Source organism: Platalea leucorodia (assembly GCF_965183815.1).
Source record: "Platalea leucorodia genome assembly, chromosome: 22".
In the NCBI taxonomy this organism is placed as follows: Eukaryota; Metazoa; Chordata; class Aves; order Pelecaniformes; family Threskiornithidae; genus Platalea; species Platalea leucorodia.
Genome location: NC_138844.1, coordinates 112,582 through 184,670, shown reverse-complemented (window position 1 = coordinate 184,670; position 72,089 = coordinate 112,582). Strand labels below are relative to the sequence as shown.

The 72,089-nt window shown below is 40.6% G+C and overlaps 3 protein-coding genes and 2 pseudogenes across 5 annotated transcripts; 2 read left to right on the top strand and 3 right to left on the bottom strand.

Moving 5' to 3' along the window:
* Positions 1-10,004: 10,004 nt before the first annotated feature.
* LOC309600090 (olfactory receptor 2A12-like) lies at positions 10,005-10,766 on the top strand (the record flags this gene model as incomplete). The annotated part of the gene is made up of 1 exon (XM_082332157.1): positions 10,005-10,766. One exon carries the CDS (start codon positions 10,005-10,007, stop codon positions 10,764-10,766), a length of 762 nt encoding a protein of 253 aa, XP_082188283.1.
* Positions 10,767-17,586: 6,820 nt separating this feature from the next.
* On the bottom strand, positions 17,587-18,408 carry LOC309600089 (olfactory receptor 10C1-like; the record flags this gene model as incomplete). Its single annotated transcript, XM_082332156.1, has 1 exon — positions 17,587-18,408. The coding sequence occupies one exon, from the start codon at positions 18,406-18,408 to the stop codon at positions 17,587-17,589; it is 822 nt and encodes a 273-aa protein (XP_082188282.1).
* A 12,725-nt stretch (positions 18,409-31,133) lies between these two features.
* LOC309600088 (olfactory receptor 10A4-like) lies at positions 31,134-34,245 on the top strand (annotated as a pseudogene). The gene is made up of 2 exons: positions 31,134-31,141; positions 33,390-34,245. The product of its transcript is annotated as an olfactory receptor 10A4-like (transcript).
* A 16,003-nt stretch (positions 34,246-50,248) lies between these two features.
* Positions 50,249-51,189, bottom strand: LOC309600087 (olfactory receptor 5AR1-like; annotated as a pseudogene). Its single transcript has one exon. The product of its transcript is annotated as an olfactory receptor 5AR1-like (transcript).
* A 17,237-nt stretch (positions 51,190-68,426) lies between these two features.
* Positions 68,427-69,362, bottom strand: LOC309600086 (olfactory receptor 6B1-like; the record flags this gene model as incomplete). The annotated part of the gene is made up of 1 exon (XM_082332155.1): positions 68,427-69,362. One exon carries the CDS (start codon positions 69,360-69,362, stop codon positions 68,427-68,429), a length of 936 nt encoding a protein of 311 aa, XP_082188281.1.
* Positions 69,363-72,089: the final 2,727 nt, after the last annotated feature.

The following is a 72,089-nucleotide window of genomic DNA, read 5'->3' as shown; positions in this document are numbered from 1 at the left end:
TGGAAATTCAAAGATCTTTGTTATGTGCAGTGACATTACAAACTATTGCAGTAGCTTTACCAGCTAAAGTTTGCTCCCAAAATAATGCTTATGAATTGATTCTCAGTTAAACAAAGTTTTAGTTTGTATCATTGGCTGGTTTATTTTGGTTTGAATGGAACCTGTTTTCTTCTGTCCGACACATACATCTGTAGGAAGATTTGTATTTGAGGATTTGTTTTAATTAATCAAAAGTTGCATTATTACATAAATGTATATGATGGTGGAACTTGTCTGCAATCAGAAAGAAAATACACCATGGGCACTAATCACAAGGTAAGAAACTTCCCTCTGATGATTTTGGCAGTGTGCTTTCATCTTGTCATTAACTTAGCAGACATTGGACTGTCTTATGGAGTCATACCCACATGGTGAGCATGTATAGCAAGAAAGGAAGTCAGTAAGCCATCTCTGTCTCTGCTGGGATTCCTTTGTATTAACCAGTACAGGACTCAGAGCGTATGAACAAACAGATTAGAGAAACAAGCGTCACCATCTCTGGCAGCATTTGAATCAACTGTCCTTGACTCATCAGAGGCCTTTACCCTGACAGAATTCCTGAGGGAGAAGCACCCAGGCCTCTGGCTATAAGGAGTGCCTGGTGTCTCTCCCTGAGGCTGGGAACGATGATAGCTTCACATGGAGGATGTGTGTTTCAGCTGACATGTTGAGTAACCAAATGAAGGAGCTGTGGAAAGAAGTGAACAGCCTGCACTGTCAGGCAGGCGGAACAGAAGAACAACAGGGACTTTCTCAGACCCTGAAGAACCAAGAACCAGAGCTCTATCATATAGCGAAGGAGGGACAGCTAGAGACAAGTTTGAGTGGTAATGGCGACTCCTACAATGGAAGAGTCTAGAAACTTGTGACTTTTGGCAATAGAATTAAAGTTCCTTTGCCTGCAGAGCCACATTTAGAAAACAGGTGTAATGTGCTAGATTTACGTGGTTAAAAGCTACTCACCATAAACACAAAGACCAGTTAAAGATCAGGGGAAAAATGATAGGCAGAGGAACCCTAGTAACTTAATCAGTGAACACAGAGCACACCAAATTGACTACTCCTAGAGTTATCCAAGGGGTATAATTAGCCTGTTGCCCCTGATGTGAAATCCATCAAGCTGAGTCAACCACAGCAACTTCCCCCAAACTCCATGCAGACTGAAGGGGATATAGGACTATGGGATCAGGAGCAGGAGCAGTTTGAGGTTGTGGAAAACTTATTATGGGATGTTTTAAGGGGATTTTGGGATGTTTTAAGGGGATTTTGTGATGTTTAAGGGAAGGACCAAAGCCAGGGAAAGAGAGAGACCAAGGTGAATTGGGGATGAGTATGGGAAAATAGAAGGAATAGGGGATAAAGGGGCCAGTGGAGTGTAAACAGATTGCTGGTTAGTATGCTTGTCTGGCCAAGTCCTGAGCCTAATCAGCAGTCTGTTCTATCTTCTTATTTAAATTTATTCCTAATTATTTTCTTGAATGAGAGTGGTTTCTATTTTGAGGTGTTTGACATGAGTGAAGTTCAAGATGGAGTAGCCAGGAAATAGTTTCAGTTGGAAGGGACCCATAAGAATCACCTAGTCTGCCTGACCACCTCAGGGCTGACCAAAAGTTAAAGCATATTATTAAGGGCATTGTCCAAATGCCTCTTAAACACTGACAGGCTTGAGGCATCAACCACCTCTCTAGGAGGCCTGTTCCGGTGTTTGACCACCCTCTCTGTAAAGAAATATTTCCTCATGTCAAGTCTGAACCTCCTCTGATGCAGCTTTGAACCATTCCCACACTGGATACCAGGAAGAAGTGATCATTCCTATGAGGTGATTATCCCTCTGTATTTAGCATTGGTGTGGCCTCACCTTGGGTACTATGTGCAGTTCTGGGCCCCACAATTTAAGAAGGCTGTGAAGGTATGGGGGTGCAACAAAGGGGGGCAACAAAGTCGGTGAAAAGGCTGGAAGGAATGTCCTGTGAGGAATGGCTGAGGACTCTGGGTTTGTCTAGTTTAGAGAAAAGGAGGCTGAGGGGCAACCTCATTGCTCTCTACGGCTTCCTGAGGGGGGGAAGTGGAGCGGGAGGTGCTGATCTCTTATCCCTGGGATCCAGTGATAGGATGTGTTTTTTCTTGTCTCCATTTGACATGGCTGAACAATCCATGCAATTGTCACTGCTGCCAGGACTTAATTTGCAGTCCTGTGCAAATGAGGGAGGTTTTAGACCTCTCTGCAGAATCTCTTATGGTCCTACACTATGCTCACAATTTTCACTGCCTGACTTGAATCTTCTGGAATAGAATTCAAGCTTGGGACTTGATGTCTTGCTGTGATTTCTTTTCTGTTTGCAAGAATCTTTTTCATATCTGAAGATTATTGATCATGACCAAGTATAGGAGGAGAGGAGAGGATAATTCAAGATATTCAGCCATGACATTGTTTATTTTTAGGAGCAGAGAAAAAAATGCTACAATATTCACTTATGCATACAACGTGCATACTAATACAATATCTATATTTTATTGAATTTGAAGAGTGAATGGTATTCCTTCAGTACTAGGGCAAAAAACATTATAATTTCACTCAGCACCCTAAGTAAGAAAATCAAGATTATCTGAAACCTCAAATTTGTATTTAAAGGACAGATATCTGAAAAAAAAAAATCCAGCTGCTTTTTTATTATTATTATTATTTATTAAAAGCCAGTAATAGAATTTGCCTCCAATTCCATTAGATATCTGCTCTGGGTTGACCCCAGCCAGCAGCTAAGCACCACATCACCACTTGCTTGCTCCCCCCACCCCACAGCAGGACACGGGAAATACTAGGAAAAGCAAGAGCAAGGAAACTCGTGGGTTGAGATAAATATAGTTTAATGAGGGAAGGAAAGAGAAAAAAGTACAGCAGAAAAAAAGAAAAAAAGCACAACAACAACAACAACAAAAACACAAAATGTGATGCAAAGGCAGTCACTCACAGTCTTCCACAAGTATACCTATGCCCAGCCAGTCTCTGAACAATGGGTACCTTCCCCTAAAAAATTATCCCCTCCGCTTTTATTACAGAGCATACCATTATATGGCATGGAATATCCTTTTGTTCAGTTCAGATCAGATGTGCAGCTTGTGTACCCTCCCAACTTCTCCAGCATCCCGCAACCTATGAAGAAAATTAGCTCCATCCTTGCCAGACCAAGTACGACTTCTAAACTAGCTATTGCAATTTGAGCTACTGAGCCTAATCTTATTGCCTAGCCAATGAATGCCTGCATTTACTGCCTAGACAATGAAGAAAGACAGCTACTTTTAAATTGTGATTCATCTTAGCTCACTAAATATCTATCTAAGAATGAAAAGAATCATTCTTTGGAGGTTTATTTGTCTTCATATTCCCTCACCACAAAGGAAAACTGCAGCAACTTCCTCCAACTTATAATAACTCTTTTAAAAAGGTAAAGTGATGTGAGGCAATTCCCGTCCCTACTGCATTCTTCTTGTTGTCAAATGAAAGCAATGGGCACTTTGAGAGAGGAGTCTGTGCTGTGGTTTAGATGCTTATATTATAACAAGCTTAATCATTGCTTGGGGAAAGGAAACAAGTACTATTGACTTGAGGAATGAAGTTGGAAGCATGTTTCAGCTGATCAGCCTGCTTGGGGTTCAGCTGAATTCCTCTCCAACCTTTGATGACTATATTGGCAGAATGCTCTTGATAATGTTAGAAGTTTAAATGTCTTGCCTACATGCAGATACCTGTATTTAGATACCAAAATTAGGTATTTTTAACCATGGAGTCTCTACAGAGCAGGGTTCACTTGCTTCAATATAGGAATTTATTGTCATGTTAGGTGTTGATGTACCAGAATCCAGTACATGCTGACTGGGTTCTTTTAGATATTCCAGACAAGAAAGGTTTAATGTTTTAATACTAAATTTACTTATTCAAAGATACGTGACATTATATGGGATTTTGATTTAACAGGTTGATAAAAAATGTACTGAAATCACAACACAAATTGCTATATTTAGCAATTGCAATATACAGTTGAATCAAAATACAAACATGATTCTCATTTACCAGTCTCTGTATGCTAACTGCCACAATGCTGGGTCTCCCAGTCACTCGGAAGGAATACGTGGATTGAAGCCAGCTTAAGCCCATTGCTCTCTTCAAAGTTCATTTTATTGGTTGTTCATTTTTCATACTTTAGGTTGGACTGAGCCATGTATATACTTCCCCCATGCTGGTCTGGCTGGCTCAGGAAGACATTTACACTTCTTGATTAACTCAGGGAAGGACATTCACATAACCAGTTGATCCACTCAACTAATGGAGACATTTATCTTAAACTAAGGCCACCCCTCCATTCCCGTTAGTATTGAGTAAGTTCAGCTTTCTTTACAACAGCTGTGGTCACTTACTATGTTCTTCGCTGAGCTTCATGAGCATGTCACTGTGCCCAGCTCCTCTGAGCCTTCTTCCATTACAGAAGGTTGCTAACCAGTCACAGGAGGTTATCCTGCCACGCCTCCAGTTGTAGGACTCTGTAGCTACAGCTATAGCTGTAGGTCTTCACCAAGTTCTACGTCACATCTGCCAGCCCTGTGGAGATATTTCAGAAATGTCTGACATTCATGAGATGAATGGTCTCCATAAAAGCTCTGGATCCCTCTGTGGATACAGTTGGCACTAAAGGTCTGTGATTAAACAACTGCATAGTTTCCAGTTTCTAATTGCCATCGATGGAGACTTTTGGCTCAGTTCACATACCCACATGTAAGTGCTTAGTGCCATTTAAGAGGTATTATGGGATCAAAAGCATAGCATGGCTTTCATAACATAGGATAAACTGGAGAACCTTATTCTACTGGCAGCTATACAGAAGAGGCCATCTCTACTAGCATTAGACGTAGATCTTTAATGGACTGATTCAAGTCCAAATAGTCTATCTTACCCTAAAGTAGATCTGTACATCTTTTCAAATGAACTGCATATTTAAAATACTTTTCTCTCCTTGAAGGTAAGTAAAGTAAGTACATATGAAACAGACATATCCATTCCAGATTATCTCCATTTAGAAAGGTTAGCCCTACTCAGATTTTGTATGGCACAAACCAGAAACAGGATGTCTCAGTTACGCAAACGCTTTGTATTGGCTTACTTTCCTCATCCTTTTGAAGCTGTTCTGATGACTTTCCTGATCTTCACCATTTGAGAGTCAAAATATCACCATTTGGAGATTCATCTTAACACAAGTTTAGCTATCGGACATCATAGAAGTCTAATATGTAAGTTTCAGTAACGCATTTATTATCTTTCCATTTTCAATAGAAAAGAATTGTTTTCTCTAGTGGCAACATATCTGATGTTAATGTTTGTGTTGTGATATGATGAACTGTTTACTTGCACTGCTGGCCATCTGTATTGACTCTGCTGAAATTTTGACTTCATCAGCCATCTAGAGTGAGGAACATGTGGATCCTCTAGGAATTTATGACTCAGTGTAAATCCATTCTGAGCTGATATAAAGCATACATATGATATGATATGATATGTATGATATGTAAACCTTCAGGTTTAGGTTGGAAAAACTTCTTCACTACTTCACAAAGCATAGTCAGGCACTGGAACAGGCTGCCCAGGGAAGTGGTTGAGTCCCCATCCCTGCAGGTATTTAAAAGATGGGTAGATGCGATGCTTAGGGACATGGTTTCATGGTAGACTTGGCAGTGCTACGCTAACGGTTGGACTCGATGATCTTAAAGGACTTTTCCAACCTAAACGATTCTATGATTCTATAATTCTATGATATGTAGGATACAAAACATATCCAAAAGAATTATGAGAGGCCTTTTTTTAGGATCATACTGTGTGGAAGAGCTCATACTTCAGTGATAAACCAAAAGACCCTCATTTCCAACCATGAGAGAGTTCTGATTTGGACACCAAAGCTGATACAATATAAATGAATAATTAAAAAATTCCAGTAGAGAGCAATTAATCTCTTGAGAGCAGATGTTTTTTCTGTCTCTGGAATCTTCAGTGTCTCTCCACTGTTTATAGATGTTAAGCAATCACAGAATCACGGAATAGTATTGGTCGAAAGGGACCTCCAAAGGTCATTTTGTCCAATCTCCTGTTCAGAGGAGGTTAGAGGAGTTTGCTCAAAGATTTGTCCATTCGTGTTTTGAACATGACTAAGGATGAAGATCCCATCACCTCTCTGGGCAAAATGTTCCAGTGGGTTTTGACTCTTTTATTAAAAAAAAAAAAAAAAAAAAGAAAAAAGATAAAGAAAGAGAAAAAAAGCACAAAAGCACACACAAACACACAACAGTAAGTCCCTCACCAGTCTTTTCTTTAATTGGAATTTCCCATTTTCCAGCCTTTGTCCATTTCTTCTTTTCCTGTCACTGAGCACCTCTGAGAAGAGATTCTCTGCCTTCTCCACATCCTGCCATTAGGGAGCTGTACACAAAGGTAAGACGCTCCCTAAATCTTCCTTTCTTAGGGCTGAGCAAACAAATCACTCTCAGTTGTTCCTGTCCCTGTGCTCCAGCCCCCTAGCCAACTTGGTGGTTTTCCCCTGCACTTGCTTACATATGTCAATGTCTTGGGGAGCCGCAAATGGGACACACTACTGCAGATGGGGTCTCACAGTGGCTGAATGGAGACATGACATCACTTCTATTTCCTTCTGTCACTTCCTGTTGGCTACATGCTTGCTAATATAGCCCAGGATGTGGTTGGCCACCTCTGTTGCAAGGGCACACTGGGGTTATTTTGGCTCAGGTACAGAACTTAGCATTTGCTGTTCTTGAACTTCATTACGGTCTGTCCTCCAGTCTATTGACTGCTCCCCCCAGTTTGGTATCATCTGAAAACATTTTCAGAATGCACTCCATCTCATCATTCAGACTATTATTAAAGACATTAGTGACCCTAGTATAATATCTTTATCAGTATCAATATCTTTAGCTTTTATGAGCTGGGACTGTGTACTTGCAGCCCAGAAAGCCAGCTGTATCCTGGGCTGCATCAAAAGAAATGTGGCAGCAGGTCAAGGGAGCTGATCGTCCCCCTCTACTTTGCTCTCGTGGGACCCCACTTGGAGTACTGCATCCAGTTCTGGGGCCCCCAGTACAAGAAAGACATGGACCTCTTGGAGAGGGTCCAGAAGAAGGCCACAAAACTGATCAGAGGTCTGGAACACCTGTGAAGAAAGGCTGAGGGAGCTGGGTTTGTTCAACGTGGAGAAGAGAAGGCTCTGGGGGAACTTTATTTGCTAGAGGGAAGGGATGCCATCCAGAGGGCAACTTCTGGAACAACTTCTCTGGGAAACCTCTTCGTAAAAAATGTCTTGCTTATAGTTAATCTGTAAGGAAGAAATTTTTTACGATGAGGGTGGTGAGACAGTAGAAGAGGTTTCCCAGAGAAGTTGTGGATGATGTTTAAAGGCCCCTTCCAACCCAAACCATTCTGTGATTCTATGAAAATTATGGACATTGTATCCAAGCATGATCTGGATGTCCTCAACTGATACAACAGTGCACATGTAGCTAAAACCTGAAACAGCAGCACGCAAGCGTAATTGAGATCTCAGGATATGTGATCTCCAGCTGTTTGTGCTATAAACTCACTTTGGAACCCTTTTCTTTGTTCTGCCTGTGTTTTGTTATGTTTTGGCTGAACTCTAGGGAACCTGTCCCAGACAGCATAAGAGAAAATACATAATGAAGTTTCCTGCTCATATCTTCAATCTTTTTAAGCTAGAGGAACTCATAATCAGCTCGCCACAGAAATTTTACACAAGATGTAGTTTTCTTTCTGTCAGTTCTGTCCATGAATAAAGCATGAAAGCAATTCTTCAATAACTGTGGTTTTGCTTTCTGAGTATCACAGTGAATTAGGAAGAATGGAAAGTGGAAATATACTTATAGATGGAAAATTACTGAGAACTCCTGTCCCGGAGCACCAAAGACAAGATATTTGACCATAAAAGTCCAGGAAGAGCAGTACAGTATGTTACAGTTTCCTGATATTTTTATTTAATTTAATTAAATAATGTCATGTTAGTATATGTCTACACATGCTAATATATATCTACAGAAGCTAATCTGTATCTATACATTTTAGAACTGGACATATGAAAAATACTAGAAACTCTTTAAGGAAGAATTCCCCAAGTAGTTAAAATCAGGCTTCTGTGAGTAGTAGCTTTTCCAGAGATTAAGAATGCGATCTTTGTAGTATGAACTGGGATGACATAGTTCTGACACAGGTTGTCTAAAATTACTTTTCTAGTTCTGTATTGCTTTCTGTGGTCAGTGGATAGAAAATGGTAATCTCCAAATAAATTCTGTCCTGTATTTTCTATCTTTCTGTAGATAATAGCTAAGATCATGATAAATATTTTCTCTTTCTTCCATATAAGAAATAGCAATACCTCTGTGAGTAATTTTTAAGAGTCTCTGAGTGAATGGAAAATAATGACAAATTTAGCTTATGAAAAATTCAAGCATTTGTGGAATTTCTCTTATAAATTATACAAGTGGAATTTGACTTTTCTATTAAATGCCAAAAGATGTCATTCATGAAGTCAAGAAAGCATGTTCTTAGTTGAAAACTTCATAAACGGAATTACAGGTGCACATAAGCTAAACCCCTTTGTATTCTTATTTCTAGCTGAGAAATAAGCAAAGGCAATTGAGGACATAGTCCACTTAAGTTTAGGTGCTGAATCAAGGGATAAAATGCTATATTATTTTTTCTGTAATCACAGGGAAAAAAAGGAACTTCTGTTTTTGTATGTTAATCAGCCACCTTTACTAAGAGCGTTCTGTTGATCATGTAGAAGGCGTGAGGCAGTTTTGAGTCCCAAGTCAATAACACCTTGAGGTATACGTAAGATTCTTCATTTATGGAACCTGAATTTGAACATTATTTTTTTCAGTCTAGGAAAACCCAAATCTGCAATGAATCTTAGGAGAGTTAAATGTTCAATAAGACAAGCATATATTATTTCCCTACTTTCCACTTTCTCCATCTCCCCATTTAAGATGTCATCCACATTACTGCATTTTTTTAAAGCAAAAATCTGGATGCTGACCATTCCTAATGTTTCTTTGCCTACAACAGCATCTTTAACCTATTTTTTTTTTCTGTAACATTAAACAGAAAATAGGATTTTTAACTGTAAAAATATATTTGTCAGTTTTGGGGTTTTTTTATTTTTTTTTTTACATTTCATGTCACTTTTGCTTGGAGTGATCTAAGACTGATCCAAAAGAATTACAGACTGACTTCTGCTCATATATAATCTTCACTGTGCAGTCTAACTTTCTCATCCAAAAGAGGCCAGGCAGGTTGCATTCCGGAAGGGCATGTGTGACTATATTTTGTGTAATTGGTGGGGTGAGGACCACTGACTTGACTCAGTCAGTTGTAGACATCTCCATAATAAGAAACTAATGGTAGCTGAGATGAGTCACACTTCTCATTCTTGTACATAGTAGTGTCAAAGAAATAGTTCAGGGAGGAAGCAATTCCTCTGGTTCTTATGATGACATACATTACTCACATAAGTCTATTTTTTCTGTTAAGTGATGGCTGAACAATTAGTTCAGATGTGGATTTCTACACTGCACACTTGTATAATTAATAGGAGTCCCATTATCTGTATGTTGTGTCCAAAATTATGTAGGGGAAAAAAAATTCTATGCATAAGACAACCATGGCTGTTTAATATCTTCTCTGTCTCTCTATCACAGTCTATTTATTTTGGTCACTGAAGAGAGCATGGTTCCAAACAGAAACAACAGTCAAACACTACTCACAGAATTCACCCTCTTAGTCTGCCTTGTGGTTGCAGCGATTCATACTTGGCTTGTTTGCCCTTATCTACATTATAACATTGCTAGGAAACTTACTTATCTTCAATTTTACCCACCTGAATCCTCATCTGCGTATTCCAATGTACTACTTCCTCAAGCATTTCTCTCTCATAGATATATGTTACCATTCCAGCACTTTTCTTCCATTGCTCGTTAGCTTTCTAGCTCAGAGAACTATCTCATTAACTGGCTGTGCAGTTCGAATGTACGTGTTTCTTGTGCTGGCAACTACTGAATGCATCCTCCTGGCAGTCATGGCCTACAACCGACATGTGGCCATATGTCTCCCACTTCACTACACAATGACCATGAGCAACAGGAATTATGTCACATCATTAACTTCACTCTCATGGGTGAGTGTCCTGGTACTGCCAATTGCACACGCTGTCCTGACATGGAGGCTGCCTTACTGTGATCCCAGTGTGATTGATCACTTTTTCTGTGAGATGCCTGCTGTACTGCAGCTGGCATGTGCTGATACTTATCTGATCAAGCTGGTCACTCAAGTGGGATGTCTCTTCACTCTGCTGATGCCTATCACTTTCATTGTTTTCTCCTACAAGGACATTTTGGTAGCAATTTTGAGGATAATCTCTGACAAGGGAAGAGAAAAGGCCTTTTCCACCTGCAACTCACATTTGATGGTTGTAGTTCTGTTCTATGGAAGTGCCATCTACATGTACATGAAACCAAACTCTTTTCATTCCCCTCGGAAGGACAAAATCTTCTCTATCTTATACAATATTCTGTCCTCAATGTTAAATCCAATTATTTACAGCCTGAGGAACACAGAGGTCAAGAAAGCATTGGTGAGGCTTATTAGAAGGGAAACATGGCTCTAAGTAACACAGAATATGTCTCATAGAGGTGTTTATGTATGGAACTCCCATTTAATCATAGAGGGTTGGATTCATAAGTGCATACATTTACAGTGCAGAAATGGCCATCTGAACTACTCATGCTGGACTGCCTTTACAGTTACTATGGAAAACCAGCACAATTACTATGCAATTCAACACACTAAACAAGGCACCTGAAATAATTAAATAAACATTGCTCTAAAATTGCCTCTTGCTCTCCACTGACTGTTAAAGAAATCTAGGATGACTATTTCATATACATATGTCTAAATCACACATTTCTAAAGCTACTTACACGATTTTTTTCTCCTGGAATCCCACGTTTTAATAAGAATTGGAGTACTGTTACTAGGAAGTAAGTACATGAATATCCGTCTGTCTCTTTGCCTTAGCAAAGGTCTAAAAAAGACTAAATAAATGAAATATCCAAATGTAAGGTTCACTGGGAGATGGGAACTGTGAATGCCATTCATTTCCTCTAATTTTAATTAAAAACCCCAGAAGTCTGAGAGGTCTGCAGTTTCAAAGGAACTTCTTCATGGGGGTAGTGCACATGACATACATGATGACATATATGACATACATGATTTAGGATTGTTCTAAGAATTTAACAGTAAGGAGGACTACAATCCAGTGTCTGGAATCTCTTCTGGGTGTTGCTTAATATTAAACTGTAGCTCTTCTGAAGTCCATCTTTGGATGCAATGTGTGACATTATGCAAAGGATTACATTATCCTCCCTGTTTGCTATAGGGTTAGGTTAGTTGCATTGCACTCAAAAATTCTCATTAAAATCTAGGATCATTAGATTCCTAAGTGATATGAAGAGTCTATATGCCACTATTTATCTGTACTCTAGCTATTTTAGTTGTATAGAAGTTAAATGTTATAGACTAGTCCTGCAATCTATAGAGTTTTAATCTTTTATTATTTTTAATATTTCTTTTATGTATAGAATAGATACTATTAGTTCAAAGAAATGACCTAGTCAGACAAACAACGTATTAAATAAAAACAAAAGACACTGATCCCCTAGAAGGTGCTGTCCATAATTTACAGGTTTATATTTTTGGTTGGATTTCTAAGAAATTGTCTGATGTGATTCCTCCTTTTTTTTTTTTTTCTTTTTACTCACTTTCTTAGTAATTTTTTAGTAAATTTTCCCATTTCAAGTGAATTTGTTGTGTACTAGAGTTCTTAATGGTACTGACTGCTTACGTTTCATAAAAAAATCAGTGTCTGTTCTTCAGTTTGAGGAAGGCGCAATTAGAGCTCACGTTTTCATGTTACGTAACAGTAGTCAGTTAACCAACTAAACATTTATTATAATGGAAGTACCGAAGTTTAGCAGACATGAAAACTCTTATATTTAGTTATCTAAATTTATCAACTGTAATCTTGAGCTTAGTCTCACCATTGGTGAGGACCACCAGGTTTAAAATGACAGATTTTGTACAAAAAAAATAGAGACGGGGTTTATTATTCCAGATAAAGAATACTGATACCCAGTTCATGGAGTAAGATCTCAATAGTTATACGCTCTATACTTTTTCTTTAAATCTAGCCTGATTTTGTCTCTTCACATATTTTACAGCCTTCTAAATGCTATGTGGAATTTTTGTTTTATTAAATACAAATACATTTTGCTTGCTTTTTTTACTCTGGGTATGGGCTAATAGATTAATAGATAAAACAGATTTAAGATGTTTGTTTATATTAATTTTTCTCACCTACTCTGCTAATTGTTAGAAGTATGTGCTGTGTATCTATAGTATCTATTTTATGTATATGAATATATATTTATATGAATGAAAGAATAAAAAAGCAAAAGCAGGATCATAAGAACCTGATTTCCTGACTTCTTCAGGTATTATTGACACTTTCAAATTAAAGAGCTACATCATGTATTTGTTCTAAACGTGTTGGAGATGACAGAAAGTCTATTTAGGAATACTCTTCTAAGAAAACACTTCCTTTTTTTCATGTGTTTTGCTTTTTTTTTTTTCCCAGGGCTTTCATGACATCCTTATTGCTCTTATATATAATAGAATTAATTAGGGGGGGGCAAGAAAAGGTAGAGTAGACACAAAATTTTTTAACCTCTCCTAGCTTGTGAGCTGTCGGAGCACTCTGCACTATTCCCTTTGCCACGTAGAACATAGAGAGAGCAAGAAGATGGGGAAAGTAATTTTCCTCTCTTCAGCTAAAGGGTTTATTAAAGCTGTTCACGACATAGGAGGTGACAACCAAACTAAGTAACCCCAATGACTCCTTTATTGAACCCTATTACCTATAGTTTGAGGAATGAAGGGTGAAAGGGGCTCTGAGAAAAAGATGAAGGAAAACTAATTTTGTGTGGAAATGAAATAGAATATTTCCATTGTTTCAGGTGATACAACTGAAGTTTACAACCCCTCTGCAGTGATAATCAGAAGACAGTAAGGGAATTCTAAAACATCTACAATGCATCTAGGTGTTTTTTTTTTTTTAAGTAGTGGATCCCTACCATAAATTGAACCTGGAGTCCTGTTCAGATATGCCCAGTGAAACCAAGTGAATTCTACCCCAAATACAGAAATCCACAAATGAATTAGAGAAGCTATTATTAATAGCAAGAAAAAGGAGCTGTCTTCCATATATTTAAAGAGAATGCGAGTTAGTTGCCTAATGGTAGATATCTACATTCAGCAGGGATGCTGAATGGACTTCTGTGGACTCAAACTGTTCCTATGGCAGAGCAAAGGTTTGCTGTAGGTTCTGTGTTGTATCTCACAGACCTCACAGATCTGTCCATTATTCCAGGATGTGTGAGATATTAATAGAAGTTTGCCTTCACACTATTGAGTCAAGCCTGGAGAAGGAGGTCCCAAGCTTTGTGCATGTGGTTTTTCTTCAGTCTGTGCCATTTTGGGCACATAAATATTAATCATTTGGGATGTAATCTTACTCCAGATCCACACACCTATTTGCGGGTGTGTACAAGCCCACTGGATGTCTGAATTCCCATCATAGTCAAAAGGAACAAATGAATAAAGTTAATGTAGTCTGGAGATTGAATCTACTGAAAAAGTGTAGCTGGCATCTATAGTCCACAGTGACAGCTTAGACACCCACTTCAAATGTAGATATTTGGATATTCTGATGCCTAAATAAAAATGTTTAGTGTCATTTTAGATGTCCAGGAATATTGCATCTGTCCCACAAATCTCATTCCAAAATGATATGAACGTCTTATAGCTGTTGTAGCTCCCAGCTGTATGTCAGAAATCTCATACCTAATCTATATGTTAGGTATCCATGCTAATAATCACTTGATAGATATTGAGACCATCATTCAGAGACTATATGCGATAAGTCCAAGATGAAATCAATTGTTCCTGAAGAACAGAATTTCTAAATTTATCTTAGAATCTCTGTCTCTCCAACCTTTTATAACTACCACTAAACCACTCATACTTATCTTTGGCATAGTGAAAGTAAAGATGTGATTAAATCAATAATCCATGATAAATATTTTATCCATTATAAAATATAATATAAATTATAAATAGATAAACAAATATATTTATATATATATAAAAATATATTTTTATTTATATAAATCCATTATAAATAAATTAAATATCCTCTCAGTATAAGTCCTTCAGCTCATATGGTACATTATTTTCTGATTATATCAGCAGTGATATGAAATATGTCTCAAATATGCTCTTACATTTTAAATCAAAGATGAGATTTGAAAAGATGATGAATTGAATCTCTTATTGCCAGCAATTTTCTGTTGTAATTAATGCTGAAAAAATATTTTTCATATTTCTATTTTAATTAATATTTTTGTACAAATTAAGATATGAATAAAAACAAACAAGTTAAGCTTCTGCAAAAGAGGTCCACCTTGTAATTCTTCTGTGGAATTTCAAGCTCTCAAGATAAAAATTCAGATGACATAGAATTAAGAACACTGTACAATTATGGTGTTTATATTTACAATTATTTCTAAGAATGAAGGATTAATTTAAGGAGTCATTCATGTCCTTTCCTTTCCAATTACATTTAGGTTTTGAGGATTTAATATAAAGAATTTCATTAACAGTTATAGAACATTAGAGTGGCTATGTTCAATCAAATGGCCTCTTCTGAAAGAGTCATGTTGCAAAAATGATCAAAAAAAACCACAGTGGGGACATTTAAGGCTACCAGGGAATACCCTATCTGATCAGAATTATGTGTCTATGTCATGTATGTCTACCTATAAGAAAAGACCAAGCCTTTCAGTACTTAAAGGGGGCTTATAAGAAAGATGGGGACAGACTTTTTATCGCCAGTAGCGATAAGACAATGGGTAATGTTTTTAAACTAAAAGAGGGCAGATTCAGATTGGATATAAGGAAGAAATTTTTTACGATGAGGGTGCTGAAACACTGGAACGGGTTGCCCAGAGAGGTGGTACATGCCCCGTCCTTGGAAATGATCAAGGCCAGGCTGGATGGGGCTCTGAGCAACCTGATCTATTTGCAAATGTCCCTGCCAGTTGCAGGGGGGATGGACTAGATGACCTTTAAAGGTATATTTACAGGATTAGATGAAAGAAAGCCCTCTTAGCCTTGCTGCTTTGTTATTGTTTCTCTCCTGACTTCAGGTAATTTCACTGTAAGATCTCAAGCATAACTGTTGCTAGCTTTGTAATTGCTCCAGACAATACAATGAATTACATTAGTCCCAGATCATCAAGAATACTATAGCTGAGGCTGGAAGGGACCATTAGAGTGCCATAGTTTAACACTCTCTGCTCAGAGCAGGGTCAACTAGAGCTGCTTAAAGTCTTTTCCAGTTGGCTTTTGAATATCTCCAAGGATGAGGACTTCACAGCCTCTCTAGGAAAGCCATTCCAGCATATGACTACTCTAACACTAAAAAAGTTTTTTTTCTTAGTTTTTAAGTAGAATTTACAGTATTCCAATTGGTGCCTTTTGCTTCTGAGAAATCTGTCTATAATTGCAAGTATCAGGCCCTTGGATGTGCTAGAGGCCTACAAAAGAATCTTTTTAAAGTGAGGCAGGGCTATGGATGTAGAACTGCAAGTTCTGGTTCTCAAGAGGAACTTTAACAGCCACAAATACTTCATCACTTTTAAGATATTTTTTGTTTTTTAAAACTTTAGTACAATAATATTTCTTTTGCCCTTCATAAGCAATCTTCATAAGAGATTTACAGGACAAAGGCTGTAGAACACCAGATACATGTCCTGATAAAGGGCCACAAATTTATTAAAAACTTGAGTAGTAGAAGTGTGTCCTTTAAAAGAAAGAAGCTGCTGGTGAAGCAATCTGGTGGGTTTACCAGTCCTATTCTAAGTTTTGCTTTTCTGTTTGTCTCAGGGCTTTTGGTAAAGCAGTTATGGAATATGTGGAAAAAAAGTATCTGGTGCCTGCAAATCAGCTGGAGCAGCTATGGGAGTAGTTATGAGAGCTGTTTGGTGTTTTGGCGAGGCAACTAACTTGCATTCTCTTCAAATACATGGAAGATAGTTCCTTTTTTCTCGCTGTTATTAATTGTGTTAATTTAGCTTCTCTAATGCATTTGTGGATTTCTGTATTTGGGGTGGAATTCATCTGCCTTCACTGGGCATATTTGAACAGGACTCCAGGTTCAATTTATGGTAGGAATCCACTACTTAAGAAAGCACCACCTAGGTGCATATTAGATGTTTTAGAATTCTCTTACTGTCTTCTCATCGTCATTGCAGAAGGGTTTGAGTCTCCCATAGATCCTGAGTCATATCTGAGAAATGCCTTTGGTTACTTAAGGCATATGAGATGGAATTAAAAACTCATCCTTAGGTTAGTGAATCTCACCTCTATAGTCTCCAAATTGGTAGTTTCAGAAGATGGCTCATCTTCTGAAAGAGATACCTACAATAGGTAGGAAAAATTTCTTTCTAGAGGAAGCTATTTGCCTCCCTTTCCAAGGAAATATTAGATTTATTATCCCAGACTTAGATGAGTGACCTTTATACACTTAAATTAGGGCATGTGAATCCTACCTTTTCAGTCATGGAGTGCAAAGCTCTCTAGTTTATAGTCAAATATGTCCTAATAACACCATCATAACAATCAGTAGTACAAATATTAAAGGTGAAAACCATGTATGAAAATAACAAGACATTTTGATCCAAATTCTACACTTCATAGACTGTTCTTCATCCACAAAGAAATTAAGTCTAGACTTGCTCTAAAATGTTTAAAACAATGACTCTGAAATTAAACAAAGATCTCTGGTGCAGGAACGCAATTTTGCTCACTTCTTTTTGTCAATAACAATCTCAGAACTAAGAATTGGTAATCAGTAATTTCCTGGACTCTTTATTCTAACTTTAATTATGTCCTCTGCTTTCCCCAAAGAAATTTACCGAACATTTTCAGGAAATTAACGCAAACTGATGAAAACTTATTCTTCTCAATTCTTTCAGTAAAATCAGGCTCCTGAATATTATGCTTTTGTTCAAAAAGTCAGAAAATGTAAAAGACAATTTTAAAGTTTCTGACAAAGCAAGGAAAAAGAAAAAAAAAAAGGTTTATTTATGTAAGAATTTCTTAAGTATTTGGAAGAAGTTTCCTTTCAAAGTCCTAACAACTCTGCTAACACTGTGGTTATAAATGGCTGTAAATGTCCACTCTTCCCCCTCTTCCCTTCCCAAAAGCTGAAATATTCTTGGAAATGATTTGGAAATTATTTTTGCTGAACAAGAATTTACAGTGAAAAATACCACTAAACCCACCTGAAACAGTGGAAACATTCTATTTCATTTCCACACAATATTAATATTTCTCCATCTTTTTCTCAGGGCTCCTTTCATCTCTTTATTCCTCAAACTATAGATAATAGGATTCAATAAAGGAGTCACCACAGTATAACAGAGTGAGAGCAACTTATCAACAGATGCAGAGTAGCTGGATTTTGGCAGCAAATACATGGAGCTTGCTGTCCCATAGAAAAGAGTCACAACTAAAAGGTGTGAGGAGCAAGTGTAAAATGCTTTCTGCTGGCTTTCAGTAGATGACATTTTAAGAATTGTGGAAATGATGCGAATATATGAATAAATGATCAGTAAGAAGGGACCCACAATAGCAAAGACAGCCACCACAATCACTTGAATTTCACTTGGGGAAGTGTTACCACAAAGCAGCTCCAAGAGGAGTTGAATCTCACAGAAGAAGTGGTTGATGGCAAGACCACAGAACGGTAAGCTGAATGTTACGATGGTATGTACTAAGCCTACTGCAGTCCCGCAAATGTAAGTTCCAGCAGTCAGGCTTTTGCAGACTCTACTGTTCATAATGATAGTATAATGCAAGGGGTAGCATATTGCCACATAACGGTCAAATGACATGGCAGCCAAGAGAAAACATTCTGCAACTCCAAAAAAAAGGAAGAAAAACATTTGCATTGCACATCCTATCTTGGAAATACCTGTTGTTCCCACAATTAGATTCTCAAGAATCTTTGGGACAATGACTGACAAATAGCACATATCCAAATAGGACAGCTGAGTGAGGAAGAAATACATAGGGGTGTGAAGGGTGTTATCATTATTTATTATCAGAGCAATCACTGTGTTAGCCATCAAGGTGAGGATGTAAAGAGAAAATAAGACTAGAAAGAGCAAAGGATGCAAGTAAGAGACTTCAGAAAAACCCAGAAGTCTGAATTCACTCACTTCACTGATGTTCACGGGAATCATCCCACTTTGGTATCTACTAGAACTATTCTCTCCTCATTTAGGGCTCAGTAGTTGATGCAGTTATAAACAGCCAGACAAAATGGCAATCAAAATACAATTGACTGATTGAATAGGCAAAAAGATGGGTATAATTTAGAAATGATCCAGATTTTTAAAAGATCTTCTGAACAGATTATAAAAAGTTCTAAAGAAAATCAGGCAGTCTTATGCATATAATTTCATCTCTCTTTTTTTTTTGGCTGATTTTTCTTCTTTCATAGCATTGTCTTTGAAGTTTTCACATTTACTACTGTCTTCAAACACTCAGCTACAGTTTTTATCCTGTAGAACAAGAAAAAAAAATGTTTATAGCAGATATCTTTTTATGGACTAATCACTTCAAGTTCCAACAGCATCAGTACATCAGTAGCAGCATTTGAATATTACAAAGATAATTTCTCTGTTATCTAAGTGATCTGCTCCAGGGGATGATTGCTGCTCCCAAGGCCACTTGGTCCAAAGTATCTCGTGAGTATATTCATCGCCAGGCTACACAGCATGTTAAAGGGCTGTTAAAGACAAGCTTTGCATGTACAAGGATTTACTTGTGGGATCCACAGCTGATGGCAGTCATATTCTGAAGTTACCTTGTGGGGAGAGTGGTGGGACAAGAAAAAGAAAGAGAATCCAGATGATGGAGTCTCCAGAAAAGCATTATCCTCCAAGCACTTTCAGTGAAGCAGGAGAGATGATTTTCCCCAGCACTATATACTGTACACTGAGACTCACTAGTGCTGATTGGAGCAATAAGGGATAGTTGTTACTCACAGGTTGGTTGCTAAGCATGGTGTATGTATATTAGTTGGATTCACAGACACTCCTTCTGGTCTCTCCAGTTTTAGATAACTTGGAGTACCCTTCTATATAAACCCAGATGTCCTACTGGAATAGTAAAAGCTGTCTTTGGCTTTGAAGTAATTACTGTTACTTCATAATGCACCCAAATAAAGGAGAAAGTTGTCACATAGGTTCATCATATTTATGCTTGCTTATAAAAATTTGAAGAGGAAGTTCTAGGCGGAGGGGTACAGTCCACATTCATTTGAGTATATAAATCCTGCTGAGATAGGGATGGAAGGTTGGGCCAAAAACACAGAGTGAAAACTAGTGAGGTCCCATTCATACTGCCAAAAAGAACAGTTCTTGAACTAATATAAACACTAAATTGTTCCAGCTTCAGTGTCAGAAATAATGATCCCAGAAGCAATCTAGTTACACGTGTTGTAGACCAATAGAAGAACTCAGGATGCAGTTGCTATTGCTGCTTTTCCCACGTTAAAATTTAGAACTAATTTCAAAACCATCATATGGTGAACAATCAGTTCCCATAGGCAAGAGTAAAAAATGTATTTTTTAGTTCAGTAGCTCTTGAAGATCAGTGAAGAAGGAAAAGCCTGATTTAAGTAGCTTATCTTCCAGGACTTTGGTATGTGAATACCAAATAGCTATGCTCTTAACATCTCTTATCAACAAGAAATCTGTACCATGGTTATCTCTGCTATAAGTCTCATGCTTTTGACAGGCCTCAGAAGCATGACTTCAGGGCCAAAATTACATAACTGGGTTGAAATTTATTTCCAATTTATTTCCAGGAATGTGACTGACAAAACATGCAGATGAATAACTTCATACATCTGTGACATAAAAACCTACCACTGACTGTCCTTCAATGCTCCATGGAAAAATTGTAAAAAATGTTTAAATCATGACTTTCATGAGATTAATAAATTCACTTCGTCACATATTTCCAAGGCTACAGACATATCACAGTATAAGTATCCTAATGCTCTAGCTTTTGAACTCTGGATTAAAGATAAACAAAAGAATAACTTCAGTAAATTCATTCCTCTGAGCTTCCTTGAAATGCACTTATTATTCCTGAGGGAACTAACCTACTTTTTAGCTGCTAAAGATAGGTATTATGAATACCAACTCTACCCATGATCCTTTCTAAAGGTTTCTTAATATTCTCAGAACCAAAAAATGATTCTTTTAAGACTTCTTTTGAAGACTTCTTTTGAAGACTTCTTTTGAAGACTGGGTTCATTCACCTGCTTTCAGATATCTAAAATGGAGACACCTGTTTTTGAGGTATTTGTCTAGACTCTTTTTATGCTTAATGGTGAGGTCTTCTCAGGGTGTTTAAGATCATCCTCAGACAGATGAGACTAATAATGTTTTAAATTGGACTGTTTCTCCCCTTTGACCATAAAGGGAGGCTAAAGCAATTGGCCCAGATACATACCTTTTTATTATAGATAACACATCATTTTAAATTTAAAATTATACACTTTGCACACTAGTACACACTGCAATAAACATACTAATTGTCACTCTCAGAGGTTATGAATTGTGCATGATTGCTATTGAATTACAGTTCCTTACTGAAACAACTTAATATTAGGGTTCAAGCCCATACTTCCCTTCCCCATCCTCGCCCAAAAAGCCTTTTGTACGTTGGCATGGTGGAAACTCAAGCAGGTTATCCAAGGGTGTTCATTCTGGCATCCAAGTGGCCTTTGAGCCACAGATCAGCTTCATTACTGTCCATAGGTGTTGGCACTCCTACCTTTGAAAGATCCTTACCTCCTTTGGGCTTTACCTGATTTCATATCTCATTCACTGTTTCTTCTATTTCTTGACTGACTTTTCATTACCTCTGCACTTCCCATTTTTCACCAGAACTCCTTCCAAACAAACAATCAGTGTTGCTGATCTACAAGAAGGGCCAGAACGAGGATCCAGGAAACTACAGGCTTCTCAGTCTGACCTCAGTGCTAGGGAAGGTTATGGGGCAGATCATCTTGAGTACCATCACACAGCATGTACAGGACAACCAGGGGATCAGGCCCGGTCAGCATGGGTTTATGAAAGGCAGGTCCTACTTGACTAACCTCATCTCCTTCTATGATAAGGTGACCCACTTAGTGGACGAAGGAAAGGCTGTGGATATTGTTTACCTGGACTTTAGTAAAGCTTTTTACACTGTTTCCCACAGCATTCTCCTGGAGAAACTGGCTGCTCACGGCTTGGACGGGCATGCGCCTCACTGGGTAAAAAACTGGCTGGATGGCTGGACCCAAAGAATTGCGGTGAATGGAGTCAAATCCAGTTGGCAGCCAGTCACAAGTGGTGTTCCCCAGGGCTCAGTACTGGGGCCAGTTCTTTTTAATATCTTTATCAATCATCTGGATGAGGGGATCAAGTGCACCCTCAGTAAGTTTGCAGACAACACCAAGTTGGCCGGGAGCGTTGATCTGCTGGAGGGCAGGAAGGCTCTACAGAGGGATCTGGACAGGCTGCATCGATGGGCCCAGGCCAATTGTATGAGGTTCAACAAGGCTAAGTGCTGTGTCCTGCACTTGGGTCACAACAACCCCATGCAACGCTACAGGCTTGGGGAAGAGTGGCTGGAAAACTGCCCAGCAGAAAAGGACCTGGGGGTGTTGGTCAACAGCCGGCTGAATATGAGCCAGCAGTGAATTTTCTTGTTCATACTGATAACATATTTTTTACCTCTGACAGCCTCTAAGACAAATCGTTCTACTTTGGCTTTAATTCCTCCAGCTAGTTACAATAAAGCATAAGGCAGTTATCTTGTATGCAGTCTGCATACCAGAGCAACACAGTAACATGCTTTCCATGCACTGTTTCCCTGCTCAAAAGCATCTTTGCCATTGACTTGTTTTAATCACTCTTGTCATTTCCTGCAGAGGCCTTGCTAGGGGGCCAGTGCTCCAGCAGGACATCTTTCTCACAGGTAGTTGATATTCATGATCAATGGAGAGGGATTGAAAGCTTGATATGTCCGTTGCTCCCACCCTTAAAATCAGTTTCCAAGATTAACTTCCCCTGGGGAAGCCCTGTTCTTCTGACTGAGTATAAAGAGGGCCTAGACCACTTTAGCTTTAACATCATGCCATAGGATAGGATGTTAAAGTGAGATGTAACTCCCCTAGGGAAGGAGAGTCAAAAGAAAAAGATAGCTAACAAGTTGAGGAACAGACAGACCAAAGGTAGGATATATTTCACGTAAGTAGATAATTCACTATCTTAAAAGTCTACATCTGAGGTAAAAATTTCTCTGCTTGACCCACCTGATGACTCATAGGTGCTTAGTGCCAGCTGAGATGTCCCAGGGCATTCAAAACCTTAGTAACAGGGCAGGCAGAGAAGACCTAGAATACATGGGAGACCTACAACCCTAGTGAATAGCAGCTGGAAGACAATTAGGATAGTCCACAGTGTATAAAATTACATTAGAAGCCACTGTTCAGACACCCAGACTGAGAAACTAGGGACAACTGGGCACTTTTTAGCATACAGATCAGCTGGACCATTTTGTCTGTCTACCTTAGGCTAAAACAAATGCTGACCTAAAAATGGGCCATCTAGGACTAGAAAGAGAGAGGATAAGCAATGGGATGGAAACTACTGAGCACAGAAACTGAAGGAGTCACTCACCGTGTCTCAATCAGGTGTAAAAATTGTTTCTGTTTCCAGAAATCCTGTAAAACAGGACACAGGTATTCAGGACTGCTTCCAGATATGCAGGATATTGGCAGCAGCTGAGGTTATACCAGCACTGTCTTGGGCAGCAATGCTCAAATTAGAGGTCTCAGAGTGCATTTTACCTCACTGAAACTTACTTATGCATAGGCAGGTCTCCTTGTGATCTATTTGTCTAAGAGTCCATTATAGCTAAAGAGATGCATTCCAAAACGTTCAGTGGGCTGCTCTGGAGGGTGGTTCAGCCAGCTAAGGGTAATTGTCTATGTCATCTGAATCTGAATCTGAATTTTCTCAGTGCCAGGAGGCACACAAGGTGCGAACATCGTTCTTCCACTTCGATCGGTCTGCGGCTGCGTGCTCTGGAGTCCCAAGGGCCACAGCGCAGTCTTCTGTTGTTTTTTTCCTCAAGACATGACCGATCCAGTTCCATCTCCTCCTCCTCACTTCATTACTGATTTTCTGCATCTCCGCCATTTAATTTTTTTTTTTGAAAGTTGATGCTCGTCGTTTCTGCAACTTTTTTTTTTTTTTCCGGGAGGAGGTAGTTGGCCTCCTGCCCAACCCCCATAACTTGGAGGGCCAGTGGTTTTTCTGTCAGGGTGGCCTTCCCTTAGGCTGCGTTGGTTCGTGGCACCTTCTTCAATTTTATCCGGTGCACCCTCCAGAGAGGGATCCCCTATCCACCACCCAGGGGACGCGCCTTCTAGCCGTGCAGCCCCAGCCGAAGGAATTGTCTATGTCAGGAAGAACTTAATTGCTTTCTCGACTGTGACCAGATTTCCACCGACTAGCTCTTCTACTGGAAGCACAGTCAAAGCTCTTATGTAGATGCCCTGAATTTGTGAGATAGATAAATCCTGCTCTGTATGAGAAGGCACCATAAGAAAGGTGCCTGCCTCGTCTCTACATGTCTATCCCGAAAAGTGCCTGAGCCTCTACTACCTATGCAGATGACCTGTATAATATCTACCATATTTTGTGGCTGCCTTGGTTACTCTCAGTCATCCAAAATAGCACTGGATGCTTATGTTTGGGCAGAACTACTTAGAAGCTCCGCTAACTTTCTTTCAGTAGAAAATATTTATCTATACTATATAGATAAAAAGCATAGATAATACAGATACAGAATACATATATACACATAAATATGTAGAAAATAGAGATAATGAAGGAAATCAGTCTTATCCATTCAGAGTTCTGCAAGTCCCCTCTAGGGGTTTTTTTTTTTTTTATATGACAATTTATAATTTTTAGAGATGGAGCTTGAAATGTTTATTCTCCAGTTATTAAAAAAAAATTCAGTTATTAAAAAAAAAATCCTTTTATTGTTTATGAAAGGAAATAGGACATACTTTTCCCCTGAAAAGAATAAGTAATTTTTTATGTTGGTTGACTTTTATATTTAATAGAGATTACTAGTAAATTTTAGCTTTCAATCCATGTGATATGCTTTAAATGCTTACTTTAGGATGTGATAGGTCCAGACATGCTTATTTCTTTCTATATATTATAGAAGAATACATCCCACTAGGTCGGTTTTGTACTTGACATGTTTTTACCCAACATGTTCTACCTAACAGTTTTCTACCCACATTCTTCTGAAATATAAAGTTGTTGCGTGTTATCTTTGTTAGGATTACCCAATCAGAGGATCTTGGGAGCTGTCCTGGTTTCAGCTGGGATAGAGTTAATTTTCTTCTTAGTAGCTGGTATAGTGCTGTGCTTTGGATTTAGGATGAGAATAATGTTGATAACACACTGATGTTTCAGTTGTTGCCAAGTAGCATTCATACTAGTCAAGGACTTTTCGGCTTCCCATGCTCTGCCAGGTGCACAAGAAGCTGGGAGGGAGCACAACCAGGACAGCTGACCCAAACTGGCCAACAGGCTATTCCGTACCATATGACATCATGCTCAGTATATAGGCTGGGGGAAGAAGAAGGAAGGGGGGGATGTTCGGATTGATGAAGTTTGTCTTCCCAAGTAACTGTTATGCATGATGGAGCCCTGCTTTCCTGGGGATGGCTGAACACCTGCCTGCCAATGGGAAGTAGTGAATTAATTCCTTGCTTTGTTTTGTTTGTGCGCACAGCTTTTGCTTTACCTATAAAACTGTCTTTATCTCAACCCATGAGTTTTCTCACTTTTACTCCTCCGATTCTCTCCCCCATCCCATTGTGGGGGAGTGAGTGAGTGGCTGGGTGGTGCTTAGTTGCTGGCTGGGGTTAAACCACAACAGGAGCCTAGAAGATTCTTCCTTCTGCATCATCTGGACCACTTGCAGCACTCCCTAGGGCACTAGCTCTTTGCAGTTTGACACGGTCCTCTGTGTCCTTCCAGTAGTGAAGCTGAACATGCAGTCCTGGTAGGCAATTTATGCTACATACAGTATATGTACATACATATACACATCTGGCCATACAAACAGAGAGAGACAAAGAGCACTCAAACAAACAGAGTCGGCACCAGCGGTCTCATCCTGCCTCCTTCTCAAGCTGAGCAGTATGGAGGTCCAATAGTGAGAAAATATATATAGTATAGAATAGTTCCAATTGGAAGTCATCTACAATGATCATCCAATCCAACTGCCTGACCACTTCAGCGCTGACCAAAGGCTAAAACATATTATTAAGGGCGTTGTCCAAATGCCTCAAAATATATGTGTGTGTATGTATATGTATATACATGCCTACATAGAATCATAGAATCATAGAATCGTCAAGGTTGGAAAAGATCCTCAAGATCATCGAGTCCAACCATTAACCTAACACTGACAAGTCCACCACTAAACCATGTCCTCAGGCACCATGTCTATCCTTCTTTTAAATACCTCCAGGGATGGAGACTCAACCACTTCCCTGGGCAGCCTCTTCCAATGCCTGACTACCCTTTCCGTGAAGAAGTTTTTTCTAATATCCAACCTAAACTTCCCTTGGCGCAGCTTGAGGCCATTTCCTCTCGTCCTATCACTTGTTACTAGGGAGAAGGGACTGACCCCCACCTCGCTACAACCTCCTTTCAGGTAGTTGTAGAGAGCAATAAGGTCTCCCCTCAGCCTCCTCTTCTCCAGACTAAACAACCACTGCTCCCTCAGCCTCTCCTCATAAGACTTGTGCTCTAGACCCTTCACCAACTTCGTTGCCCTTCTCTGGACATGCTCCAGACTGCTCCAGCACCTCGATGTCCTTCTTGTAGTGAGGGGCCCAAAACTGAACACAGTACTTGAGGTGCAGCCTCACCAGTGCCGAGTACAGGGGCACGATCACCTCCCTGGTCCTGCTGGCCACACTATTCCTGATACAAGCTGGGATGCTGTTGGCCCTCTTGGCCACCTGAGCACACTGCTGGCTCATGTTCAGGTGGCTGTCAACCAACACCTGCAGGTCCTTTTCCACCAGGCAGCTCTCCAGCAACTCCTCCCCAAGCCTGTAGCGTTGCATGGGGTTGCTGTGACCAAAGTGCAGGACCCAGCACTGAGCCTTGTTGAATCTCATGCAGCTGGCCCCAGCCCAACAATCCAGCCTGTCCAGGTCCCTCAGTAGGGCCTTCCTACCCTCCAGCAGATCGACACTTCCACCCAACTTGGTGTCATCTGCAAACTTACTGAGGGTGCACTCAATCCCCTCATCCAGATCATCAATGAAGATATTGAACAGGACTGGCCCCAACACTGAGCCCTGGGGAACACCACGCATGACCGGCTGCCAACTGGATTTGACTCCGTTCACCACCACTCTCTGGGCTTGGCCGTCCAGCCAGTTTTTAACCCAGTGCAGAGTGCACTTATGCAAACCGTGAGCAGCCAGCTTCTCCAGGAGAATGCTGTGGGGGACAGTGTCAAAGGCCTTACTAAAGTCCAAGTAGGCAACATCCACAGCCTTCCCGTCATCCACTAAGCGGGTCAGCTTGTCATAGAAGGAGACCAGGTTAGTGAAGCAGGACCTCCTTTTCATAAACCCATGCTGGCTGAGCCTCATCCCCCGATTGTCCCACACTTGCTGCATAATGGCACTCAAGATGATGTGCTCCATGACCTTCCCGGCACCGAGGTCAGGCTGACAGGCCTGTAGTTCCCCGGATCCTCCTTCCGACCCTTCTTGTAGAGGGCCATCACATTTGCTAGCTTCCAGTCATCTGGGACCTCTCCAGTTGACCAGGACTGCTGATAAATGATGGAGAGTGGCTCGGGAAGCTCCTCTGCCAGCTCCCTCAGTATCCTCGGGTGGATCCCATCCGGCCCCATGGACTTGTGAACATCCAGGTGGAGAAGCAGGTTGGTGACTGTCACCTCTTCAACAACTGGGACTTTATTCTGCGTACTATCTCCATCTCCCGGCTCAGGGGCCATATATATATATGTGTGTTTATATGTATACATATATGTATGTATGTGTATATATATACATATATGTATATGCATATGTATATATGTGTATACATGTGTATCTACATATGCTTACATATATATGTATACACAAACGTATAAGGTAGATGCCTCCAGCAACCAGGCGCAGACACTCAGTATGCCCAGTAGCTGCCAGTCTCCCCTGGATTCAAGTCTCCCCCAGCTGCTGGCATCTGGACATACAAGCCCCTGAGATGGCAGTCCTACTGCATTTGCTGCTATAGACTGTCACACACAAGCACACACATGCAGCTGGCCAGGATCTTCCAGTGGGGGAGAAGTCTTCTAGGACAGCTTTACAGGTCTGATGGGTCTCCTAGGACAGCTTGTGTAAGGTGTTTGTTCCTTAGGACTTTGTAATCAGGGTCATGGTCCTCCTCCCCCAGCTATTGCACCTCTCTGCCTTTCTGAATTTTAGGAAATGGGCCTTTGATGGACTGGTACCTCTCTTCTGATGGGCCCGGCAGTAGCCAGGGCAGGTTATTAATCGAGTTGCCATTGTTTCTCTGTGCCTCTTTTTGTATATGCAGATGAGTTTATCACTTCATTTAACAATGTTGATCCTGCTCTAACTGTACTGTATTCTATTCCAGCTTTTGTTTATGTTCTGTATAAAATCCTAACAAAAACTTTACATCTCTCTAGAATTTCCTGAATGGAGAAATATAGTAGGTAGGCAACTTTTAATGTGTCCCCTATCAGATTAGAGCCTACAGATGCTAGCTTAAGTAGGCACTTAATTATTCTGGAAATAAAACAGAAAGACAAGACATTTGGGTTCATAGGTAATTAGTCTGTGTTCCTAGGCAATAATTAACTAGTGTAATTAGAGATGTAGTGGCCTAAATTTTGATGAAACATACATCTGCTTCCTGTAAAGATCCCAAGATTTTATTACTTTGTTCAAAACATTTATACATTATCTGCAGTTACCTCCATTTATTTTCCATGCAGGAGAAATGCCCTTGGAAAATCAGAGCACAGTGACTAAATAAATTCTTTTGGGAATGTCTGTCCCTCACTGCCTTTAGTTTCCACTATTCCTGATGCTCCTGGGCATTTACTTGTCAACACTGTTGGGGAATTCAACCAAGCATCACAGTGGTTTTGGAGAGATCACGATTTGCACACTGCTACGTATTTCCTCTTCAACTTGTCTTTTCTAGAAATCCATTTCACCACATCCATTAAACCATTGATTTTAATGAACCTTCTGTCTCAGACACTAAAGTTATATCTTTCTCAGATTGCATTACCAGTGTTTCTTCTATTTTTTTTCTGCGAATAGCCACATTCATTCTTCTGCCTGTTGTGTCATTTGATCGCTATGTAGTTTCCTGCACCCATGAATGCAAAGGTGTGTTTTCAACTTGTCATTGCTTCTTAGCTAGGAAGTTTTCTCCTTGTAATTAGCCAAATTATCATTCTGTTCAGGCTGCCATACAGCCATTCTAATGTCACTGATAATTTCTTCTGTAATCCTGAACCACTCTTGAAACTTTCCTGTGGTGACAGACTTGCAGACTTTGTGACAGCAGTCATGGTTTTACAGGGCTCCTTAACATGGACAATCATCTCCTACGTATACATCTTCTCCACTGTGCTGAAGATCACATCTGCCTCAGGAATACAAAAGGTTTTCTCCACTTGTGGTGCTCATATCTCTGTCGCCTCTCTATACAAGGGCAGTGCCATATTCACGTATATGAGAATTGAACAGACTTCTCTTGATATCAAGAAGGTCGTGAATGTGCTGTGGTCACACATTTACTAAATCTGTTCATCTACACCTTGAGGAATGAGAAAGTGAAAGAGGCCTTGAGAATTCTTTTCACACAACAGTATTTCATGAAGGTAGGACTGCCTAAGCAACATAATTCATTCTCTCACGTCAGATACCTTCCTTGGGAAATGGTGAACTGACCTTCGAAAGAAGCTTTTTCTTCACATCCAGACACGGAGGAAGTGTTTATATAGACATTATGTTAGGAGTGAGACTCAAATCACTTTAGTAAAGCTGTTAACCTTGTAAAGGTCTTGGCCAGAGTCAGTCATCTAGACTACATTTATACTCAGAGGGGAGAGGTGGACACTTTCACAGTTTAGATCATCTTGCTCTTTGCAGTGTGTCAGAATCAGGTGAAACAGACTGTAGAAGTGCTAGTTTTTCTCCACTGACTGTAAAAGACATTCAGATTCCCAGACTAAGAATTCAGACACCAATGTATCATCTACTTTGACATCTAAACTTAGACGACCTCTATCTTACTACAGCCTTGTAGGTATCTGCAAGGAGATGATAAACTGCAAACCAACTCGTAAAGACCCTGAGTGCAGGAATCGGACTTAATGCCCCTGCCCAGACTCTCCTATGGCCTCCCCCACACCCTCTGCCCATGGGCCCAGGGTCTACACTTAAGATCACTTAAGCTGGGCCTCATGTTGATCCTGATCAGGAGACCATTGCATGTTTAGGAGCTAGTGATGCATGTAACAGTTTATCTGAGAAGGCCCAAGCCTGTGCTGTGCTGAACATCCAACGTGACCTTCAGGTCTGTGTTGTACTGTGCACATCCCTTGGCCGCAGGATAAACTCAGAAGTTCATGGTAAGCAAGGGGCCTGCAGACAGCTTCCACTCGCTACCCACAACGGCACCACCCGCGTGGCCTTGCCTGTGTCTAAAAGTGAAGCAACAAGTTCTCATGAGAACATCTGTTAGGAACAGAGGAGTTTTCTTGTGCGGGAATTACATAACTGATCGAATGACCAAAAGGGAGAGCTACCTCCACGGACAGGATCTACGGAGCACGCCGTGGGAAAAGCCATCCACTGCTGCATGAATGCAGGGTTCCCAGCATCAGAAGGCACACAAGATTTGCTCACTACCCATATTCATTTTTATTCTATCCTATTAAAACAGAGCTTTATTGAGCCATTTGTTGTTGGGCCTTTCTTATTGAGATCCAGAAGGAACCCTGCGTCGTCTCTCTCACCTCAATGCCTCTCCAAAGGCAGAAGAGACGACGCCCATCTTCCACAGTGAGAAGGAAAGCAATGTACCGCTTGGGCTGTTAACTGGCATGACACTGTTTCAGTTGGACATTAAGCATTGAAACAGACCCCAGTTAAACTCATTTGAGAGTAAATCTGCACCCAGACTTGACTATCATCTCCAGGCCTGACTCTGACAGGTATGTACTGCAGCTTTTCAGATAAATCATACAGTGGAGAACGGCTCCCCGTGCTCCTCCTGACCCTTCCCCAGCCCCACTGATCAGAACAGGGACCAGATGATGGACTTAGATTTTTCTCACTCCATGTTGGTTATCTGAATCAATACAGAAAAATTCCACTTGTAGTGTTCTGGGCATTTTGACCAAAGTGCAGACAGACCAGAGAAATTTGTTCCAGAAATCTGGGGGTTATATTTGGTTAAAAGTGGAATTGCTGACTGATATCTGCACTGTCAGTGTTAAGACTTCTCGTTCAGTCTGAATTTCTTTCACCTGGCCTTAGGACTGTCCTTCCCTGCTCTTATCTTTAGTCATCAACTGTAGAGTGACATCTGCATTGTAGTCATCTTCCGTGAACAGCAGAGAGAAAGTGATTTTGTAGGGAGGAATCACCTAATGTGATGTAGGCGTCTTCCGGATGACAAGGTAAGTGACTGCTTAGAAGTGCTTTATCTTTGTTTAATTAAACAGAAGCATAGTATGATTCACCCAAATAAAGACAGAAATTATTATCCATAGAGGACAATTTCTGAACAGTCTGAAGGGCCTATCTGAGATGGCATGATGAGTTCTCCCATGGAGGGGCCTGTCCCTCACCGTTAATTAGAGAGCTTAAAGCCAGAGTTAGACCTGAGCTATGCACGTGTTCTCTCCTCCTGCAAAGCCTTTTTCCTGTGCCTAGTTTGTGTAGTTTATTTGCATAGCAAACTTTTATCCCTAAAGTTAGGTGGGATCAGCCCCAAGACCATGACTGGTTAAAAAATAACAGATTAAAATAGGTGTATGCAAATGCTCTATAGGTCTTTCTTTAAAGTTAATTCCAGGAGCTAACAGGAGAACCAGAGAGGGTTTTGTTGTACCTAAACAATGAGGAAAAAATAACTGACTCCTACAATTGCAAACAAATCAATACCCAACAGACTGTTTTCCACTGGGAAAATATGCAAGGTTTGTGATGCAGCTTTTCCAAAAATATTAACCACAGCCGCCTTCTAATGTCAGGTGAGCTACCTTATGTTATTTCAGTCTTCTTTCTCTTCTTCCATATGCTATTGTTCTTCTGCCACCTACACAGGGCTTCTCTTTAAGGGAGACTCATCTATCTATGAAGTGAATGGATTATTGGAATAGAAAATAAATTCCAAGACATTTTTTATTCTTGAAAAGAACTGCTCCTCCTGAAGAGTGCCTGGGACAAAGGTAGTTTCCTGGAAAGCGAGCCACATTCTTTAGTACTTTTTTGTTCTAATTATCAATAGGAAGGGGTTATAACGTCTGGGGTTTTCTGTGTGTGTGTGTGCCTGCACATATGTGTGCTTTGGGTCTGGCTTTTTTCTTATTAACTGAAAGTTGCATCCCCCGTCCCATTCAAATTATGTCAACGAAATCAGAACAGCTAGTTAAACAGGAAGTCTTCCCTGTCCTCTTCAATGTATGTGTAAAAGAAAAAAAACTTTCAAAAAAACCCTCCCTCTAGTGTTTGGATAAATTATGAGAGGAAGATAGCACGTGTGCCATTCTGTAAAAAGTTCATTTCACAGAATCATGGAAGAGCTGGGATTGGCAGGGACTTGTGGAGATCATTTGGTAGAACGCCCCACTCACAGGAGGGCCAGCTGGAGCACATTGCTCATGGCCATGTCCCATCAGATTTTGAGTATCTCCAAAGGCAGAGACTCCACAGCCTCTCTGGGTAACCTGTTTCAGTGCTTGACCAAACTCAACATACAACAACAACAACGTACCAACCAACAAAACCCTGTCTTGTTTTTAAATGGAATTTCTTGTATTTCTATTTGTGCCTATTGCCTCCTGTCTGTTCACAGTATGCTGAACTTGACCTAACCCTGAGTGGAGAAACAAAAGGTAGCATGTGCTGTCAGTTTTACCTTTTTTTGTGGACTTGTACTACTTTTCTTTTTATGTAGTGTGCAGGTGGGGTAGAAGTGAAGACACACGCTGATGACAGTAATCGTGTGGTACTGTGTACACAGAGTGTATGCAGGATTATCTGTGTTCAGTAGGTGATTCTTTTCTAGAATGAACCCCATCCACAGAATGATAGCAAGAGGGACTCGTTGCCAAAAAACCTGCTCTATCAATGAATTAATTTTTTCTGGGTGTTAAGGACCAGCCTTCTTTGCTTGGCAGCAGGTGTTAGGGTACCAGATCTCAGCTGGATAATGGGAGAAAAGTCTGCTTCAAAGACTGGGGCAGTAGAGTACAGTCCTCATCCTAAAAGGCAGGAAGAGTAAAATATTCTGCCATCATAAAGAAGACATATCTTCCTTTCCATTGACTAGAAGTGAAGTACACTCATTTGGAACAGTTGTTCTTGCTTATCAAATCTATGTGACGGGAACCACCTTCCCTCCCTCCTCTAAACAATCTTTGGCACTAAAAATACTGAAACACATCAGTAAAATATCACTTCCTCTTCTGGGGTCTTGTCCTATTACAAAGCAATATATATAAATATTTAATTTACTATTTTGTGTTTCTCTAGATTAACTAGAAAACAGATATGTAATGATTTCGGCAGTTTAAAAAAAAATGAGGGACATGACCTCAGCTGGAACCACACAGTGGTGACGTATTTCCAATTTTTGCCTTTTCCCAGCATTCCAGAGATCCAAGGCTCTCTCTTTTGTCTGGTATTGCTCTTGTACCTCAGTATTTTGGCGGGAAACATCCTCATCATTATGATCACTATGGTGGATGCTTCCCTTCACTCCTCCATGTATTTTTTCCTCAAGAACTTGTCCTTCCTGGAGGTTGGCTACACTATATCCACAATCCCCAAGATGCTGTGAACTTCCTCACACAAAGGAAGGGCATATCCTTTCTGGGCTGTGCCACACAGATGTATGCCTTCTCCCTCTTAGGGAGAACGTTGTCTGCTGTCTGCCATGGCCTATGATCGCTATGTGGCCATGTGCCACCGCCTGTGCTACATCACCATGATGAGCCGGAATAAGTGCTTCCTGCTGTCAGCTGTATCTTGGCTTACTGGGGTCTTGGCCTTAGGGCCACAACAGACAACCGTCTGGGCAGACAACTTTCATCTTTATGCTTCCATATGGTGGGCCCAACAGGATCAATCGCTTCACTGTGATCTGCGACCTCTGTTGCAGCTGGCTTGTGCGGACACCTACAAGAATGAAATCACCACCTACATAATAGCTGTCCTCTTCATCATGGTCCCCTTCTTACTCATGATTGTGTCATATGTCCAGATACTCCACACCATCTTCAAGATGCCATCAGCTGGGGACAAGAGAAAAACGTTCTCTACCTGCTCATCTCACCTGGTCGTGGTCACTCTGTTTTGTGGATCTGGCATTGTCACCTACTTGAGACCCAAAAGGTTTTGTTTGTTTTTTTTTTTTAATTCAACCAGCAGTAACAATCTGCTTTCTCTCTCTTACACGCTGATGTCTCTAATGATGAACCCCTTGATTTACAGCTTGAGGAGCAAAGAGGTGAAACAAGCCTTGGAAAGGCTGATAGCCAAAAGTATAAACATGTGACATGTTTATGAATTATATTAAATTAAATCTTGCAGTAGCTTTGCTATTGTGTGCATTACTGCTGGGACAATATGACTTGCCATCACTTACCAAAAATTCATATCTGCCTTGTAGCTCTGAGTCAATCCTCCAGATAATTCCTTTTTTATTTTGGGATTTTTTGTTGCTTTTCTTTTTTTTTTTTTTTTAAGAGTTATTTTTCAGATTATTTCTCATGTCCTTTTTAGGGTAGGTTTGGCATACAGAACAAGCGAATCGCATGCTACCATATCCTCTACGTCCTGTCCTTCCATACAGAAATAGTTCCGTACTTTGCAGATATGTTGACCTGTGATAAGGTGAAACTCACAATATTCTCTGAATATTGTGAAAACGTTTATGTGGAGCTTATCTAAAAATAATTACCTAGCGATAGGAAAAGAAATTATCAGAGAAGAGGACAGTGGACCTAACTGAGAGGCACTCCACAAATATCTAAGACCTTAGTCTTCTGGTGAGTTCTGATTAAGATGTTTCCCAGACGAGCTCTTCAGCTCTATTCTGTGAAGAAAGTTTATTTGAAGGCCTGAAGGGGTAATGATTCGCTTTACTTCAAACATCTTGAACGTAAAGAACTATGGCTGGGCTGATAACCCTGTTCTCCACTGGCATTGAATGAAGTGAAATAGATAAAGTAAAAACACAGTTTGTGTGTTCTAAACTAGATTTCTCCTGTAGTAAGAGACAAATTATTACTTAGACATCTCCATTGCTGCATATTGTTTGTGTGCGAAGTCAAAACAATAAGTTTATGTAAACATATCTATACCTTAGGCTTCTGAATTGAGAGCAGATGAAAACAATGTCCCTTTTGTGCAAATAAAATGTTGATTGTGGGATGAAAGAAACTGCTTGAGTGTTAAGGAAATGAGTGGTCATAGGGAGGTTGGTTTCAGACCTGTCATTTAAAAAGGAAGGTTAAAACTTCATTTATTTTTCCTTTTTTCCTCTGGTTGTGGTATGTACCCATCTGGAGGATTCATGGGATCCTAGTTTACCTCTTCACTCTTCTTATTTTCTCTGCTAATCTAAGAGAGTGGATGTGAAATTAGTCATTAAGATGGGAGAAGTGTCAGAGGGTGTTTTGCACCAGGAGTTGCTAGATCTTTATGATCCCAATAGGACAGACACACAGACTGTGCCAACTATCATTTAAAAAGCTGCTAATTAGAGCTAACACTGTAGAGGAGAGGACAGTATAGATAAAGCTGCATTACTTCAGGTACTGGGAACGCCAAGTTGTGAAGCATCAAATGGGCCTCTGATCAACATGCAGCATGCCATGTACATCCCGTCAATGGAAGGGTTACCCTGTTTTGGTCATTTGAGTTAGTATAGGATCTTTTAAAAAGAAAACAATTATATCCGTCATTTCTACTGTCAAACAGAAAGGATGTTCACATGAGTACTTCTTGCTGCACTGTTAGATAAAGACAAAGCCATGCAGGTGAGGTAATTGCTGGTACCAAGTGGGAGCTGCCCGCAGGCTCCTCTGTTAAAATGAGCTGCTGAGTTTACCCTGCAGCCAGGGGATTTGTGCAGTATAACACAGACCTGAAGACCACACTGGATGTGCAGCACAGCACAGACCTGGGCGTCTTCAGGATAGATGTTATGTGGATCACGAGGTCCTCAATGGGCAAAGGTCTTACAGTCCACTTTTCCATCTGCAGGTTCAACCAGTAGCAAAGCTGAGCACCTATCCCAGAGACAAACACACAGGGACAGACAGACACACATGGACATACAAGCAAGCACAGAGACATGCACAGACAGACCCAGAGACACCTACACACACTGATGTGGCCAGTCACACAGATTGCCATAGCCAAGGCTCTGCTGTCAAAAGCAGCCACATACAGGACCTACATCACACACAAGCACAGGCAGCAACGTCTCCTCTTCCTCTGGGGCTTTCAGAGACTGGAGGTCAGTAGTGTAGACACACACACGACACTGTCTAGTTTCTCTAGGCCAAAAAGGACTGTGGTGGGATGGATGCCAGGTGCCTGAATGCCTGGTGCCCACCACGCCTTCTGTCACTCCCCCTCCTCAACTGGTCAGGGGGAGAAAATTACAATGAAACCTCATGGGTTGAGATACGAACAGGGAGAGATCACTCAGCAATTATCATCACGGGCAAAACAGACTCAACTTGGGGAAATTAATTTAATTTATTACCAATGAAATCAGAGTAGGATAATGAGAAATCAAACCAAACATTAAAACACCTTCCCCCCCACCTCCCCCTTCTTCCCAGGCTCAACTTCACTCCTGATTTTCTCTACCTTGTTCCTCCTGTTGTGGTTTAACCCCAGCTGGCAACCAAGCACCACAGTGGTGCAGGGGGATGGGGAATAGGGGTTGTGGTCAGTTCATCACACATTGTTTCTGCTGCTCCTTCTTCCTCAGGTGGAGGACTCCTCAGATTCTTCCCCTGCTCCAGTGTGGGGTCCTTCCCATGGGAGACAGTCCTCCTTCTCCAGCGTTGGAAAGGATAGGTCCTTTCCAGGGGCTGCAGTCCTTCAGGAACAGGCTGCTCCAGCGTGGGTGCCCCACTGGGTCACAAGTCCTGCCAGCAAACCTGCTCCAGCATGGGCTCCTCTCTCCACGGGTCCACAGTTCCTGCCAGGAGCCTGCTCCAGCATGGGCTTCCCACAGGGTCACAGCTTCCTTCAGGTGCATCCACCTGCTCCAGCATGGGGTCCTCCACAGGCTGCAGGTGGATATCTGCTCCACCGTGGACCTCCATGGGCCACAGGGGGACAGCCTCCTTCACCATGGTCTTCACCACGGGCTGCTGGGGAATCTTTGCTCTGGTGCCTGGAACACTTCCTCCCCCTCCTTCTTCACTGACCTTGGTGTCTGCATAATTGTTTCTCTTAAATATTCTCACTCCTCTTTTCTGGCTACTGTTGTGCAGCAGTTTTTTCCCCCTTCTTAAATATGTTATCACAGAGATGCTACCACCATCACTGAGACAATCATCTCAGCTTTGGCCAGTGGCGGGTCCATCTTGGAGCCATCTGGTACTAGCTTTATTGGACATGGGGGAAGCTTCTGGCATCTTCTCACAGAAGCCACCCCTGTAGCACCCCGCTACCAAAACCTTGCCATGCAAACCCAATACATTCCACCCCCTGTGAATTACATATTTAAGAATTATCATTAAAATGCACATTAATCACATCATAATCTTCACAAACTTCACTTGCATCAACAAAAAGAATTCCTCCCACCAAAATCAAAATAACATAATCACAACACCAATAAAAGTGGGCAATTTACACAGAATCCGCCCCTCGTCCCTTCGTCACAATTACAACAACTGAAATTTCCCATGATCATTCCGCTCTTCGCTCTCTAGCTGTGTTCAGTCCATGTTTTGCCCATTATCTCTCCCGGTTGCTATACTTATCTCCAATTCCTCATGCTCCACACTGGGTGCCAAAAAAGGCTGCATTGGGTCTGGCTGAGATGGATTTAATTTTCCCCATAGCAGCCCTCATAGTGCTGTGCTTTGTATGGGTAGCTAGAAATGTGGTGATAACACATTAGTGCTTTGGCTACTGCTGAACAGTGCTCGCACAGCATCAAGGTTCTCTCCAACATTGCCCCCTCCCCCCGCCAAGGTGAGTAGGCTGGGGGTGGGAAGATCTTGGAGGGAACATGGCCAGGACAGCTGACCCAAACTGACCAAAGGGATATTCCATGCTGTATGACATCTGCTCAGGAATAAAAGCTAAGAGAAAGAGGCGGGCGGGTGGCAGTTATTATTATGATGTTTGCCTTCCAGAGCAACCCCTACACTTCCTAGGAAGTGGCTGGACATCACCTGCTGATGGGAAGCAGAGAATAAACCTTTTGTTTTCCTTTGCTTCTGTGCGTGGCCTTTGCTTTCACTTTTGTTTTGCTTTTGCTTTATTAAACTGCCTTTATTTTGACCCACAAGTTCTTTTCCATCTTATTTTCTCCTCTCCTGTCCTGCTGAGGAGGGGGAGTGATAGAGCGGCTTGGTGTGCACCTGGCGTCCAGCAAAGGTCCACCCACTACACAAGCACACACGCATTTGCAGATCCTCCAAGCACTGGCACTGCCCCTCTGTCTGGCTGGCACCCTGGACCAAAGTTCAGCCCTCTGACCCACCCCATGGGTCCCCTACTGACTGGCTGCTCCACCTTGATGGACCAAACATGCAGCTCTCTCACACTTGTCGCACAAGCACTCCACACTTGCAGGACCCTCCCAGGTATGAGCATGGACCCTCTGCCTGCCTGATATCCCTACCCAGACCTTGTGCCTCTTACTTGCCAGTTGGTCCAGATCGAAGTTTCCTGGTGCATACACATGCACACCCCCCACACACCTGGTTTGGGAAAGATACAAACCAAACACTCGTCCCCCGGCCCTGCCAGCAGCTGGTACCAAGTAGACAGGTAGTGACTTGCAGTCTCACTCCTGCCACCAACACTGAGCCCCTCGCTCACCTCACTCACACCAGTGTTCTCCAGGTTTTGGGGACACACAGTGCTCCTGCCACAACGGCTTGAGGCTGAGACCCTGCTAGCTCTGGTAGCTGGCCCTGGAACCCACTGGCTCCAGTTGCTGGCATCACAGGCCACTCACACTGGTCCCCCCAGTAGCTGGAACTTAGCAATCAGGAGCAGGGCTCAGCCAGTCACTGAATGGCCCTGGTTTACACCCGACTGACCCCTTTTATACCCCTTTATGTCTGCTCCCTCTTTGTTCCTCCCTGCTCCCCTTCCCCTGCACATTGCTTCATTAGCTGGCACAGTCCCATCAATCCCATCCAACATTCTGGATCCTCACGTTTGCATCAGTACCAGTTGCAAAGTCTCAGTTGCCAAGTCTCAGTTGCCTGTAGTTTCTTGATAGGTCATCAATTCATGACTTTTTTTTCCTGGCTATTGTCTTTGTTAATGGTCATTGGTCAGGTTTTATGACTGTGTGTTCGTCTCCCTCTCTTTTATTAACATCCTAATTTGGTAAGGTCCTTAATCAGATAATCTGACTGAAAAATAAACATTTTCATACTCCACACATCCCTACCAATCAGTGATACTGCCCAGATTTATTCTTATCCTGACCTCCTTTATCATGTGTTGGTAGGTTTCTCTGTATGTTTGTGTTTACATTTGCTTTGACCAGATACTCTTAGAAGAACAGACACTCTCCTTCCACATATCCTCACAGAGGACACATCAGAAAATGAAAAATTGAGTAAAGACTTGAATGAGGTGTGTATGGAATTAATGAGAGATGTAAGAGTGATCCAACAAACATTGAACAATGACAGTTTTTGTCTTTTTTCTCTGCCCTCATATAAAGTTTTTAAAGTTTTTCAGAATTTCAAGGGGTTTATATCTCTTAATTTTTCATTTTTTCAACATTTTAAGCTTCTTTTTAAGCAGACATATGCAGAAATGAGAAAATGATGTCATTTTAGCTGAACATCTGGATGGATATTCATTGTGTGTCCCTCTAAATACAGCCATTGGCATGGTAAAAACCTATGCTTGCTACTAGGGTGACATATTTTCTGTCTAGCTTTTTGTCTCCACAGAGAGAAAACTAAATAAAATAGATTTGAAAGACTAACATAAATTTAAGTATTCTTATTCAGTTAGTAATAGGTGCATATAGGTTCTGTTTACTTATTCATTTCCAAGGAAACCCTTGACCAAATGCAGTCTTGACTCTTCCAACAAAGATTTTATTCGTGTCTATCCCCCTTTACTGGCTTAATGGAATTCTTGCTGTCTGTCAAAGGTTAGACTGGCTTTTTTGATGGTAAAATGTAATGTTGCATTAACTGAAAGTATCTTTGGTTGAAATATTTCACATTTTGAGAGATTACAGGTGAGAAAGATCAGAAGATGGAAGCCCAGCAGTTCTCCTGCATGCCATAGTTGAATTTTGTGTCATAGAACATCTTCTGGACTTGCTGTCTTCAGGACTTGTCATCCATGAACTTTCTCTCTTTACCATAGAATTCATTGTAAAGTTTAGGGGGAAAAGTGAATGATACAGATGGATTTTGAGTACAGATACCTGTAGTGGAGCAGTAAATAAAAACTTTTTTGTTCGTTAACATGAATACTACAACAGGATTCTCATATAAATTTTTGCTTGACTGGATCTGTACAGAGACATAGTCCATGATAATATTATGTTTCTCTGCAATACAGACTGTAACATTTGTCATAGTCACCTAGACATGTGTTATAGTCACTTGAAGGTAAAACACAACAAGAAACCTTTTTAAGGACTGTCTTACCATGTATTGAAATAAACTTTGAAGCAGATCATAGGAGTCACTCCTGAAACATTTCTATATATTTCTCTTCTTTTGTTGTTTAAAATCACAGAATCATGCAGGTGGGAAGGGATCTTAATGTGAGCAGCCATAAAGGTGACCTGGTTGTAGGAGGAAAAATACTGACAGAGAAAATGTCTGCCAGCCTGGAAACTGTGAGCCTGAGAACTAGACCTGTGAACCAGAAGCATGACTAGAAGTGACCTCTTTGAAGTGCAGCTGGGTACCTAGAAGCTGGTGAGTTCCTGAGGTACCACCAATAAGCACAAAACCAAGGAGCTGTGACAACAACTTATTGTCTGAAAAGGTGAAAAATAGACTGGAAAAAGGGAAAAGCATCCTGAGAGAGTGAGAATCAGTAACTGCCATTGGCTGTTCTAACTGAAACTGGAAAAGAGTCTGGGAAAATAAAAATTACACTGAGAGAGTAGGACCTATAATAATTTATTTGCTCTTCCAGATGAAAAATAGAAATTAACAGCATCCATTGGCTGCTCAAAGTGGTGGTGTCTTATGCCTCATTATGTGTCTGTAATATACAGGTGACTTTTTTTTTACCCAAAAGGGAGCTTTCCTCTTTCTAAGAACTTCCCGTGCTGCATGTACGTTTCCATTTCTTACTCCTAAACAGGTCAAAGTCCCTGCATGAACTTTCTATGAGAACTCCTAGAAAAGTAATTGGAATATCACCAGGGACTCCTGGCTGACTCAAAACTCTGTGACTCGGATCATCTTTGAAGAGAGACTCTGTCTGTTATTTTATTGATCCCCCTTCTGGGCCCCCCTGTGGGGTCATTTCAGTTTGTCCTCCCTTCTGAGATGGTTTGGCCCTGTTCTGAGATTGATTTGATGCACTCAGTACTGGTAATATCATGAACATACATATATATACACACATGTCCGTAATCAGTCATAAGTATATCTGCTGTTATATTATTGGTAAGTTTACTAGTGATAAATTTGTAGTAACCTGCAATATTATAAATATATTTGTTGTTGCTAGTATTGATTGCTGCTATTACTGATTGTTTCTATAGTATTGATTGCTGATAATAATTTGTAGTAGCTTTATATATATATATATTTGCTTTATTAATCATAGGTATACTTGCTTGTATATTATGAAATCCTACAAATCAACAGTTGCAATCTCTATACACTCACAGGCTGGGTAACCTTTCAGGTCATGACAGACCTCTGGATGTCTCTAGTCCAACCTTCTGCTCAGAGAAGGTCCAATTTGAGTTAAGTTGCTCAGAGCATTCTTCAGAAGAGTTCTGGATATCTCCAAGGATGGATATCACATCACCTCTCAGGGCCCATGTTACTATGTTTAACCACCTTCGCAATGAAAAATTTGTTTCCTTAAGTCAAATAGGAATTTTGCATGTTTCAACCTGTGTCCATTGCCTCTCATCCTCCCTCTGTGCACCCGCAAGAAGAGTAGGGATCTGTCTTCTCTGTGCTCTTCTATTAGTTGTAGAAATAAAGAAGATCTCCCTGATCCTTATCCTCTTTTAAACCTGAAAAAAACAGCTTTCTTGTTTTTCCTTTGTACATTTTGTGCACCAGCTCCCTAACCATCTTGGTGGCCCTGCACTGGACTCACTCAAGTATGCAAGTATCTTCCTTGTTCTGGGGAGCAGAAAAATGGACACCACACTCTAGATGGGATCTCACAAGTGCTGAGTGAAGGGGAAGAATCCCTTCAGTTTCCATAGTGGCTTCACGGTTGGACGGTTTTCATTAATGGTTGGACTTGATGATCTTAAGGGTCTTTTCCAACCTTAACGATTCTATGATTCTATGATTCGCTGCTGCTAGCACAGTCCAGGATGTAGTCGACCTTTTCTTCAAATGCATGCCGCTGACTCATATTCAGTTTGTCCACCTGGACCCCACAGATGCTTTTCTGCACAGATGTCTCCTAACCAGTGAGACCTCAGCCTGTCCCACTGCATGGGGTTTTTTGATGCAAGATGCAGGGATTGGTATTTGCTTTTCTTGAACTTCATGAAGATCCTTTCAGTCTATTCTTCTAGACTCAAAACTTCTCTGAATAGTATCTCTGCTTTTCTTTATATCAAATGTTTGCCACTGTTTGATGTCATTTTCAAACCATCTACTGTTTGTTTCACCATGGCCTTCCTTGCTTTGTGTGCTTCAAACTCTTGTCTCCACGGATTTTCTGCAAAGACCCTGTCAATTTCCCCTTCATTTTCGCTGATGATGCATGGTCTGTTCACCTATTCTGCAAGTTCCTTCACCTCACAACTCAGTGCCTTGTTTGAAGTACGTCACACACGAGAGGCCACCTCAGCCCTAGCCCAAGACCTCTGCAGTGGTCCCCACACCCTGGAGCTCTGTCTGGGTCAAGACCTCCAGTGTGCTGGGGCATCGGCAGCAGTCGGTGCCAGAGAGATTCCCTGCAGCATGTTGAGAACAATATGGCACAGTCTTCAAACAGCTCCATGCAGTTTTGACCGGGTACTGCGTGCTTCTGCATTCCTGCTTCCATAGCTGTTGCAATTTCTCCTCTGATATTTTTCCTTCATAGGGAAAATTCAGGTGAAAACTACAGAAGACTACTTGTCGACACAGACAAGTTTCAGAAGAGAAGGAATGTCACAGAAGAAAATATTAGTTTCATGAGAGCTTCAGAAGGTAATGAAAACACCAGATAAGCCTGCTCCATTTGTACAGGGATGTTGTTCAGATATGAGTCAGCTACCAGCTTAATGCAGAGCTCTCTTGTCATGATAAGAATATGATGCAGGGGGTCAAGTACAGCCACATAACAATCATAGGCCATTGCAGACAACAGGAGACATTCTGTGACACCCAGAACAAGGAAGAAATATATCTGGGAAGCACAACTTATGGAGGAGATACTTCTACCCTTAGTCAGGAATTTAACCATCATCTTGGGCAGGGTTACTGAGGTGTTCTGAGGAAGAAATACAGTGGGATTTGAAAGCCAGACTGTCCAACAGTGATGACGATAATCAAACCATTTCCTACCACAGTCACTGAGTAGATGATCAAGCAAAACATGATGAGAAAATCTTGCAGTTTGGGGATGTCAGAAAATCCCAGAAGTATCAGTCCAGACATTGTGGTGACAGTTCCTTTCAAAATTCCCTGTATGCAGGTCCTTCTGAGGACAAGGAGTTTAGAAAACATGGTTGTTTCACTCACATAAGGAGAGGTCCCAACACAAGATGTTTTAAAAGATATGAAATAACATGCTTACAATGCCATATTTACCTTCCCCATCTTATGATAATATTAATGGTAAGCTTAATTGCATGACTCAGAAAGTAATGCCTGAGAAGTGCATGACTTTGAGTTCAAAAGACAGAAATTCGATTTTTTTTACAAAGAAAGTTTGGGGATTCATCTAGGAATGGTTAAAACTTCTTCCATAAAAAAAATTCTAAGAGGTCTTGTTTAGGGACAAGTAAAAATGCTGAAAAGACTGAAAATGAAAATGCATAAGCTTTTTAAACTCCTTAAAGTCAGAAAACTATGTATTTTTTGTAATGGTGGTAAGATTTTCTTTGGCAAAATAGAACTTTATCCAATGTAGACAAGGAATGCACATTGTGAAAAAATAAAAAATAAACCCAGAGAGTTTAGGGGAGATTATTTTGTCTTTATTGTTCTTTATTTATTTGTCTCCTATTCATGTGGTGGACAAGAGATGCAAATATGAGGTAGAAATTATTGGAAGATCACAAAAAATGGGGGCTACTTCACAGCAAATCAAATATGTTTTGCAATTTGTGGACTCAGACATGAATTCCCTTGTAATTACTGAACTTTGATATGAATACACAGTTTTCTGACAGTCAGAGATTTTTCAAGAAGTGCTGCCACTCCTAAGGAAATACAACTGAGTAGCTAATCCATGAGGAAGTCTACACTTCCTTGCATTTATTTTTTTTCTTAAACTGACTTTAACACCTGTTACCGTGTGAAGGCAAGAAAAGTCTTACTACATAAAAAAAATCTAATTTTTGTATTTTACTACAGGAATCTTTTTAATTTAAATAAAATGCTGCATAGCGCTCCAGTCATACTTCTGGCCTATGACAAAATAAAGCATGTCTGTTTAAACGCATCTCTATTTTACAACACCCAATGCCTTAATTTCTCCCCTGAACACATAAAGGAAAAAAAATCTTAGCATAAGGACTTGGTAAAACAATATAAAAATGCCCACAGACCACAGAAAAACAATACCTGTCATACAATCCATGCTGTCTCTGAACACTCTGGCAAAGGCCAGGATTGCCTCTACCTTAATTCTTCATTAATAGAATTACTGTGAACATTAAGATTGATAGTGAATTTCCAAAATGCTTATGAGGATCTAAAGAACATTTCCCATTATGTGTCAAATAAGTTTGATAGTGTAGGAAAATCAAACATGAACTTGTTTCAAACATCCCTTTGCATTGTCCATATATTGACATGCATGTAAAATTTGGGATGTCTGTTTCTCAGTGAGTGCCTGCACCATTATCCTGGTATATATCCTCCGAGGTGAGCAGTTCCAGGGCTGGCACGATTGGAAGTGAAGTGCTCTAGCAAGGTGCACAGGGGGGTTTCCTGAAACTGGGGAGCCTTAGGGGGAGCCAGCAGAGCCACCAGGAGCCCACAGTTTGCGTGACAGTGGCTCATGAGACCTGGGTGGGGCCAGGAGCAACGGCAGCCAAGCTCCCCCTACATGTATGCAAGAAGCTCTTAGAGAGTGCTAGCAACCAGGAGCGCCCTAAAGAGGGTGGGCAAACAGGGCATGGTGCGTCAGCAAGGGCATGGTGCGTCAGCAAGGGCATGGCGCAAGTTTGCATGGAAGGGCGTGCAGGAAGGGCACTGAAGCTCTGCCAGCTTGACCAGGGAGCAGTGGTATCCACCTGGCAGAAAGCCATGGCCCTGTAAGCTCTGTACCCACCACGACTGACTCAGCTTCCCAGACAGAGCTCTGGCAGGAACACACTGCCACCCAGGTGTCAGGCTGCAAGGTGCACCCTGCTCTTATGCCAGTATTGGACAGCAGCAGTGAGCACATCCGTGGGAGGTGCGCCCAGGTAGAGGATCTCCTCCATTTAGTGACAGAGCTCCAGGAGGAGGTGAGTAGGTTGAGGAGTATCGGGAAATGTGAGAGAGAGATAGACTACTGGAATCACACCCTACCTCCCCTGAGACAGGCCCAACAGGCAGACAGGACCCATGACACAGAAGATTCCCTATCCTCTCTCTGCCTGGCTGAACACAGTGACTTAAGGGATAGGGGGCAATGGTGACAAATTCCTGCCTGGCACAGCAGGCACACACAGGCAGTCCTCTGTGACTGCCCCACCTTCCCAGGTGCCCTTGCATAATAGGTATGAGGCTCTGCAGGTGGAACTGAACAATGACAAGGATGATGGTACATCTAGCTCGGAGGTGTTGCCGAGGTTAAGTCAGCAGGTATCCTGTCTCAAAATCGCCTCCACAAAGGAAAAACAGATGGGTCATTGTCATACGAGATTCTCTTCTGAGGGGAACAGAAGGCCCAATATGCAGACCAGACCCACTTCTTAGGGGAGTCGGCTGCTTCCCTGGGGCCCGGGATAAAAATATGAAGAGAAAGTTTCCTACCCTGGTATGTCACTCAGATTACTATCCATTACTAATTTTTCAGGTAAGCAGAGAGGAAGTTGCAACTAGAAGTCTGAGGGCAATTAAGAGAGACTTCAGGGTCTTGGGGCGACTGGGTAAGGGATCAGGAGGAGCACAAGTAGTGTTCTCTTCTATCCTTCCGATCTCTGGGAATGATGAGGGAAGACACAGGAAGAGCCAGCAGATCAATACCTGGCTCTGAGCCTGGTGTCACCGGCAAGATTTTGGGGTTTTTCGTCATGGGTCCGTTTACATGTCACCAGGCCTGCTGATGACAGGGTACACCTGTCTCAAAGGATCCTAGCACAAGACTTAGCAGGGCTCATTGAAAGAGTTTTAAACTAGATTTGAAGCAGGGGAAGGGATAAAACCAGGCTCACTACAGATAAGCCTGGCGGCAGCAGACCAATGTTTGAGGGACAGTGTGCTAGTGACATCCTTCAGTCTGCCATCTCAGTGGAGGTAGGGGATGGAGAGCCATGTGGTAGCAAAGACACTAGGGCTATGGATGTGTTAGAAACCATGGAACCACCTGAGAATGGTCACATAGGAATTAAGGCTTCTCCCCCCAAAAAGGTGGCGGGATCAATAGCCCAACTGAAGTGCACCTACGCCAATGCATGCAACATGGGCAACAAACAGGAGGAACTGGAAGCCATTGTGCAGCAGGAAAACTATGACATAATTGCCATCACGGAAACATGGTGGGATGACTCGCACAACCGGAGCATTGCAATGGACAGCTATAAACTCTTCAGAAGGGATAGGCAAGGAAGGAGAGGTGGTGGGGTAGCCCTGTACATTAGGGAATGTTTTGATTGTCTAGAGCTTAATGATGGCGATGATAGAGTTGAGTGTTTATAGGTAAGAATCAGGGGGAAGGCCAACAAGGCAGATATCATGGTGGGAGTCTGTTATAGATGAAGAGGCAGAAGAAATATTCAATAAGCAACTGGGAGAAGTCTCATGATTGCTAGCCCTTGTTCTCGTGAGGGACTTCAACTTACCAGATGCCTGTTGGAAGTACAATACAGCAGAGAGGAAACAGTCTAGGAGGTTCCTGGAGTGTGTGGAAGATAAAATACCTTCCTGACACAGCTGGTGAGGGAGCCAACTAGAGAAGGTGTCCCGCTGGACCTGTTGTTTGCAAACAGAGAAGAACTTGTGGGTGATGTGACAGTTGGAGGCCATCTTGGGCATAGCAATTATGAAATGATAGAGTTTTTGATTCTTGGAGAAGTAAGGAGGAGGGTTAGCAGAACTGCTACCTTGGACTTTTGGAGGGCAGACTTTGGCCTGTTTAGGTAACTGGTTGAAAGAGTCCCTTGGGAGGCAGTCCTGAAGGGCAAAGGAGTCCAGGAAGGCCAGACATTCTTCAAGAAGGAAATCTTACAGGCGCAGGAGCAGGCCATCCCCATGTGCTGAAAGATGAGCCAGTGGGAGAGAAGACCAGCCTGGCTGAACAGAGAGTTTTGGCTGGAACTCAGGAAAACAAACAGAGTTTATGACCTTTGGGAGAAGGGGCAAGAAGCCCAGGAGGACTACCAAGATGTTGTGAGGCTATGCAGGGAGAAAATTAGAAGGGCCAAAGTCCAACTAGAACTTAATCTGGCTACTGCCATAAAAGACAACAAAAAAATGTTTCTACAAGTACATTAGCAACAAGAAGAGAGCTAAGGAGAATCTCCATCCTTTGTTGGATGCAGAGGGAAACACAGTGACAAAGGACGAGGAGAAGGCTGAGGTACTTAATGCCTTCTTTGCCTCAGTCTTTAATAGTCAGACCAGTTGTTCTTGGGGTACCCAACTCCCTGAGCTGGAAGACAAGGATGGCAAGCAGAATGAAGCCCCCATAATCCAAGGGGAAATGGTTAGCAACCTGCTACAACACTTAGACACACACAAGTCTATGGAGCCAGATGGGATCCACCCAAGGGTACTGAGGAAGCTGGTGGAAGTGCTCACCAAGCCACTTTCCATCATTTATCAGCAGTGCTGCCTAACCAGGGAGGTCCCAGTTGACTGGAGGATAGTAAATGTGATTCAAAATGGTGATTTATATAGGACCTCTCTTCATTTACTAAACTTTTATCACTTAAGCTAAGCTGTAGGAATACCTTTCTTAGGTATCTGGGATTGCTAAATGAGGGAGAATCATGTAGCACCCTGCTGTATCACACTGTTGTTGCAACTGAAAAAATGGGGTTTGAAATGGGAGGTAAGCTTAGATGAACCTGTGTACAGCCATGTAACATTTCCAAGGTGACAAACAACTCTTTAAAATAATTTCATTGGTGATACAAAGTTTTGGAACTGTAATTCCTTGTGCTCTGATAAGGGAAATTCTACCTCAGCTTTAAGCGAATCACTTAAATTCATCACGGGGAAGCACAAAGTCCTACACTGGGGAGGAGCATCCTCATGCACCATTATACCACCCAGTTGGAAGACAGCTTGGCAGAAAGGGACCCGAGGGTCCTCATGGACACTTGGTTGAATATGAGCCAACAATGTGCCCTTGCTGCAAAGGTGGCTAACGGTACCCTTGGCTGCATTAGGCAAAGTGTTGCCAGCACGTTGAGTGAGGTGATCTTCCCCTCTACCCAGCACTAGTGAGGCTGCACTGATGAGTCCACACTGGCGTGGATCTTATCAATGTATAAAAATACCTGAAAGTAGGGTGCAAATAAGATGGAGACAAGCTCTTTTCAGTGGTGCCCAGTGAAAGGAAAAGAGGCAATGGGCACAAACTGAAACACAGGAGGTTCTGTTTGAAAAACAGGAAACACTTTTTCACTGTGAGGGTGACTGAGCACTGGAACAGGTTGCCCAGAGAAGTTGTGGTATCTTCCTCCTTGGAAATAGTCAAAAACTGTCTGGACGTGGTTTTGGGCAACAGGTTCTAAGTGGCCCTGCTTGAGCAGCGAGGGTCAGACATGATGACCTCCAGAGGTCCCTTCCAACCCTGACCACGCTGTGATTCTGTCATTCACACCCAAAAGCATCTAAGTGGGATTTTCTTCTAAAGAACATTGACATAGTCTAATGCCATGATTACATTAACAGAAATATTAGTTAAAAGCTGACCCATCTATATTTGCAATTAAAAAAAAAGTGTTTTGGAGGTACTTCATTTTGCACTGTGACATTCATATCTTTTTTCTATTTGTCATATGGGGCATTCTAGAGAAATTGGATAAATGATATTAGAGAATGATATTATCGGTAATTTCAGAGACTGAATTTGCAGGCCAGTATTCTTTTATCCTATGTTGCAACAACATCAATGCGCTTTAGTTTCACCTTTATCTCACTGAATCCATACCGTCTGCTGGCAATACTCATACGGTCTTCAGATTAGTCATATTAGTAGGTCTGCAATTGGATTAATCCCATCCAACTTTAGGGAACTCACAAAAATTACTAAGTAGGTAAGATAGTCGTGATAGGTTTCCTCTATGGCACACGGTGAAATACAAAAATACCTTCAGGTGAAAGTCTGAAAATCATTCAGTCCTAAGTAGATATTGGGATTCACCTGATTAAATGTGGGTATCATCTGTAGTGTAAACTTCTAAAATAACACTGTTCATACTAGGTTTACTTTATTGTCAATGGAGTTAGCACCAATATAATCACAGAGCATACTGATCATAACATTTTAAATCATATGTCTTGATTAATCAAGCCTTAAAAATGTTTATGTCTCTCCACTATGTATAAAGGTGACCTGTATTTATTGCCTCTGATTTGTATGTTGACACTGCATATATCTGAAATTAGGTAAAATTATTCACTCTAAAAAATAGCTAGTTGTCCATTGACTGATAGGGAGACTAGGATAAATGAAGTCCAGACATATGCATCCTGATGGAGTGTGTCAACATAAATAGAATCAGTTTAATTTCAATAGCCAATGACTTGGTTATATTGGCACATAAATTTAAAAATTGAGTAAGTTTAATGAATATATTTGCCAATAGCTTTTCTCAAAGCTTCTTTAAACTTTTTGTTTCTCAAGCTGTAGATGAGGGGATTGTGCATAGGAGTCAAGATAGTATAAAAAACAGATAAGACTTTGTTTAACTCTCTAAGGGCTTTAGTTTTGGGCAATGTGTAGACAGCAATTAGGGTTCCATAGAAAACTGTGACTACAATGAGGTGGGAGGAGCAAGTAGAGAAAGCCTTTTGCCTCCCTATGCTGGAAGGGATTTTCAGAATAGCAATGATGATACAAATATAGGTTGCCATGGTTAAAAGAAATGGAGGCATGGTGCATGCAGAGGCTAAAATGGACATGACCAATTCTGTTTTCTGGGTTTCACTGCAGGAGAGCACTAATAATGGTGTATAATCACAAAAAAAATGGTCAATTTCATTTGGCCCACAGAAAGTCAGCCATGATGCATATAGTGTAGTACAGATGCTAGCCAGAAATCCACAAAGCCAAGATCCAGCTGCTAGAAGGATGCACAATCTGACATTCATAAGTGTTGTATAATGCAAGGGTTTGCATATTGCTAGATAACGATCATAAGACATTGCAGATAAAAGGTAACATTCAGCACATGCCAAGGAAGCAAAGAAATAAAATTGCAAGAGACAGCTGTTAAATGAGATTCTCTTTTCCCTTGTCAGGAAGTTGACCAGCATCCTGGGTAAGATGTTTGAAGTGTAGCAGGTCTCCAAGCAAGACAAGTTTCCTAAGAAGAAGTACATAGGTGTATGTAGATGCTGATCTATCACAACTAGAAGAACGATGAGTATGTTCCCAATTATGGTTACAAAGTAGATTAATAAAAAAAACAGAAAGAGAAAAATCTGTAGTTTAGGGAGATTTCCAAACCCCAAGAGGATGAATTCTGTGAGGGATGTCTGATTTTCTTGTTTGTGTCTGCCATGGAGCATGTGAGGATAAATCCACCAAGATCTGTAATAAAATTGTTGAAATGCACAAGTAGAATTAAACATACATTGAATGTTCCTACATCATACTATTTCTCTCTTTTTCAGTCTGAAAGTTGATTTGCAATCTTGCAGTAGAAGTGATTTAGGTCACTTAAGTTTTGTAGAGTGATTCTCGTGTCAATTTAGATGTCCCTGAGTAGCTGAGATTTCCACAAGGGGTAGTACAGTTTTCACACAAAAGTATTGGAGACTCATATTCTTCTAGTCCAGTAATTGGAAGTCAAGAAGGCTGGGGTGTCTAAAATGACACTAAACATTCCAATTAAGGTATCCAAACTGCATCTAAAGGTCAATGAAATAAACAGCTAAATATAAACGTGTTACTTCAATGTTCAGTTGGAACAAAGAGACATTTCCAAATGACAGTTCCTTCTAACCCTAAAGTAGGCACCAAAATATGTCAGATTACTCATGTTCTACACATTATTGTTTCGCACCACTTAGTGCAAGGAGAGTGTACATACATGTACACATTTCCTTACAGATTATTTAAAACCGAAGTCAGAATCATTCCTTACAAATTATTTAAATCCAACCTCACAGTCAATACAAATTAGCACAAAGATACAAATTATTTGCTGTGATTTGCAAGCTAGGCTATAAGAGTTAAACTTCTTATACTCTTAGTAGAATTTGACAATTTGAATTCTCTATAATATTCAGAAAATATCCTAGACTAAAATGTCACAAAAAGACCCATAAATTACAAAGAAAGTTTTGCAATTATTTAATTAAATTACCGGGAATAGGGTGAAATACAGTTCCTAAATATGTACATCCAGTGACAATTTAGACACACTAAGATGTATAAGACGTCTGTACAGATCTGACAAATATGACACAGAACCTATGGAAGATTTTCTACTTCCTGGAGCAGCTCCTGGGGGCCAAGTGAGTTATCGTAAGATATCTAAAATTAATGCATCTAAATAAAAGTACCGTAATCTACAGAAGTAATCCTATCCTGAAATTGTTTGGTGAAATAAATAAATAAGGAAATAAATAGATAGATTTATCTGAAAAAAATGTTCTTAGCTGCTTCCCTTACTAAGCACAATGCAAAATTTCACATGGTGAACAAAATTTTGAAAAGAGGACAAAAAAGGAAAGATCTTCAGTTTATATAGACAATGAAAACAGTTTGGGGAATTTGTAAGCAACCAAGAAAACAAATTTTCCTTTCTTGATAAACCCTTGTCTAGCAATCATTGAAAAAAGAAACATTTAACAGCATTATGATATAATTTTGCAATTCCTTTCTTCTTTTCTTTCAGTTACTGTAACAAAGTTATTTAATATTGTAATTTTAGTATTACATAGAAGCTCCAAACAGAAACCAACCAACCACTAAAGAGTAATACACAGACTCAGAATGAGACTGAAGGTTTTTTTAGTTTTCCAGGGACGTAATCTCGTTAAAAAATCCTTCATAAATGTCCTTGTCTCACGAATGAGAAAAAATGGAAAATGTGCATTGGCATGTTTTTCTTTCCTTCGGATTTTTTTTTTTTCTGAGACTCCCTTACTTAATGTTAGAGACCTAACACTGAGAAGACTATAAAAATATTAATTCACTGTACAGTCCATAGAGGAGAAAACAGAAAATGATTCACTGCATTTTTAACATTGTTGTTACAGAAGGACAATGTACAATACACTTCTAAGTGTCTATTTTTCTCTGCCAATTAATGCAAGAAGCACAGAAATTTTAGATCTCTGAAACTGAGTGGAATCCCACTTTTGCCAATTAAAAAAAAAAAAAAAAAAAGGAATGTTAACAAGTATGTTACCTGTTAGAGGAATGTCTTTGAAAATTTAGGAGGTCATCTTCATTCACATCCATAGGAACACTACCCAGGCTGTGCAGCTTATCTTCTCGCTACAAAAAACAAATCCTAAAAAAGCAAGCAGACAAAAAGTAATTCAAAACTTCATTACTAAGTGGACTTTGCAGAACATCTGTCCTGAACATTGTAATATAAAGTAGCATATGAAGACAGATACAGCTTTACTGCAATATCTTTTATTGGAATTTCTAATTGATCATGAGTAAACTTAAGTTAATTTTTATTATCAGGTGGAAAAATAAGTGCAGTTTTATCTATCTCCAGCTTCTCACCTCAAGAGTAATAAATATAAGAGGACTAGAATTACAACCAGAAAAACATCACTTTAATAAATTTTGCTTCATGTATGGAATAAGTAATATTTTTTCATAAAATCATCTCATCTGTTTCTGCAGTGTACAGGGTCTTTAAAGGTGTAGGCTCAACTTCTGCTGTCCTTTGCTTTTGTTTCTAGAACCCAGATTCATGCCATCTCTCCTAAGGGACTTAATTAAGGCTCTTAACTTGAATGCCCTGTTGCTTTGAAGAAAGATGATCAACAACAAAAGGTCATTATAACCACCTGATAAAAGGAATCATTATGTGGTAGAATGCATCTCTCCCTTCATGGATCATGAAAGGAAATAAAGAAATTATTATGTTAAATTTGGTCTCGCAAAGACTGGGAGTATGTTTCTGAATCTAGGTCTCCTGTTGCTAGAACACCTGATATATTGTACATTTCCCTAATAACTCCTTTATTATATTTTATATGGTGGTAAGGTTTCACAGGATGTGAGACAGAGTCACCTTCAGAATATTAATCTTATTCTCCTGTCATATATATTAAGAAAGCCTTGATGAACTCCCGTCAGGAAAAGTTTCCACTCCCTCCCCTTTTATTATAGAAACACACACACACACACAAAATCCCACAAAAAAATTAAATTATGAATTTTTAAATGTCTAAGTCAAAGTAGGTTAAATATTAAGATACTTAAAGGAAAAGAGTATTCATTTTTATAATATTAAAAAAATAAGAATAAAAATTAGTAAATTCTTATCTGTAAGCAAATGAATCATGAGCAGGAATCTTTCTATTGTTTGTTAATCTAGGATAAGCTGTCTGCTACACTATCCAAAGGTTTCACATTCTGCAGGTGTTCTAGGAAAAGATGATGTAATTGATGGTTTTCCTTAGGGCATCCTTCACCTCTGTCCTTCTCTGACTTTTATGTAATGTGATTAATGAAAGAAGCAGTATAAAAGGCAGGAAACTCCTCCCCAGCACAAATCACCCTGCATCACCTGACTCAATTTTAGTTCACCAGTAATCTGTTGTTTAATCTACTTACCCTAGATAGGAGAGACATAAACATTTTCTAAAAGTCATTAGGCAAATATGCCATTTCTACTCAAAGATATTTCTAAGAGCTCTTTCACAGTTTTCCCTGTCTTAAAATGTATATGGCATCATGATAAAGGTTTTAACATAGTATAGAAATTTCAGAGCCTGGGCACACAGATTCAGAAACTGAGAAACATTTTGCAATCTGTAGTCTCAAGTTAAATGTACTCAATATGGAGGTTAAATGGCATGGAAAGCCTCATATCTTTTCTAGTAAACTTTCTGGACATCAAAACAAGGTAGCCATGCCCTATCTGTACCTTGTTTGGAATGGGCCCTAGCACAGTATTTGGCTCACATGTCTTTCTTCCTATTTCCTATTTCATATTTCATATTTCCCTCTGCCCTTTTCAGACATCCCTATATCTTCTTAAGACAGAGCTGGGATTATAAAATTCAATCGAGCACTTGGTGGTGCAACATGTTGCACACTGCTGCTACCATTCCCCTGAGGTTTTTTTGAAGGCTCTGCTGATCCTACTCTTTCTGCTCAGATTATGCATGACTGGCTTCCCTGTCTCTCACCTGGTACTATGACTGCGCCATTTTAGGACAAGGAGTCCAGAGCCTTAACTTACAGGAAATTCTATGTTAAACAAGTCACACACCAGATGCAGAGACACTACTTAGCGAGACAGGGTGGCAAACACTGCCATTTCAAAAACCTTTCAGCTCTGATGGTGAGCTCTTGGAAATTTGGGACTGGCAGTTCTCACTCTCCATGCACTTTGCATCATGGAGTAGCATTTTTGCATGGGAATCCTAAGGCCATGTGTTTAGGCCATGAAGATCTTTGTGATGGTGAACATAAATGGCTCACACTGGCAATGAGGATTGTGTCTACATGTCATCCTGAGCTGCACGCTTGAACCCAAAGGGATTCATATCTCCAGTTTTTGTCCTCTCTGAGAGTTTGGTCAGTTTATCAAAAACAAGAGGTCTTCATGAAATGCTGTTGGCTACTGGCAAAGATTCATACATGCTATTGTAAGTACTACCGGAAACTACACGGAAAGATTTTTCTCCTCTCCACACAAATGAAGTGAGGGAACTTCTTCTTCCTACCCTTGAAAATTAAAGTGCTTATGGTGCCCAACCACTGCTAACCCTACAATCCTGAGTCATATGGCCACTTAGCAATGATTACAAGCCACAAAGTTAATTCACTAGGCCATGTAGTCCCATAAGTATCAATGTGGCTGACTAACTGTGTGATGGGGAGCTTTGCTTTGAACACAAACACAGAAAATACTGTACACAACATCTCCAGGACAGCTTAGAGGAACATGTGGAGACATTTATGTCTTTTCTGATGCAGGACAGGTTTCATACCTGCAGGAGGTATGCAGGAGGTTTATACCTCCTAAACACTGTAGAAGGAAAAGCATTAAGACCTTTTAACTGTATCTTAATTAGTTTTAAAGAGAAAATTTTAATTTTTCTCCTTCCATACATGAATGCAGACTTTTCCAGTCTCTTTGAAACTTCCCTTCCACTACTTGGGCTTTATTCTTCCATCTACAAACATGTAGAGCACAATCCTTGCCTACCGCACAGACCTGCTTCTTCTAGAAACATTTCTGTTACACTGCATAACTCCGCACAGCTCTGTACAACCACTAGCTGCTAGAGATACAGTATCCAGCTGAATGCAGGACCAGGTATTTCCATTCAGCTGCTTGAATCAGAGCCTGGTTCCAACAGCTGATGTTTGTTTTCCATGCTAGCAATAGATATCCTGTATCCTATGTCGCATACAACATGTATTCTGCCCTGTAATGGTGTCACCAGAGCTCAGTCCTGGTCTTGTCCTAATCTAAGATCTAAGTCTAGATGTACCTTCACATCAGCAGGTACCTCAGCATCCCCAAAGCAACCTGTCAGCTTGTTTACTAACTCACCAGCAAACCTATTTCAAAAATCACAGCATAAATCTCAGATACAAGTAGAGTTTATTCACTCTTGGGGAAGAAGCAGGAGGAGGGGTAACCCAGAAGGAAGTGAATAAGAGTCTGCTGCCTCTACTGCCTTTCCCTGCCACTGGAAAGATTCTTTGGAGTTCTGGGCAGACGCATGGGGAGGAACAGGGGGAGGAACAGCAACAGCAAGCAATGAGAGGGGTGGAGAGATAGAAAGAGGCAGAAGAAGGGGTAGAAAAAGGTTAAAGGGGGTCCCATGTTGAAGACCATGGTGTCCCATCATGGAGATGGAGAGTCCCATGTTGCCCTTAACATCTTTAGAGCCTTATGACCATCCTTCCTTATTCTCATTCTTGCAAAAACCCACATGGACACACACAGACACATAGGCATATAGACACAAAACTCCCCAGCTTCCCATCTCCCCTGCCTTGCTTCCATTCTTTTTTGCCTCTAGTATCCATTTTGCAATGTCTGAAGTGTTTCAGAATAGAGTGGATGAAAGGTTAATAGGTGACTAAAAGTTTTAAATCATGAAGAAAAAATAAGATGGCACAGAGCACCATTCACCCAACATACCAAAGATGCAAGCTTAATTTTTTCCTCTAGATTTGCACAAATACTTTCTTTTTTTCTCACACACTTTGGTAAATTCGTGAATAATGGTATGTAATGAATGTAAAGACATGTTGTCATTAAGCTTTCTTACCCTGCAAAGAAAGTAGCTGCATACAAAATTCCTGTTACTGATGTTATCTTTCTTATTCCCGAGCTGTGATGGGGACAAAGCAGATATGAGTTTAATTGTATAAATGCTCACTTTCATATGCCCGTTTTTATTCCTAGACACAATTTAATTAATAAGTACAGAGAAACCTGGAGTAAAACCTCTCCAAAACTACAAATGGGTAGTATCTCAAAGGAAGAGGTTGGATCATTTCAAAGGAAAGGCTGTGAGCAAGCTACAATACATTACAAAAATACCAAGTGCTTTATTCAAGCATACCTGCATCTATGAGCCAACACTGAACATTTTGAAAGATGAGGAACTTTGGCATCAAGGGCCAGTTTATCCATGTACAAGGAACTGTGGTTTTCCTGAATATGCACTTTACAAGGCTCAAAATAAAGGAACTAAATGGTCAGTCACCCAGATATACTGAAGGAGACTGTGATACTTAGTGATTTCACTGTGTTTATCCCAAGTCTCTTTCACAGAAGAGGCATAGATTCTGTACCGCAGAAAGTTAGCATGAAGAATGAATTGGGCTGTCTAGTATCCACTAGTATTTTAGATTCTTGAGGTGAGACTAATCTCCCCCACTTTAGATGTCTATATAGTAAACAGCTAAGACAGTAACTACAAGAACAATGGAGAGAGTGCAACTTTAATCACAGGACAGGTCTCAAAGATAAATGAGATTAGCTGGTCTCTGGAACTCTTTATTATGTCTAATGACAGTACAAGGAAATTGGAATTAAGAATTTATCAGTTTAAAACGCTTATACTTAGAACAGAAATAGCCAATCTCTTTCTTCTGTTCACGTCTCCAGCAGGTCTGTGATATGATACGTTTTAGAACAACAGTAGCCAGAGCCTTTGTATTATACCCATGGCATTGTATGATTTGGGATATATTGCTTCCCTTTTTTTGTGTCTTTGAGGACAAGAAGACTCAACCAGTATGCAAAGCAGCTGGGGAATTTTGGAGACAATACAAACAGTTTGAATTCCAAATCTCATGCTGAGGGAATGTATGCTGCAGTGTCTGAAATGAATTGTTCTCTTCCGTGATGACCTTGTGCAGGGACGAAGATGCCAGCTGTACCTCTGGGCAGTCCTAGTTCTATGATCCAGTGCTGATTTGCCAACAAGCTCCCATTCTGCAATGAAGATATACCTGCATTTCCCTGGACTCTAGTTTTCTGTTCCTCCCAACTTAGGAGTGGAAGATATATCAAAGACATCCTGCATATCCAGAAGACAGCATGTTCTTGTGGAGTTTTACTCCATTCCAGATAGAGAGTGAGTCTATCCCCTTCCCTTCCTTTCCATTCCCTTCCTTTCCCTCCATCATATGCACTTATTCGTAAGGACAAGATGAGAGCTTATACTACATGCATTCAGTAGTGGAGATAGTAGAAGTTCAATTTTTTTTCAGGGATAAAATATTTTCCATGAGGCTTGTATGCCTGTATGAGGGAAATATCATCATGGTTGCCAGGTTATTTGCAAGGAGTGAGGGACAGTTCTCAGGGAAGTATGGTCAGCCATTGATGAGAGGAACAGTGCATGGTTTTTTAGGCCACTAACAGTATATAAAGATGACTCTTGAGACTTGTAGAAAAAAGGAGTATGAGGTTACAAATAATCTCCAGGGCTGGGAATCAGACTCAAAACAAGACACTTTCTTTTTTTGTATTAATAGTATCAATGCCTGCATGTGGCCTAGCTAATGTGGCTTTGACAGAGATCAAGTCAATAAATGTTAATAGCTACCCCACAGACCAAATCTCCATGTCTGTAGATGAACTGAATAGTTCTCTAGATTCCATTGATGAGAAAAAGAGTATGACTTAAAGGAATAAATTAATCCATGTTAATATATATTCAAAAATATATAATTTTTATTAAATGGAATGACTTTTAAAATGTAATAAGCAATGAATCATTTTGTTTGGCTTTCTAAGAGTGTTCAGCATAATAGGGAGTTGATCCCATTTAATTCAGAAATCCCTATCCAAAGTGCAAACCAGATAAAATTAGATGAGATGCCTAATTTCTTACTTGCATGTCCATTCTCAGTTCCACCTGAAAACCGGCATTACGTACAGGCTTGAAGAATCTATAGAACATGCAGTCTAACATTCTTCACAGCAGTGGTAAGGGAAACCCAACTACATATTTAGTGAAAAAAAAATCAATTAAAGTAAGGCAAAACAATCCTAAAGAAGGACTACAACATCATATTGAGTATGAAGGGTGTGAAATTTATTTCTGTAATTGTAGGGGTGGGATTCAGCTTGAGGTTTTACACATAAGTATCACAATGTAGACTTGAGCTCATTTCAGTTCAGTTGTCTACACATTTAGTTCCATTTGAAATGCTGTAGGGTAACTGAGGTTTTGCATTGGGTGGGCAGACAAGAAGCAAGTCCAGAGAAGACCTGTGATTTTCTTCAGTGATGACTGGAAACTAGGCAGGATACATTAAGAAAGTTCAAGTGATGCTAGATTCCTTTGTGAGTGCAAATGAGCCAAGCATTTAGTTTAAACTAATTGGTCTATATTTCCTTTATAGTCACTTTATTGTCATTATTGCAAAATAATTGCAAAGAGTCATTCTTTTCCTCCAAAGAGGTGTCTAAATTAGCTGGGTAATCCCCATTTCCATTTCCATTGATTTTACCTGTCATAGAGATGACCACATTAGAATCAGAAAGTCTGCTTACAATGATTTGAAATGAAGATGCATAAACTCCTAACCTGAATTATTTCTCTGAATACAAGATTAAAAAATTGGTTCATTAATCATGTGGATGCATTAAGTATATTGTGCATGCTATTATCTTATTTACTGTAATAAGGATTGAAATGGGAGTTTGGGATACATCAGACATTTCTAGGGAAAAGCACTGCCAAATTGTTTCAGATGTTTAACTTTTTATGAGATAAGTAAGAACCCAGATATAGATTTTAAAAGAAGCCATTTGTAAATTGCTCAGCATTGTATTTTAAATGTCTAGGAAGAATCAGTCCTGCATTTTAGATGTCCAGTGTGATAGATACATCTCATTTATATTTATTCTGTTTTAGGGATGTTCAGAAATGTGATGGAAACAGAAAACAAGCCAGAAGTAACAGAATTTGTGCTGCTGGGATTGTCTCAGACATGTGAAGTGCAACTGTTCCTCTTTTTCCTCTTCCTCCTTTTCTATGTCATTGTCCTTCCAGTAAACATTCTCATCATCCTCACAGTCAGGGAAGATCCACAGTTGGACTCCCCATTGTACTTTTTCCTAGCTAATCTGGCTTTCCTGGATATTTGTTACTGTTCTAGTACTTCACTTAAGATGCTGGCTAATTTCTTCTCACAACAGAAGGCCATCTCTTCTAGAAACTGCATCGTGCAGTTCTTCATCCACTTCCTGGGTGGAGCTGAGATCTTCCTGCTCTTACCTTTGGCCTTTGACAGATATGTGGCTATCTGTAAGCCTCTTCATTGTGCATCCTTAATGAGGAAAATGTTCTATTGGGGCCAGATGCTCTCATCTCTTAATTATCTTCAAAATCCTTTTCTGGACTTGCTCCACTATGACTATGTCACACTAGGGAGGCAAGAACTGGATACAGTATGTTACTTGTGATCTCACTGGTGCTGAGGGAAAGAATCACCTATTCTATCTGCTGGCAGTGCTTTTCCTAATGCAACCCAGGGTGCTGTTGGCCTTCTTCAGCTCAAGAGCTCATTGCTGGCTCATGTCCCACATGGGGACAGCTTCTGGCTTCTTCTCACAGAAGCCACCCCTGCAGCTCTCCCAACTCCGATGCTACCAAAACCTTGCTATGTAAACTCAATACAAACAGATTTTGCTGAATGGTAGGAAATATAATGAGCTTACTACTATCTTTGATTCTCTGTACAGTGGCGGTGTAGCTAATAGATAAATTTTCCTTCAGGAACAGTTTTGCTAAACTTTATCATTTGAATGAGCACACGATATAATAGGGTTTCTCCTGGTTGGTAAACATACATTTTTTTTAAGGGACCAAATTTATTCTTAAAAGAAAGAAAACCTTAATTAAAACTAAAAATAAGCAATATAACTCCTCGGCATTTCCTTTCATGATGTATGAAAACAGTTGAGCTTGGTCCAAAATTAAATTAAACAGTGATTTAATGTGTTAAAAAAAATCAGAGGAAAACATTCTTCTATAATTTTTCAGTGTGTTTTCCCTCTGAACAAAGAAAAGGAAATAAACAAAAAAGACCTCTGACATTCACCTCTGTGGAGAATTCCTGAAATTACATGCTTTGCAACTATTTCAGGAAAAAAAAAATGGTCTGAATAGCCATAGCAATTTCTTTTACTAGTATGATCCATAATCTATCTCTTTGCTCCTTTATATATTCATAACTATGTTTATATCTGTATCTAAAAAGAGGAGAAAACATCACTAATCCTCCTGCCTGCTTTTCCGTTTTACCATCTACTTCCCCTTCGCATGCAGTCACAAAATCATGGGATTCATATCACCCATGTTTGTAAAGCAGATGTCTACACCTGGGGTAGTCACTTCAATAGAGAAAACAGACATTTTTGTGGTGTGATTAAGTTCATCTCCAAGTAAATAAACTGTTGAACTATTTCATGCACTCTGAGAGCACAAGGAAGATATATATCTCAGGACTATGAGGTACCAAATGGGGATCCACAAAAGACCTGGCATAAAGGATACAGGGTGTGATGCAAGTTGTATTGGGTTTACATGACAAGGCTTTGGTAGCGAGGCGAGGGGGGGAGCTGCAGAGTGGCTCCTGTAATAAGATGCCAGAAGGTGTCCTCATGTCAGACAGAGTTCCAGCTGGCTCCAAGACCCACTGCTGGCCAAAGCTGAGCCAATCAATCAGTGATGGCGGTAGCGCCTCTGTGATAACATGTTTAAGAAACGGTAAAAAGTGCTGCACAACAGCAGCTGAGAGAAAGGAGTGAGTATATGTGAGAGAAAAAAGTACGTGGGCAAAAAGGTCGGTGAGGAAGGAGGGGGAGGAGGTGCTACAGGCACTGGAGCAGAGATTCCCCTGCATCCTGTGGTGAAGACCTTGCAATGTGGGCTCTCCATGGGATCACAGCTTCCTTCAGGGTACATCCACCTGCTCCGATGTGGGGTCCTCCATGGGCTGCAGAGTGCTTATCTGCTCCACCATGGACCTCCATGAGCTACAGGGGGACCATCTGTGTCACCATGGTCTTCGCTACAGGTCTGTCTTGGAGCTGGCTGGAATTGAGTCTGTCCAGCATGGGGACAGCTTCTGACAATTTCCCACAGAAGCCATCCCTGCAAGTCCCCTGCTACGAAAAGCTTGCCATGTAAACCCAATATACAGGTACAGGGCCACACCAGGGTACAGGGCCACACCAGGGTACAGGACCACACTGGTCTAAAACAGATTTGCCCAAATTCTTGTAAATGTGAATCATTTTGCAACAATTGACCCAGTGGCCATGGAGAGGTTGGCAAAATTGGATCCTTGCAGACATAGATAGAGTTAAACTTCTCACATATAATCACATATATAGGAATAGTTCAGCTCAGTTTTGAGGATCTAAGTTTAATTGTCTCAAATATATATGCCCAGCTGTAATGTGAGGATTAAGTTCAGTTATCAAATGTTTAGTGCTATTCAAGAACCCTTAAAGTTCGCAAGACGTCTTCACAGCACTGGCAAATATGACATAGGACTTATGGAAGAATAACATTTTCCTTGAGTGGCAGCTGGAGATCAAACAGGATTATCTTGGATCATCTAAAATTGTCTCTCTTTAGACAACTGAATAACACCCTGGAGATATACTCACTGCCTACAGAGCAATTGGACTCACATTAAATCTAGAATAGAATAGAATAGAATAGAACAGAACAGAACAGAACAGACTAGACTAGACTATTTCAGTTGGAAAAGACCTACAATGATCATCTAGTCCAACTGCCTGACCACTTCAGGGCTGACCAAAAGTTAAAGCATGCTCCAAATGCCTCAAGTACTGACAGGCATGGGGCGTTGACCACCTCTCCAGGAAGCTGGTTCCAGAGTTTGACCACCCTCTCGGTAAAGAAATGTTTCCTCATGTCAAGTCTGAACCTCCCCTGACACAGCTTTGAACCACTGCCACACGTCCTGTCACTAGATATCAGGGAGAAGAGATCAGCATCTCCCTTTCCACTTCCCCCCCCCAGAAAGCTGTAGAGAGCAATGAGGTTGCCCCTCAGCCTTCTTTTCTCCAAACTAGACAAAACCAGAGTCTTCAGCTGCTCCTCACAGGACATGCCTTCCAGCCCTTTCAACAGCTTTGTTGTCCTCCTCTGGATGCATTCAAGGATTTTAACATCCTTCTTAAATTGCGGGGCCCAGAACTGCACACGGTATTCAAGGTGAGGCCACACCAATGCAGAATACAACAGGATAATCACCTCTTCTGACCAGCTGGTTATACTGTGTTTGATGCACCCTTTAATGCAGTTTGCCCTCTTGGCTGCCAGGGCACACAGCTGGCTCCTGTTGAGCCTGCTATCAACAAGCACCCCCAGATCCCTTTCTGCAGGGCTGCTTTCCAGCCACTCCTCTCCCAGTTTATACTTGTGTCCAGCATTACTCCATCCCAGGTGCAGAATCTGGCACTTGGACTTGTTAAATTTTGTGCCATTGATGAGTGCCCAATGCTCCGATCTATCCAGATCCCTCTGCAAGGCCTTGTCCCTTAAACAAGTCAACAGCACCTCCAAGTTTAGTATCGTCAGCAAATTTGCTAATGGTGCATTCAACTCCTGCACTTCATCATTGATAAATGTATTGAATGAACTGGCCCTAGAATTGAGCACTGAGGAACACTGCTGGTTACTGGTCACTGGATTTCACTGTACTCCACTAATTACACTGATTGGATCCCCATCATCTGCCAAATCTCGATGATATTAAGTCACTCTCCATGATATTTGAAAAGTCATGTCAGTCAGGTGAAGTCCCTAGGGACTGGAAAAAGGGAACCATTGCAGCTGTTTTTAAAAAGCGTAAAAAAGGAGGACCCTGGGAACTACCGACCTGTCAGCCTCACCTCTGTGCCTGGGAAGATCATGGAACAGAGCTTCCTAGAAGCTATGGTAAGGCACACAGAGGACAGGGAGGTGATTCGGGACAGTCAGCACAGCTTCACCAAGGGCAAGTCCTGCCTGACCAACCTAGTGGCCTTCTATGATGGAGTAACTACATAAGTGGACGAGGGAAGAGCTATGGATGTCACCTATCTGAATTTCTGTAAGGCCTTTGACACGGTCCTCCAAAATATCCTTATCTCTAAATTGGAAGGGTATGGATTTGATGGGCAGACTGTTCAGTGGATAAGGAATTGGTGGGATGGTCACATCCAGAGGGTAGTGGTCAATGGCTCAATGTCCAGATGGAGATCAGTGACGAGGGGTGTCCCTCAGGGGTCCGTACTGGAGCCAGTGCTGTTTAATATCTTCATCAATGACTTAGACAGCGGGATTGAGTGCACCCTCAGCAAGTCTGCAGATGACACCAAGCTGAGTGGTCCAGTTGACACGCCTGAGGGATGGGATGCCATCCAGAGAGACCTGGACAAGCTGGAGAAATGGGCCTGTGTGAACCCCATGAGGTTCAACAGGTACAAGTGCAAGGTCCTGCACCTGGGTTGGGGCAATCCCTGGTATCAATACAGGCTGGGGAATGAAGAGATTGAGAGCAGCTCTGCAGAGAAGGGGATACTGGTAGATGAAAAGCTGGACATGAGACGGCAATGTGCTCTCGCAGCCCAGAAAGCCAACCGTACCCTTGGTTGCATCAAAAGCAGCGTGGCCAGCAGGGCGAGCGAGGGGATTCTGCCCCTCTACTCTGCTCTGGTGAGACCTGACCTGGAGTACTGCATCCAGCTCTGGGGTCCTCAGTACAGGAAAGATATGGACCTGTTGGAGTGCGTCCAGAGGAGGGCCACAAAAATCATCAGGGGGATGGAATACCTCTGCTATGAGGAAAGGCTGAAAGAGCTGGGGTTGTTCAGCCTGGAGAAGAGAAGGCTGCAGGGAGACCTTATTGCGGCCTTTCAATACTTAAAGGGGGCTTACAAGAAAGATGGGGACAGACTTTTCAGCAGGGCCTGTTGCAATAGGACAAGGGCTAATGGTTTTAAACTAAAAGAGGGTAGATTCAGACTAGATATAAGGAAGAAATTTTTTACAATGAGGGTGGTGAAACACTGGACCGGGTTGCCCAGAGAGGTGGTAGATGTCCCATCCTTGGCAACATTCAAGGACAGGCTGGATGGGGCTCTGAGCAACCTGATCTGGTTGAAGATGTCCCTGCCAATCGCAGGGGGGATGGACTAGATGACCTTTAAAGGTCCCTTCCATCCCAAAGCATTCTATGATTCTATTTGTTCTTCTGTGGCTGACCAACACCTGGGAATTGCAGGACTTCCTCCTTATCCTCTTTCTGCTGCTTTGCCCATCCAGCCTAGTGGTGAATGCAGTCATTTTGTTACTGAAGTGCTAGCCGAACCTATGCCCCACTCAGCTATGTACGTTTTCCTGGGAAATCTCTCCTGCCTGGACAACAGTTACTCTACAGTAACAGTGACTAAGACACTGGCTGGCTTTCTCTTAGGGCAAAAACTCCTTTCCTTACGAAAGTAAGTACTTTATATTTTGGCGCCTCTTCCATCTTAAAGTATTCCTCACCTTACATCTAGTTTTCTAAACATTATAAGAAAAGTCAAAACCATTCCTCCTGGCTCCTTACACAGTCTGCAATGAAGGAAATGGGAGAAGCACTTGCAAAGAATAACTTAATCCAATTTATTTAATGGTATATTTTATGTAAGTTACATCACCATCTAGAGATATGTGTCCTTCCTCGTTGACTTTGGAGGGAGCCCAGATGAGCAGGCTAGGTAATCAACTGTCAGCCCACCTCAGCTATTTTGGCTATCTTATGAAATTTCAACTGTCGCTGGACTTACATGTTTAAGAAGCTCATTGCAATCCCTAAAGTTAGGCAAGATAGCTACTAGCTCGTGGGTGGAATTTATCTGAGAATAGATATTCTTGCCTAAAACTCTACATGTACGTTAGTCTCCCTGTGCTCTTATTACAGTCAGTGATGACAACTGGGCACATTGAGTTTTATCTCAATCTAAATTTATATTTTCTTTTACCAGCACCACGAAAATGCCTCCATATTTCTCTGAAGCCTATGAAGATAGGTGCTCATGCCTACAACACCATAATGGTAAAACAGAAGAGATTAATCCCATGCCTATTATGGAGAAGTCTATAGCATAATATAGAATAAATAGGTCCTATAATGGGTATTAAGATTAATTGTGGGTTTTGTTATTACAGTTAATATACTGTAATTCATTATTATTTTATGGAACAATAATAACTATGAAAGGGTTAATTCAAATATTCAAAATTCTTTAAGTACAACATTATTGTTAGCAGTAATAACACCTAAAGTTATATATAATATAAATTTCTCTATCTTGTTATTATCCAGCTTGCTATAATTAGGAAAAATGGGAATCTGAAGGGTGCTGATTTTCAGTATTGATAGAAAATTGCAGCAGATGATAGAATTATTAACTGAGTAATAATACTACTCACTGTTGCAGTATGAGTCCAATGTATTCCTTAAGAATAAGTACTATCAGAATGATCACCACTCTTTCAGCAAAAGTTTTTGTTGTTTAATCTACTTCATTCTGAAGAAGAATTGTCATCTTTGGGTAGACGTCTTTAACTGAGCTAGTCATTTTAGACCCTTTCGGTAAGTGTTTTACATCAGCCTAAGAAAGAGGTATAAAGTTAGGTGATATCAATCTAGGACTAAATAGTAGATGCCCATTTAATTCGGATAAGATTATTTTTACATCCTGAAATATTTGAAGTAACAAGTCAGCCAAAACAAACTTGAGAAAAGTAGTACTACTGCTGCATCACACATGGGAAACGTCATTTTTACTCTTTTACATACAGCTCATAGTGACGCTGGAGCCCTAATTCCATGACTGTACACACTGCACACAGGATCTCACACTGTTTCTGGTCCATATCAGTAAGATGGCTCTCCTAGCACTGGTGGGAATGCAATCGCCTCAAGCCCTGTGTTTTGCACCTGGAGGTGCTGGTTCATTATGATACCAGTAAGAAAGGGACTCAGACTCGGTCAAGTATCACTTGCAATGCCATTTATTGGAGCTAACACTCTAAAGAAAAACTGGATGATACAGATACTCCTGTGTCATTTCAGATGCTGGAAACTCTGAGTTGTGCAGCATCAAACAAACCTCTAATTAAGGAACTGTATGCTGTGCAGATCCGTCTGTGGAAATCTTAGAAACTTTTGGTCACTAAAGCTATTATAGGATTTTCTTAAAAGGGAACAATTTTATCCAGCATTCCTACTGTCAAACAGAAAGGATGTTCACATAAGAAGTTCTTGCTGCACTTTTAGGTAAAGGCAAAGACACACAAGTGGAGTAATCATAGGTACCAAGTGGGAGCTGATTACAGGCTATACTGTTAAATTCAACTGGCAAAGTTTATCCTGCAGCCAATGGGTATGAACAACAAAGACCTGAAGGCCAAACTGTACATGCAGCAAAGCATATGCCTGGGCCTACTCAGGTTAAATGTTACATGGATCACTAATTCCTCGGTGTACAATAGTCTTCAAGTCAGGTTTACTACACACTACCATATGCCAAACGTGGTTGTGTGAAGGTATGGCTATACAAATAGTATAGATACAGCAAGAATAACACCTTCTGTATACAGTAAGATCGTGACAGAATAAGGAAGTCAGTCTATTTCTTCGACAGATGTTTTATCTCTCTTTAACTGTGTCTGTAGGGATTTGGCCAACTGATTTTCGATGATATCCAATGTTCCTACATGGTTTTGAAATAAATCTCGTTTTTAGGATTTTCAAAAGGAAATTATCCCCCAGCCAGGGTTCTAGTATGACTTATTATATTGCTATTGTAGCAAAATAATTTACAACCAGATGTAGTTTAGTCATCAAAGCACCCTCATGAATTAGAAGGAAACATTTCCACATAGAACAAGGATACGATTTCTTCCTTGCCAGACTTCAGTGCAGTGAGACAGTGATGACTGAGTCAGCAATGAACAAGTTGTAGTGAACTTATTCAGCTACATTTCAAGAAGGAAACTTTGCATTACTGTCCATGTTCCTCTGTATCCTTAGCCTAGGAACTTACTGGTGTGCAGAGCAGCTTGTGCCTATGAACTTTCTCAGAATCTCTTTCACCTCCTTGTTCCTCAGACAATAGATTAGAGGGTTCAATGCTGGAGTGAATACAGCATAAAAGACAGACACTATTTTGTTGAGGTTGAATGGATGGATCCTCCTGGGCCTGGCATACATGAAGAGAGTGGCTGAGAAAAAGATAATGACTACAGTGAAATGGGATGTACAAGTGGAAAAGGCTTTTCTCCTTCCCTGGGCTGAAGGCATACGCAAGATAGTTGACAAGATGCAGCAGTAGGAGAAAACAATGATCAAGAGAGGTACAAGCAGGATCACCAAGGCTAATGCAAAGTCCACTGTCTCTGCAAGGGACATGTCAGTGCAGGAAAGGTTCAGGACTGGAGATATGTCACAAAAGAAGTGGTTTATGACTTGTGGGCCACAAAATGTGAGTCGTAAAATAAAAGAAACCTTGACCAAGGAAATGGAAAAGCCTCCTGCCCATGAAAGAACTGACAGCTGAAAGCACAACTTGTGGGTCATGATGGCTGGGTAGCGCAGGGGATGGCAGACAGCCAAATAGCGGTCATAGGCCATTACAGCCAAGAGAACACATTCAGTACACATAAGGGAGATAAAGAAGTATAACTGCGTCATGCAGCTGGAGAATGAGATGGTCATGCTCTGTGACCAGAACCCAAATAAAAGCTTAGGCAATGTTACTGAGACATACCAAATCTCCAGGAAGGACAAGTTCCCCAGGAAATAATACATGGGCTTTTGGAGGTGGTGGTTCCTTTTCACCACAGTGATGATGATTGCATTCTCAGTGATTGTTACCATGTAAGTGACCAGAAAGAGCAGGTAAAGCAAGGTCTGGACCTGCAGCCCATAGGAAAATCCCAGAAGAATGAACTCATTGATAGCAGTTTGGTTCTTCATTCCATATTGGGTGCCCACAGCTATCCCTGCAGATGTCAAAGCAGAAAAAAAAGCAAATGTAAGAGTTCAACAAAAGCAAGTTTGTATGAAGAATTACGGCACTTAGTGAACTGTTTCCTGTGGAAACTTTTTACAAAGTAGAACCAACATTTCCAACAAGAAAAAAAGAAAGTGAGAGGGACACATGCCTTTGTTTCCAATGACTTGTTAGTTCACTTTCAATAGCAACGCTGGAAAAACAAACCAAAACTCAGGAAAAAAAAAAGCTCCAGAAGACCTCTTTAATGCACACTATTTTCCTGTAGGATGAAGTATGGAAGAACACAGAGACTCTGGCTACTGACATTCACATTGCTGAAAACAAATGTTCAGGTAGATACCTTTTGTCCATCCAAAAGGAAAAAAAAAAAATCCCTTTCCACAGACCAAGTCCTAGGCAAGTTCCATGATCCAAAGGAGATCCTGAGCAAAAACATATTCCCCATAGAGAACAACAGTGACTGTCTAAAGCTCAGTGAAGAGTGAAAATGGCACAAGAGATCATCAGGCATCTACCCTCACATTCAGCCCCTACAGTGCTCCTTCTATCCTGTCTTTACTACTCATGACTTCCTAATGAACTTAATAAAAATTGTACACCTCCGATTAGAAAAGTCATTTGTCAAAAAGAATAGACACTGATGTGATATACACGAGTGGGTATTTTTGTATTTACAAGGCAGACTTGCAGAATATCAAAATCAAGGCAAGGAATGGAAAGGCAAGAAAAAACTTGCTTTTTTATTAATCGGGAAAATTTAATGGAAAGACTTGATGCATTTTGCTATTATTCTTGACTTACAGGTATAATCCCTCATTATACTTCTGGTAGTATACATGATGCAAATGTATGGGATGGGATAATCAAGAATAATTGCTTTTTGAAGCATTCAGCCCAATAATTTACACCGTAATGGATATGTGATTTCCTGAATTACTCATCTGTTACAGTAAGAAAACATTAAGACTGACTTACCAATTCAGGATTTCCAGGTATGTATGTGGCCTTTAAACTCCTGTAATAAGCAGTGGATCAGATATATTCTTTTCTAACCTACCTGAAAGGTTGTTCTTTAAAGAGCTCAGTGTCTTTTTCTGGGAAAGCTTCGCTTTCCTGAGCTAATAAAGTCTTCTGCCAATTAAAGAAATGTATAGGGAGAGGAAACTTATTATCTCTCATTATCTCCAATAATTATCCCCAGATGCTAATTTATATGTATAATTGTACATAGTAGAAACATAGTCTGAAATGAGGTCAGGGGAATAAAGACCATAACAGAAATTATACGTGTCATGCTTTGTACAGAAAAACAAGTGTTCTTTCTCTAAAATACATTAGGAACACAAGACTAGGTAGGAAGTACATTTGCTGAAATGTTTGAGAATTCTGCAGTTTTATTTTGAATAAAAAGAGACATTCTGAGAAATATTTTTTTCTTTTTTTTTTTTTTTTTTAAATCTCCTTCAGTTTACACATCTAAACATTAAAGATGCAGGAATTGGTTCATGTTTAAGAAATCTACATATAGATATCTATGTAGATGTGTCTACCAAGGAATGCAGATTTTATTTTCTAGATAGGCACACAATGTCATCTTAAGTGTCATTGGACCCATCTAGTCACAAAATTGCTTCCACGGAGGGTGATATATCATACTCATACTATGAATCACATGTGAGTATGTATACCAATGCCACTTACAGCACAGCTTCCTTTGAAAGACAAACCAGGAAAATACACAAAGAAGTAACTGTGTATTCTAATAATAACTATAATAACTAATTAATAACTATTAATAACTAATAATAACTAAATTCTAATAATAACTAAAGAGAAGCAACCGTGTAGTCTAATACAGTTCCCACTGTAAACAGCGGAAGGACTAGGAGTATGGAACGTTAAGATGCAACTAAGATGTCATCAAATGTATTGGATGTATCACTACAAAAACTGACACCACTTAATTTCCTTTGTTTTATGGTCACGTTTGTTCTTCCTCCTAGAGAGGTTGTTATGCCTCTGATGGTACTCCCCTGAATAAACCTGCTGTAAAATGTACAGCACAGGTAGTCAAAGCACTCGGCAGCAGGAAATTTCGTTTTAAAAAGAACCCCACACAAACCAAAACAAGACATTCTTTGCTGGACCAGTTACTCTGCTTATATGAAAAAACAGTGAGAGATGGAAACGTAATACCAAACGCTTTTACTTTTTACTTGAAACAACGTACATTGCAAAGTTTTAAGTATAATTTATAAGTAAATGATCAATTGCAATTGTTCCCCAACTGATTTTTTTTTTTTTTAATATAAACTGTTTTTTCTACCAAAGCAAAATTGAGGTGGCATTGTTTAAGAATTCTAGGAAATGTCTATCAAAGCTTTTTACTCTTGTTTAATTTTTTTCTCTCCTATGAACGTTGTTTTCTGTTAAAAAATAACAACAGGAATTACAACAAAACTTAAAGTTTGACGGACCAGCCTGTAGTTCCTGAGATTGTCATTCTTGCCCATTTTGAAGGAGACTTTGCAGACTTCCCCTCATTTTCATGACCTTTCAAAGAGAGCAGAGTTAATTAAATGATGCTCTTTGGAACAAAGTTCAAAACAAGTGAAATAAAGCAGTCTTTTCACAGAAGTTCAGCTGTTAGAATGAGTTAGGTCTAGTTAGCATAATTGACAGCATTA